The following is a 71097-nucleotide window of genomic DNA, read 5'->3' on the forward strand; positions in this document are numbered from 1 at the left end:
ATGCCTGCAGTCCCAGAAGTTGTGAGATCGAGACAACCTAGATTACAAAGTGAGTTCAAACCTAGCCTAAAGTACATAATGAAACTCTCAAGAAGATTAAACAAGGGACTGGTTATAGGACTGAGCTGATAGAGGTGCTTGCTGCCAAACCTGAGGATTGTGAGTTCAATCCCCAGAACCTGCATGATGAAAGGAAAGAATTGACTCTCCAGAGTTGTCCTCTGATGCACACACACACACACACACACACACACACACACACACACACACACACACACTTTAATGTTAAAATGTTTTTTAATTGCTTAGCAACAACAAAATCCCAAGACAAAAAAAAAGTACTTTGATCCTGAAAGCTATAATGAATGACAGCTGAGAAGGTTGGTGCATTTTCCTACTCCACCAGGAAGGGCCTGCAAATGAAGTCTGAGAGGCAGCTTGGTCATGGGAGAAGGAGAGTGGCTGGCCTGTCTTCTCTCGTTTTAATCAGCAGCTATCATGTGTTCTCCTCCTAAAAATTATCCATAACAGATAGCTTTAGATAACTTAGTGAGCTAAGAAGACATACCATTGAGGACAGCAAGGTGGCTCAACAGGTTAAGGTCTTTGCTGCCAAGCTTAGGACCTGAGTTCAAATCCCAGTTCCACATATTAGAAAGAAAAAAAAATCATCAACTCTCATGGGTTATCCTCTGACCGTCACATGGGTGCTATGGTGTCCACCATGGCAATGCACGCAGAAATAAATCAACAAAAAATAAACACAATTTTAAAAATGACATCTGAATCACTGAATCACACAAACTCATGTTTATTTTCTTATTGGTAGTTCACAGATTGCCAGAGGTGTTTTGATATTACAATCCAATGGTCCCTCAGAGACAGTTTTTCCAGACACAATAGTTCTTTCTACATCAGTACAAGTTCATGCTTTTTTTTTTAATTAAAAGAAAATTCTTAGTCATCATGTCTCAAGCTCAAAAACTTCTGGGTGAACGATTCTGATTCTTTTATGACGACTGGACCCTGGGAATTACCGAAGTCTCCACTTCACACTCCCATTTTCATTGATTATAATGATAATCAACTGAATTATTCTTTTCTGCTGAAGTAGCACAGTGATTCTTGATTCCCAGGGCTAATAAAGTCTCTGGTACTGGAAGTGGTTCCTCGCTTAAAAAGAGTGAAAATAAGATCCAGAAGCTCAAATTGGAGAAGTTTCTGTAAAACACACTAGTTGCCATCACAAAACACTCTGTTTTACATTAACTACCTACTAGGTAAGTAATAAATATTTACTTTTTAACATTATGATATTTAAAATCATGTGATTCAAAATAATCCTCAAGGAGAACACTGAACAGAAGTATGAACACCATTAGATAGGTCAGGAGTTGGCAAATATTGCCAAGGAGTGATAGTTTGTTACATTAGTCTCTCTGCTTTCATGTATGTTGAAAATTATTCAGAATGAATTTTCTATAAAGAGGAGAAGATGAGGTGGAGAAATGGTTCAGGGGTTAAGAGCACTGGCTGTTCCTGCAGAAAATCTGGATTTGATTCCCAGCACCCCCACAGCAGCTCACAACCATCTGTAACTCCAGTTCCATGGGAGCAGGCACACATGTGGTACACAGGCATACCTGCAGGATAAACACCACCCATGCACAAAATAATTAAATATAAATAGATAAATGTTAAAATAAATAATGAAGTGAGAAAAGCCACATGTGAATAATTTACAAAAACACACAAAAAACGGCTCTTCAAATGCACTGCACACCTGCCAAAAGTCTCTTGTGCTAAGAGCTGTCAATCAAGTAGGAATCAGACTGGTCGGGGCTGCAGCACTTCCAGTGAATTCAGACTACAACAGAGGAGGGAAAATAAGCATCTGGATAATATGTCAACTGCTTTTTCTTTGCTTCTTGTATTAGGTATAGGTGAGTCCTATTTAGACCTTCATAGAAATTAATACAGCTAGCTTCAAAGACCATGAATTATACCTTGGTTTCATGGGGTGACTATTAGATATTATAAGAGCTTAAATTTTTTCTGGGAAACACTGCCAAAGAATTGAGTCAGTCTCAGGAAAAAGAAAAACATGGCTCAATATCTCAGAGCAGATTGGATATTCACACACACAAAAAAAAGTCAATGTGCTGACACTTTTATAAGAAACACTTTAAAATGAATACAAACAAATAATAAAAGCAAGAAAGGGGCTTGTTGTAGTAACAAAAGAATCTGTATTTAGATCTAAAAACAGTAAAGGAAGAGAAGAATGTTGCACATTTCTGCATAGTTCTGCAAGTGTAGACGTCCTGGTGATTGATGGATATATCCTTTTACAAATATTTCCTAGGAATTGTCAGACTGGGTTTTTGCTTGGTCTGACTCAACATGAAAATGGGATCCAGGGATCTGAAAGCCTTAGAGCATCCCAGAATCTAACATTCATAGAGTCTAAGTTCATCCATGGGACCTTGTGCTAAACAATTGCACCTGGGCGCTCTAACAAAACCTGCTCCCAATAGACAATATCCTGGCAAAGACTCACATGGCAAACTGGTTATACCATTGTCATCCTCCTGAGAAAGGTCTTTTCAAAAGTGTGTATTGTCTGGAGTTCCAATGCAAGCGTGAGGAACAGGGAGAGGGTGAAGATGAAAATAAAGGCAAGGGAGGTAGAGATAGGCAAAAGGAAGAAAAGAAAAAGGCTGTGACACATTTTCTTTTTATCTACAAGTGCAGGTGATATCCATTATCTCTCAAAGAGAATCAAAAAGTTACCAATTTTTATTTATGTTTTTCTTATGGCAAGTGTCACACTTTTAAGCTATTTGCCTCTCCCATTATATTCCTGGGGGGAAGAAAGTATTTGAACTTATTTTTGAGATGTCATAGTCACTATCCTTTTGACCAAATTTATCTTTAAAGTTGTTTGTTTTGTTAATTAATCAATTGATTGATCCACTGAGGTATAGTCAGCTGAAGGGAAACAAGAAATGGTGGTAGAATCTGTAAACTAAATAATATACTCAGTATATGTAGCTCTTCACACTAACCCAGTAAAGAGAGTAAAACTGTTGTGCTTTTATTTTTTTAACTTTACAAAGTGTGATTTGTATAGACTTCAGGGGTATCGTGGGTATATCTTACATCTGTTTTTATATGGATGCACTAGTCAATGTGCATCAGTTAAGGGTCTGAGTTTAATATCCCTTCCATTCCTGCCCCCTGGTTTACAAAAATATGCTTTATAGTTTATAATGACAAAATGTTTTGGAAAGGTATTCTATTTTCTTTTCCAACCAGGAAGAAATTTTTTGATGCCTTTCCATGTTTAATGGCATGCATGTTTCTGAAAAGTGCCTCTCAGGAAGGAAGGACATGAACAATGGCATGTGACATGGGAAATGCTAGTTAACTGCATTTATGTTCAAATCATTTAAGCATTTACCTTGCTTAATTTGTTTCATACATCAAATTCTATCTTTTAGACTTTTTTTTCTTTTAACTCATTTAGCAATAGTAAGCCAACTTGCTGTTTTGAGGGAGATATAAAAATATAGAAAGCATCTTGTCCAGGGTACTGAAGTTCACACACACACACACACACACACACACACACACACACACACACACACACACACACAAGCTGAGCCAAGTGACTTTGCCAGGTCAGAAGTGAAATCGTGACTGAGACATCACCAAAGTCACGTGACTCCTAAGACCTGCCTCCAAACTGTATATAGGTCACTTATTTGGAGACAGCAACAAGCACAAATAATGACTGAAATTTAGCACTTTCATAAAACTATATCCTTATATCTGTGATACTTATTGATTAAAAAACTCCTAACAATGTTAGCTGACTTTTAACATAGCTTTTTTTCCCAAGCTATAATGCTACACACATAGTTTGGAATATATACTAGGCCCATAAATTTCAGCCAGCTGCACTAAAAATAGTGAAGCCCTCTGGAAAGACTTATGGAACATAAAAGAAGTACATAAAATAGCAACATGGCCCCGAAGTTATTGAATGCTGATGAACTGCTGTCTTCAATTCCAAGTATTCTCCAATCCTGTTAACACAGCTTTGGAATTTTAATTAAAAGTCTAGATATTAGCTATTACAAGTTATAAAATTATGCAACAATCATTAAAAGAAAATAGTTTTGATCTTGAACCTTTGCTCAATTACTTTTATTTGCCTAAATAAAAATTTTTTCAAACTTTTTTTTATAGAATTTCAAGTACACAATTCCAGACATTGTTCATTTGGAGCGTGCTTGTAGAACCTTATATATTTTCTAATGTGGCCACTTAAACTTGCCAAAATTCTCCTTCAAAAATATATAAATCATGTAAATGTTCTGTTCTGCTCATTTTATAAAATAATCATTGCATATTTCTGTAGATCAATATGTGTGCTTGCCATATAACTATTGGCCAAGTACCTTATTAATTTCACAATAAAATCATCAAAAGGAAAACCATTGTATAGTGTCGTGGAAGTTTCAAAACAATACTAAAACCCAGACCACTGTCACGCTCTGTGTTAGAACCCCTTGCCTTGTACGGCACTTCTTATGCTTTGCTACAGTGGCTTTATATTCTGATTGTGTGAGTACTGGATAAATGCATTTTACGTTCCTAATTATGAGGATGGTTCTATATTGTCAAGAACCACTATTTTCCAGCAGTACATAAGGATTCGTGTAAGTTGCCTTTTTATATACAAGATTTTCCCAATGAGTTTTTCATTCAGTTATCTAATTTCAAAGAAATTCGTTATGCCCAATAATATTCAAATCACGTGGATTTGCAACATTGCTTTTCATTCAGGGGAGGATTATATTTTATTCTAATTTCAGTGAATTGTTTCTCCAGAAAATCACATCACTGTCACCTGTGGAACTTTTCTTTCCCTCTCCGAGACCCGAGGAAAGAGTCCAAGAGAAAATCCATCACCCCGTGACTGCCTCTGCAAAGCTAAAAACGTACCAGTACTGGGACCAGAACGGGTGGAATTTTTGAAATGGCTACCTAACTTGTGAAAGATTCTGTTTTAGTCTAGCTATTATAAACGCTTTTACAAAAAAACTGCTTTGGATGTTGTGAATAAAAAGTTCTATTCCTGAAGCCGGACAGCTGGGCTCGCCTGTTTATCTTGGCTATGCCTCTGGAGGAACCGAAGGGGGGCTATTCTTTTTATTGGTCAACCATAACAGTGTAGGAGCTCCAGCTAAAGCTCTGGCAGGATGGCAAAGAAGCTGGACCCAGGGTGAAGTAGAGTCTGGGTTTACAGGAACGCCGAAGTCCCCGACGCTGAGTCCTTCGCAAAGTGGTAGCGAATGGGGTTTCCACATGTACAAAGACTGGTACTTCCACCCAGAAACCCCCTCAAACAGGTAGAAAGTGAGTTTCATACCTACTTGTGCGGGGAGGAAAATGAGAAGTTAAGTTTCGAGGCTTTGAAAAACCGAGTCTCTTTCTCTTTCCTTTCCTGCTACGTTCCCAAAGGAAAAGGTGGGTAGAACCTGCAGCCAGACCAGAGCAGTCTGCTTTCTTTGCTACGCCCAGTGCGGGGAGGAAAATTAACGAGGCCCCCGCAGGGCGCCTGCGGACAGGCTAGGGTCCCGCGGCCAACAGCCCCTGACGTCAGCGGCCACTCTGCCTGCGTCAGGTCCCCAGCAGCCGCCCCTACCCCCGGGGTTGGGTAGCGGCTGGCTGAAACAGGAAGCTCAAAGAGGGAGCTCAGGGCAAAGGTCCCTTTAACCCCCGGAGGAAATAAGGGTGCACTAGCTTATGGTTCCCCAGAGAAGTTAGAGTTAACTTTGTCCACTCTGGGGACTACCAGCGGCTCCCAGACAGCTACCAGGTCTAGAAACGTAAAAGTGAGGGTAGTCTCTCAGGCCACAGTGGGTTGGGGGGGGGGGGGGGGGGAGGCAGGGGAAGGCGGCTTAGAAAACCAGAAACACTGCAACTTTCCTTCCTTCTGCTCTCCATGGGGTCAGCGTTAGTTTGTACTGACAAAAGATAAATAAATAAATAAATATTAAATTAAATTAAAAAGTAAAATAAAATCGTGGGCCTAAGAAGAAAAGAACTTGAAGGTGCACTTCGGGTTGGAGTCGCAAACTGAAAGAAGTGGCTGGGATCCGTCTCTTGGGGGGAAATGAACTCCGGTAGCCCCGAGCTCGCCTCCCTTCTTCCTTGCCCGCCTAGTCTTTAGGCCAGATTTTGTGAGACCCTAAAGCTGCCAACTTCTTAAGAAAATAGAAAATTTTGTTTTATCCAAAGGAACCTTGGCCTCCATGATACGGAAAAGCACATTTAACTCCGGCATATCCCAAGGCCGGAGGACCCACATGTGGGCTGCCACCAATCCAAGACCGCTGTCTGAGTCTACGGACCTGAAGCCGAAACAAACCCTGAATCTGTCACAGACCAGTCCTGACTGGATTTCTTAACTCACGTTTTTTAAAGAATGGCAACTCTCCCTGGACTGCTTGCTTTTAAAGTTTTTTGTTTGTTTTGTATTGAATGATAGTAGTTGGGGCTCTCGTTTAATTTCCATCTTTTCACCTACACCCAGGGGACTGGAAGGAGCAGAGGTAGAAAAGATGTGGGGCCGAACACCGCTCACTGTAGTTCTCTCCAATAATAAATTCGGGTCTCTGGAATTAGCCCAGCGCTGCTCCAGCAAAACCTGGCTCGGAAAGACAGTGCTGGGTTGCGGAGAGCTGGCCCTGAGCTGCCATACTCTGCAGGGTTTCGGCTGCAGAAGCCGGTGGTTAGAGGTCTGCAAACGCAGAACGCGAGTTAATTTCCCCGGCCTCAACCGGCTTCCACCCTGTAGGATGAGAACTGTGGCAGGAGCGAATTTCTTCCTCCAACTATGGATATCCGTTAGAGGGATCTGTTGATGGAAATGGGGGAGGAAACGCGTCTCCTGGAAATTCATCTCCTAACAGAGTTTTGATGGGACTCTTGTGAAATGAAAAGACCCTTTTGTCGCGCTGGACTGTAAGTGTCAGGGAGCCTCGGTGCCCACCAAGTAAGTGGCCCTCCTGTCCTGCCTGCGACATCTCCAGCTTCAGGCTCAGTATGTTAGGTTCAAGGTTCTTGGGAAGTTCGTGGCCAGTCGGCCCTATCTGGGTTCCAAAGTTTTGGCATAAGTTGCTGAACCAAATTATGGAGCGTGCAACTTGTAAAGGGCTTCTAAAAAACTGTGGTCGCTTTCTCTCCGTGAGCATCTAGCTGCCTGGGTTACACTCCAGTATCTCCCGAGAAAATATGACTACACTCTAGTATCTCCTAAGCTATTCATATCTCATTCATATATACATATATAAGTATAACTGTGTATATACATACATACATATACTGTAACTGCCTTCACAGCGTTGCCTAGTAAGATTGTTTAGGTCGAAACACATTAGAAAGTGTTCAGCCTTATTTACAAGTCATTGCCTCAAAGTGGACCCTTGGAGGATTCCAGGAATTATTCAAAATGTGTTATTTTGCTTTACTTCTTGTTATTTATTTATTTAGGGAGCTAGGAATGTGCCTTTTACCCGGTATCCTTCGTTGCCCTTTTCAGGGCCCTGGCTGACACCCGGTTAAGCCTCAGGACTTAGAAAGATCATTTCCTAGAACACTAATTTAAGCGAAATCTGGATTCAGAGCGTGGGTTTACACGCCCAGCTGGAATGTCTAATGTATCAAATCCTCGTTAACGAACGGCCTGCTCCGTGGCCATGTCAGCCAAAGGTCAGGCCTGTGCAACAGGGCAGAGTAGTTCAAAAGCCCTCTTCCATCCAGCACCCCATCACCACCACCCCCCATCCATCTCTCAGATTTCAATAATAGTGCACACAAGAACTCCAACTAGAAATACCATGGCTGTTTGACTCTGTGTGTGTGTGTGTGTGTGTGTGTGTGTGTGTGTGTGTGTGTGTGTCCTTCGTGCTTCACTAGAGTCAGATGTAAACGACAGGTCCTAGTGCAGCTGATTTTTAAAATTACGAGCTTTTTGTTTCTCGTAGGAAGGGATCAGTATTTGTGGATAAAGCAATTGTTAAAAATGTCCCCAAGAGGCATGTTTACTTAAGAAGCTATGAGTGACATACGTGTTAAATGTTAAAACAGTAATAATGATAATTCACTGAATCCCAATTAAAAAAATCATGAGTAACTTTTGTTGGGGACCTTTGTGATTAAAACTGCCTAGGAGAAGTCAGGCAAGTCTCCTACCTGCCCCATTGCCGCCTCCCCCCCCCCCCTTTAGAAACACAAAGAAAGCTTCCTTCCTTCCTCCCTTCCTCCCCCCTCCCTCCCTCCGTCCTTCCCTCCTTCTTTCCTTTCCTTCCCTTCCTTTCCTTCCTTCATTCTTTCACGATAGCTGTGGTGACTTCAGAGCCAAAGAGGACCCAGGATCGCGAAGCTGACACTCGCGTCTCCTGCCTCACTGTGAAGGCCAGTCCCCTTGGGACTAATGTAGGGGACAGCCTGGCGGTGGCGAAGACTGTATGTATGGGCTTGACTGCTCCAAACAGCTCAACTTGGTGGCGTGCGCCTAGGGTCACGCGCGCACACACACACACGCAGCCGTGAACCCACGTGGCTGGGAAAACGACTGGGGGCTTGGGAAGAACTGAACTTACCAGATCTGGGGGGTCTAGATTTCAGCGGTTGAGGCGGAGTGAATAGAGTCACTCCTACGGGAGACAAGCAATTTGGACTAGGGCTAAGGCACAAATATGGGGGCAAGAAAGCTGAAAGCAGGTCGGGACTCCCTTTTCCCTAGCTCCCACACCCGCCAGCTGCCGCCAGTGAAGACTGAACTTGACCTGGCGTGGAGCCGCTGGTCCCTCTCGAACCTGAGTCTCTGGAGCTCTGGCTCCGACGCCGCCACTCCTCTTGGCCCAGAGAGGACCGCTGCCGTGTCAGCTCCCAGGCGGCGGCCGAGCTGAGTCGCGCTACTGAGCCAGGACCCCCTCCCTCCCCCACCCACCACCCACCCCCGCCGCAGTGTGCCGACCCCCAACTCCATCCCGCCCCTCCCCTCCCTTCCTTTCAGCCCGCGCCAAATGAGAAGGTTTCTTTGGGCCTTGGTCTTTGAGGAAACGCGCGGGAACACACGCTGGCTTTCAGCTTTTTACTCAGGGATCCCCTCACAGACCTTCATCACTAGCTAGAGTCCGGAGTCTTGGTCGCTCCTGGCTAGGTATTCAAACTCAGAAAGACCCAGGTCTTTCTGGGTGGCTTCTGTTTCAAGGATTCTGCAGAGACCAGAAGCTCTGAGCACCTCGGAAGGGAGAACTAACTGATCCTTTGTGTCCTAACCACTATTTTGAGTGTACAGGCTGAGTGGCTTTGGGCAGGCTTCCCCCTGGGCCTAACCCTCAGTGGGCAAGAAATGGTGAGGCATGCAAAGAGCCTACAACAAATGCTCTCTTCTGAGAAACTCCGATGATTGAGCTGCGAGACTGGTTGAGTAAAAATGGCATTGAGCTACCACGCTATCTAGGAAGAAAGGCTTTGTCCGGACAATGAAGTATCCAAAACCTCCCCGTCGTCAAGTATAAGGCAGAAGAGTGTTTGGCCCGTGATGGCAGCCAGGTGAAAAGAACCGGCAGGGGTTGTGCTGGCCCTGGAGCAGAATGCTGTGTGAACTGGACCGTGACCCAGGCTTTCACTGTTGACAGTAAGAGTGTGCGCTCCACAAATGCCTCTACCTGTTCGTCTGAGTGAGGTTCGGAGGATTGGACGTGTTGGTGGCCATTTCTGCCATCACTTGACAGTGTTTTAATTGAAACATCTAAAACGACTAATTCTACAAGTCCATGAAAGAATAGAGCTGACTCAGAGACCCCTGTACCCACTTCTTTGTGAAGAAATGCTGGCCGCTCCGTCGGACAGGTTATACAACTGTCCTGAAAATGATCCGTAGGCCTCAAAATACCACGCAATGTACAGAACTCCACAAATGTCACGAGGAGAGAAAACCATTACCCCAGCGCCGGAAGTTCACACTCCCTGGTTTCTGGGTCACGGTAGTTCTGTGCTCTAATCCTCACGTTGAGTGTGTTTGAACTCAACCGGACCGGTCCAGGTCGCACAGCAGCAAACTGACTAGTATTTGGGAGGGGTCCATAAAAGACCCTAGGGTAGCTGTTCAAGCAAATAGCATCTAATGCAGTAAATGGTGTGTGTGTGTGGGGGGGGTCCTTGGAGGAGAGCCAGGGGGCTAGAGGAAAGGTCGGAGGGAGACACAAAGATAGGCACACACCAGGACTGGGCTCCGAATAAGGGAAGTGGAAAGCCCCTACAAACCGCCTCTTACCAGGCCCTTCAAAGGCCGGTCCTGGACCATAGGGACGAGCTGAGTCCACAAGACATTTTGTCTGAGGAACGCGGAAAGGGTGTGTGTCTGAGAACAGCCAAGGCGCTAGAACCCGCATAAGAAGGAATAGGACATTGGGGAACCCTGAGCCGACAACGAGTGAGCCAGGAGTCCAGCCACAGTACGATTGGCCCACTAGAGCCGAGCTACCCAGCATCCCGGCCCTTAGGGAAAGGGAGCACCCTGCACTGCTCCAGCCGCTCAGTCCGTGCAGCGGCGACCGCAGGTTACCCGAGCCTCTGCTGGCATTGTGAACTCACTTAAACCAGCGCGGTTTGAAAACAAACACGTGCGGTTTCCCCGCCGCACTATTTTGGGAGTCAGGCCAGAGACTTTTCACAGGCAGGAGCTTCCGCAATTCCCTCCTCTGCTCGCCAAGGGCGGGGGCACCATGCATATTCATTAGCACGTGGAGCCCGGGGCCGCTTGCCGCGCATGCGCGCTGCTGGTCCGGCTGGAGGCCTGGGGGACCTGGAAACGTGTCCCAGCTGGCTGAGGCGCAGCAGGCCCCTTAGGTTAGCCACCAGGCCAAGTGTGGCCATACCTTCTATGCCACGGCTGGAAGAGAGGCTAGCCAGAGTGTTCTCTGCACTCACTCCTCAGGTCTGTTTCCATACTTTGAAAATATCCTCCTAGGCAAAAAAAATGTCTCTGTCAGCAAATTCTATCCCATTCTTTAATCTTGGTTCGCTCCTCTTCTGCAACTTCAGTTTCTTTGTCAGAGGCTAAAAATTTCCCCGTTAGACAAAGTTAAAAAAAAAAAAAAAAAAAGTAAAGAATTGCAGTCTGAGCTTTTCTCAGCGTTTATGTCCAGATTTTTTGAGGCTTATATTGGAAATAGTTACACACAAACACACACACACAAACAAACAAAATAACACCAACTGATAGCTTTTGTCCTATAAGTTTGCTCGGGTCTAATGCCTCACAGTGAGTCTGTTGTTGGTGAAGATGTGGTTACAATGTGTTCGGGGCCACGTTCAGCAGTTGACTTGTGCTTCTGCTGTGGGTGGATACGTCTCTCAGTAACTTCCACAGCCTGTGTATTCTCCTGGGCCATGGAAGGCAATCAGAATTCAATAGACACACTGTCACAGATCTCTAATACCACCATTAGCAAACACAGTTTCCCGTACTAGATGGCTAAATTCCGTTTCTTGAAGAACCCACCTCTAATTCATCATTTCGAAACCCTAAATGAGGAGCTGATGACCATTCCACCTTGTAGGATAAAACAGCCCCGAGTTTGCATGGTGTATTTCCTATTGCTGGGGGAGGGATACTAAACCAATCAACCGCTCATAGATTGAAGGCCAACATTATTCATATTTTGTGCATAGAATAACATTATGTTTTCAATAGACTTTGAAAGTCTTGAATATAAGCTGCAATTCAACGTTTTTATTGCTTGTCTCTAGTTAGTATTGAAAATAAGAATGCCATATGATCATCACACACACACACCCTGAAAAAAAAATCTTACATTCTATAACCATTTTAAATGGGTACATGTTACAGCCAGTGGGGTAACAGTTTTGTCCTTAAAAATTACAAGTATTATGGGTTAGGCAGGCCTTTAGTGTCTGGATTGGCAGAAACAGAATCAGCCTTTCCATTGCTACTCTATTTTCAAGAACTCGAAAAGTAAAGAATGATATCAACTCTGAGCATCTTTATGAAAACACCTTTTCTTGGTGTGAATCCACAGTTCTGAAAACTACAGTTAATGTTACTAGGCGTCTAGAACTCTGTACTTAGGAGGGAGTGATTAGCATTTTAAATCGGAGAAATGAGAGAGTAGAAGTTGAAGACTTCTAAAATCTGGTGTCTTCACATCTAGACCAACAATAGCTAAGGAAATAAACCCAGTGTCTTCCTTTTAAGTTTTTGAGACCACATGTAGTTACCCCTCAAAATGACTTGCACTGAACCCATCTTTAAGATCCAAAGTTTTCTCCAAGTCACTTCTTGGAGAGTAATGTGTTCAGGTACCAAGTCTGTCAGCAATGATTCGCTAGGGTCCTGGGCACTAATTACACCTTGGCTTCAAAATTGGTGCTTAGAAACATTTGGGGAAGTGGGTAAGATCTTGGACAGTGTACTGCTGTTGACAAGCCTTTCAAAGTTCTGAGAAAACTTCACAATCAACAAATAAAAATATCTAAATGCCAAGCCCATCAGGAAAGAAGGTTAGTGCTATTTTCATTGTCAGTTAAATAAATAAAAAAATATATGAATAAATAAATAAATAAGGCAATTGAAAGGTTACATCTTTCTTTTAGAGGTGGTTTGCTTCTTAAAGGTTAACTTGAATGCTTGACTTTAAAAAATCAAAATCATCAGCTGCAAATGCTTTAAGCAGTTGGGGGTAGCTTTTGAAGAAGAAAACAAAGGCTCTGAAATATTTGAGGATTACTTAGCCCCCATAAAAATGGTGCTTGTGTGTTTATATGCTTGCTCTTTGAATGCACAACACACACACACACACACACACACAGACACACACACACACACACACACACACCTCATTCCTCTTCATTTCTCAAAAGAACGCTTGTACTCAGGAATTTTCTGTTGACACAAAATAACATTTTAATAACTTGTTAGCTGTCCTAATCATTTGGTAGTACCCAGAATACAATGTAGTATGCAATATGAACCAGTATGGCCTTCTGCCTAGATCAAAATCCACAACTACACATAGAAACCAGCCATTTGCAGCATCTTCAGCTCCTGCTAAATAGAGTCTAACAATATATTTCTCTGTTCACATTCATGTATTTCAAAACCTAATAGCCCATGAAGAAAAGTATGAAGAATACATCTCAAGAAGCAGACATTAAAGGTGCCAGCAAAATAATAGACTACATTTAAGTTTAAAGCATTATTTTGGTGACTTCCATCATTAATGACTTTTTCTTTGTGGTGGGCATTGGAGGAAACAATGCAAAGAGGGGATTGGCATAAATGTTGTTTTCTATTATAAAAGTTCCTTTGCTGTGAGATTATTCATAAATACATACAGAAGGCTTCTCAAGTGGTAATAAAATTATTTGACCTTAAAAATCTACATGAATATTTGAAAGTTGAAAAAAAACATGTACTTCTAAAATGTATTTTTAAAATAGTCTACATAAATCATTTGTCATAGTGTGATATTTAATCATTACACTACGATAGTAAAGCAAAAGGGCATTGGGTACATAACAATCGGACAGAATTTCACATTTGAAGTAAACTTAATTTAGAAATAGTCAAATATGCTGTCTTCTTAAATACTCTGACAAAATCACAAAAGTGCTGTTAAAACTATCATCATATTCACATCAGGTTCCCAGAAAACCTCGTCTTTAACAAGAATGGAGAGAGATTATTAATGGATCTGTTGTTATTCCTAGGAAAACGAGTTAATTCTGTTCCCCTTTCTGCATTTAATGGTGGGCTCAGTGTCTAATGTCAGTTTAGATACTACACTGTTAATCAGTCTTAACCTTTCCAAAGCTACTGAGGCCAGGGTTTTAATCTCACAAATTTTTAGAATTAACAGCAACTCTTGCTTGGGTATTCAACTTTTTAAAATCTCAACAAATTTTGCAAGGTGGCGCTCTTTTCATGAAAGGCCAATATCACTGTTATAAACAGAACACATTTTTTTACAGTTAAACATCAATAGTCCCACTTCTATTAAAAAAATTATGTGGTATATTAAGTGCAGCAAAGTCTTTCATCAGTAAATAAGACTTTGTTGACTAAACATTCCATGTACAAATAGCAAGAGGTGGTTTTAAAGAGTATAAAATTTTTATTTTGTAATTAGCCAGTGATACAATTTCTTAACTTGCTATTGCTGTGAAACACATGTTAAGCTCTTAAGAGGTTCTTGTTCTTAGGCCTGTAACTTCCGGGACATACAGAGGACAGTTGAGAAGCAGAACCATGTTTCCCCTGACTTCTAACACATCCACACCCTTGCAGGCATAGCCAAGGGCCTGATTTGTGAGTTCTAGCTACGTCGTCGTCTGCCTAATGGGGCGATCATGCAAGCGACAACCAGAGACAAAGAAACCAGCGTCCCTACCAGAGAACCTAACTTCGCCGAAGCAGCATAGCTTGAAAATCTATCAAACTAAACTGCAAGAAAGACAATCTGATTTAGAGAAAAGGCGCTCTGCCACAGTCATTAAGCACAAGTAATTTAGATTTTTTTATATCGTCTCCTCATTTACAAATTTACTGTATCAACGCCAGCCAATGGAACGAATTTCTTAAGTAAATGAGAAATAAATAAAAGAGATAGAAAGATAATCACATTACATAAAATAATTCTCTTTCCTAGATGTATTTTGAGAGAACTAATGACAGTAGCAAAATTATAGAAATAATAATATATCATAGGAAGTAATTAATTTAAATTAGCATCATGTTTGAAAAAATATAAGTGAAACGCTTTATGGACATTTACTTTTGCACAAAGATGGGAAGCCTGGAAAAGTGTGCATCGGCATCCTGAAAATTAGTTATGGCCATCATGGTTTAATTGAAGACAGCAATTTAAAATATAATATTGTAAATCTACAATCCAGTTTCAGACCAGGGGATTTAATTGGGGGGGCAGCTGAACCCTTGAATGACTGCAAGTTCATTTGCAAGGCTACAGAGAGAGCCCCGAGCTTCTCACAACTCGCTTACATTAATATTGATGCTGCCTGTACAATCTATTTCCGTTATTTTTATGGTTGTTATTCTATGTCTGCAAAGGTCATTTAAATTATACTGAGGCCGAAAATTTGTTTCATAAATTTTGATATAAATACTAATTACACCCTCTCGGAAAGCCAGCAGGGTAGCGTTCATTTATCAAGTTTATATGACCTGCCATGACAGAAAAGAAGGCAAGAGAGGCTGGAGAGCTTTCCCGAAGATCCACTAAGGCTGGCACAGGTTGCTGGGGAGGAGGGGGGTGTGAAGAAGAAATTCCTACCACAATCACTGAGATTTAAGAATCTTTAATAAGGTACGAAAGATTACCAAACAGTTCTGGAAACTAAAGTGTACATACGAGGTTTTTTTTTTTTTTTCTAGCCATAAATACTGAATAGCTGTAACATGGATAAACCGGGCCCTTTACATGCGGATAAATATGGAAACTAGGAATTATATACATTGTGTGGTTGTATATTTTGCCAAAAGCAATGGACAGCTATAGTTTATATCTTCTTTTAATATCACTTTACATAAACAAATGGAACAGTTTGACACGTAGATCCAGGCTCGTACTATACGAATTGTTGACAGGACATGAAACAACATTTTACTGCACTAAAGTACTCAGACTTTGGGACGAAATGTTTGCACTTTATACAAAAAAAGCACATTAATATCAATAATATTCTGTTAGGTCGACGTGAGACTGTAATCGTACAAAGTAGTTCACATTTTGGTACACATTTACTAGAACATTCTCGCCATTCAGTACAAACAGTTGGCTTTCGGCCGCCCACCCCTCCCCCTCCCCCCTCCCGCCGGCCCTCCCCTCCCCAATGCAAAGACCACCACGCCACGATCCCACCCACCCACTCCAATCGAGATGTAACTATATACAGAATCCAACAGAACAGATTTAAGCTAATAATTCTGTATTTACAAGAAAGTAAAACAAGAAGATAAAGAAAAGCTGCAGCCCCAGAGAGCTTGTTCTGATCCAACTAGAAATTGGCCCTCAGGGCCTTTGGCGGTGTTCGGTCAGGCAGCCGCCTCCTCTTCCACCTCCTCCCGCTCCCTTCAGCTACCAAGCCTTTTCCCAAAATAGGAAGAAAAAAAGAAAAAGAAAAGAAAAGAAAAGAAAGGGAAGAAAAATGAAAAAGAAAGAAAATGAAAAAAAATTAAAGGCTTGCTGTTTCCTCTGTTTTACTCAGTCCTGGATTTACCGGCAGATTTAAAAACAAAAACAAGCAAACGTTCGCGGAATCGGGACGAGGGGTGTTTTGATTTTCAGGATTCTTTTCAATAATATTGTGTGCACGCGTGTGTTCAGTCTCTTAAATAGGGTTTGGCATGTTTTGTTTCTGATTTTAAACGTACCATTCGTTAAAATTGGAAGAGAGCGCGCTGTGGCCGGCTGTGTGGTGGACCGCGGAGGAGGAGGGCGACATGGAGCTGGTGGTCGGGTTGTCTGTGGTGGGAGACACGATGGTGGGTGGCGTGGACGACTCGTACCCGGAGCTGGCGGCGGGCGAAGGCTGTGAGCCCTGAGAAGAGGACTCGTGGACCTGAGAGAATAAAGTTGCGTTTTAATGCAGATAAAGAGCGGGCCCGGCAGCTACCCAAGGCTACGGCCGCGGTGCTCCCCCTCCCCCCGCCGAGCACCCCCTCCCCTAACCCTCCCCGCTCCTTTCAAAGCCAGGGATCTCCCAGACTCTGGGTAGACAGGACCAATGGGACTTGGGCTTGGTTCTCTCGGCTCGGCCCGGCACAGCCACGCTCCGGGAGGAGACTGTGCCCGAGGTACTCACAAAAGAAAAAAGAGGGAGGGGGCCTGGGAGAGGAGGGGGGGGGAGGAGAGCAGCTTTCCAGGCCAGAGTCTAGGAAAGTTCACTTCCTAAAGTTTGCCTGCCCACTCTGGGGAGAGCAGATGTGGAGTGCTGAGCTCAGGACCGCGTCCTCGCCTTCCCCGCCGGCTGCCCCGAGCAATGGCGGCGCTTACCGCCGCAGCCTCCGCAGCCTCGGCTCTGACAGCGCGGCCTCGGAGCCACCGCACTGATTTTTACTTTCGTTATGAAATAGTCACTTTAATTGGCCTCGCGTTCCGCTATCCTTCCCGCCCCTGCTCCCTCGGCCCAGGTCCACCGCACAGAGTGAAACTGGCGGCCTTTCCGCCTCCTGCGGCTCCTGCCGCCGCCCGGAAGCCGCTCCAGAGCGGCTGGCCCCGGCCCCAGCGCAGAGAGGGCTCCCGCTGGAAGGCGAGCGGCCAGACCGCGGCGGCGTTACCTTCATGTGTTTGCGCAGAGAGCTGGGGTGCGTGTAGGACTTATCGCACATCTTGCAAAGGTAGGGCTTGTCGCTCGTGTGCACATGCATGTGCTTCTTGCGGTCGCTGCTGTTGGCGAAGCGCCGGTCGCAGCCTTCGAACTCGCACTTGAAGGGCTTCTCCCCTGATGTGAAAGTTGAGAAAGAGATGGGTCTTGTTTAAAATAAATCAGTAGCTGTTTTCAAGGTTCAACAGATAAATCTGAATACATTAAAATGCTCGTTGCCCAAGCGTAGCCCTTTCGAGCTTAAAAATCTGGGGTTTTAATAAATCCATGCATCTGTAGTGCAACGATGAATATTTTAACTATACTTTTTAACGCCCAAGACAACTATATCTACATTTTATTTTTACTTTGTAGTGGTGGTATTAGTAGCAATACAAGCAGCAGGAACAGTTTTTTGTTTGTTTGTTTGTTTGTTTATTTGTTTTTGGTTTTGTTTTTCCTATTCAGAATAGCGGCGGCTCTGGATGTTGGCTTTTCTGCCCAGGTTTTTACAGAGGTCACCCAAAGGCTTCTACTTAGCTCTTCGTTCTAATTTTCAGGACCAGGTCGATTCTCCGGCTTTGCTCTTCCCTCCTCTCTCTTACCCCTCCCAGACGCACTGTACCCCCCCCATTGCCTCTTCCACCCAACTCCACTCCACCCCCTACATACATCACATTTTATTGCGTGATCTGGAAAGTGGGGGAGGGGGTTTCCATGCCTAAAGTTCTTACCTGACTGGGCCATTAAACCTAGAGTTCAAATCGGGTTCTCTTCCACCAGACAATGTCCAAATACAGAGGGCCATCAGATCCCCTGACTCTTGGGCCCAAACGACCCATAATTTCCACACACACACACCCCGCCTTCCCACCCCCGCACTCTCCTGAAGGCCTGAGTTGCCTGGAACTTGTTTTCTTATTTTTGTTGCTGTTTTGTTTCTTTCTAAAGCTTTCGACTTGTCGGTATTTTTAAAGGCCAACTCGGGAGCCCCGCATTTTAAGAACAGTCTCTATGCAGTGTAATTGACAAGTAGGATTTCTGCACCTTCCACCCAGTATCCTCACTCCTCAATTCCAACTCGTCATTTGTAAAATTTATGTCTTCAAATATGCATAAACCTGATGTCCTCCTCAGATTCGAATTATACCTCCTACCCCAACTCCACTCACTGCCTGTTTCTTTCTGTTTCTGCATCCTTTAACTCAACCTCAACTCCCTCCACCTTTTCCAGCAGAAGGGACTCAACAAAGTCCCAGAGAGGGTAGCCACCAGCAAGAGTTTAGATTTGTTTATAGCTGGAGCAACCGCTCCTCCGCGGCTGCTCTACACAGGCCACCTCTCCGGGATCAGAGCTTGCTTGTCAAGCGCTGGGCCAAGCCAGACCCGGCGTCCCGGCTTCCAATTCTTTTTATTCCTTGTTTGTAAAACCTGTATGCTCAGATCCTTCTCGTCCACTCTCTCTGTTTGTCTATATTTTCAAGACCCGAACTAAAAATCGGATCTGCCTGTCTCCTGGAACCTGAGGCCCAGACCCCAGTGAGGCAGGGTTTGTGCCTCTCAGCCCTTAACTTTCGAATCTCGGCCCGGGTGGGAGGTAGAGTGTCCTACATTAATTTCCATACCTGTGTGCGTCCTTTTGTGGATCTTGAGGTTCTCTGAACGCGCGAAAACCTTGCCGCAGCCAGGGAACGGGCAGGGAAAGGGCTTTTCGCCGGTGTGCACGCGGATGTGGTTGACCAGTTTGTATTTGGCTTTGAAGGGCTTGCCCTCGCGTGGACACTCCTCCCAGAAGCAGATGTGGTTGCTCTGCTCTGGGCCGCCGACGTGCTCCACGGTGACGTGCGTGACCAGCTCGTGCATGGTGCTGAAAGTTTTGTTGCACGACTTTTTGGGGTTGGCCAGCTGCTCCGGCTCGATCCATTTACAGATAAGCTCTTGCTTGATGGGTTGGCGCATATAGCGGAAGAAGGCGCCAGCGCCGTGGTGTGCAGCCATGTTCACGTTCATGGGCCCGTAGCCGTGAAGCTGAGGTGCGGCATAGTGCTCGGATCGCGGGCTGGTCACCTGGCCATACTGCTCCGGCCGCGGGTACATGTCCCCGGAGAAGCCTAGCCGCATCTGCCCGTTGACCACGTTGGGCGATGCGTGGCCCGCCGCCTGCTCGTGAAGCCCAGAGAAAAGGAGGTGGCCCGCGGCGTCCGTATGGCCGTGTGGGCCCCCGAAGCCGCCGGCCGAAGCAGCGAAGAGACTGTGCTGGGCGCTAGCTGCCGCCGCCGCGTCGCCGAAGCCCCGGTTGCGGAACAGAAAGTCCCGCGTAGAATTGAAAGCTGCGCTGGAGTAGGAGCCGACGTGGCCCGGGTGGTGATGGTGGCCCAGGGCCGCAGCAGCGGCGTAGCCGGGCGCCTGCGACGTGAAGGCTGTCTGGCCCGCCGAGGCCAGTTCGTGCGAGCTGGGGTTGAGCTTGAAGGCGCCCATGCCGTCGGCGAACGGGTTGATACCCAGGCCCACGTCTCGCTCGGCCACGTCGCCCGCCGAGTGGTGCCGGGATGCGCCGAAGGTGGTCACACCGATCGCGGGATACTGGGGGCCGGCGTCCAGGAGCATCGTGGCTGCACGGGGCAAGCCCCGGCCTCCCCCGCCCCCCCCACCCTCACCCGCCAAGGAGGGAAGATCAGGAGGAGGAGGAGGAGGAACGGGAGGCGGAGGAAGAGGAGGAAGAAGAGGAGGAGGGAGGGGGAATCGACCCACCTAACGAAGTCTTAGCCAGCAGGCAGCGGCCAGGCGCAAGCCGGCGCCCGCCCGGCCAAAGGCACGCAAGCCGGGTGACTGCCGGCCGGTAGAAGGCGGGCTCCGGCGCCTGCCGCTCCAACCGCGCCGGCCGGGCTCGCACTTTCTCGCCGCTCAGTCTCTGCCGAGAGGGCCTCGAGTCAAGGCTGCCCGGGGAAAGGCATAGAACATCTCAGCCCCCCAATAAAACTTCTTCCCGGATTTGTGGCATAGAGGAATGTGAGCGCGAGAGCCGCCTCTGCTCGCCCTGTCTCCTTCTCGCGCAGCGCGCCCCTCCTCACTTCTCCACTAGTCTCTCTCTCTCTCTCTCTCTCTCTCTCTCTCTCTCTCTCTCTCTCTCTCTCTCTCTCTCTCTCTCTCTCTCTCTCTCTCTCTCTCTCTCTCTCTCTCTCTCTCCTTTCTCTCAGGATCTCCTCCTCGCTCTTTCACTCTCCCTTTTTCCCCCTCTCTGCTTTTTGAAAAAAAAAAGGGGGGGGAGAAAAAGCAAAGAAAAGGCGCAAATCATGCACAATATTGTCTTTTGCGGTTTATCTTCCTGGGGAGAAACTTTCACCTCCTCAGCCGGGCGGTGAGCGCGAGACTGATAGCAGCAATCATTCCTGCAGATAAATGAATTGAAAGGACGACACCGTCGTCCCCCCCCCCCCTTGATGAATGGGAGCAGGGGGAGGCGTCACGTGCGACCGACGCGGGCGACGATTGGTGAGGCGGCAATCCCCCCACACACCCCTCCCGAGGCCGCCGCGCCAACGAAGGGCGCGCGGTGGCGCCGCGCGCTGCTCATTGGCCCGCCCGCCTCATCAATCCCAGGTATTGTAAAGCGCTTGACATCCCCTTTTGACTAACAGGGCTGCCAGGAGTAGCAACTTTTTTTTTTCCTGGCAAATTTTTCCCCCTCTTCTCACGGAAAAAAAAAAAAAATGCCACGATTCCTTTTCCCTCTCATAGTCTCTCTCTCTCTCTCTCTCTCTCTCTCTCTCTCTCTCTCTCTCTCTCTCTCTCTCTCTCTCTCTCTCTCCTACCCTCCCTTTCTTGTTCCCCCCTTCTAAGTTCTCCCCCCTTTCACTCCCTCTTTCTCTTTCCCTCCCCCCTCACATTACCCCCCCCCTTCCTCTCCTCATCCCTCTGCCCCTCTCCTTCAAACCTCCACTGAGCGATTATAGACTAGAGACCCCCGGCGTCTCGTAGTGCAGCAGTTGGGGACCAGCTGATAAACACCCCAAAGGCACTTCCAGAATGTCCCGATTCAGCAACTTTCTTTTCTCCCTCCCTCCCCCTTCTCCCCCCTTCAAGGGCAGCAAAGGAGGCTTTTGTTATTTGCTCCTTTTGAAGTTTGCTTCCTTTTTGCCGGGCCTCTCTCCTGTTTATAATTTAAGATTCGGGAGCGCGAGGGCACTCCACTCTCTTTCCTAGAAACGTGATTTCTCTGTGTCTCCCGTTAGCCTCAGTTTCCCAGGCTTCCTTCCTGCGTGCCCACTCACCCCCAAACACAGGTGGATGGAGCTCTTAAACTTTTCCCGGTTCCTGAGGTTTGTCGGGTTGGGTTTTGTTTGTTTGTTTGTTTTTGTTTGGTTGGCTTTTTTTTTTTTAAATGGCAGTTTGGAAACGCTGTTGCCGATTTCCCTCTCCCCTCACTCTTTTCCCTTTTCTCTGGTCGGGTCCGTTGTCTGCTTTGCCCCCACCCCCAGCCCGCTCACTCTGCCCTCCAATTCCCATCCCCAGCCCCTTTCATTCAGGTAAAACTGTAAATTTCCAACGCGCCATTGTTCCTCTGGATCTCCCAAAGCTCCCTAGAGATTCCCGGAATACTTTTTTTGGTATTTAAATCCCCGGTAGATAGGACTAATGTAAATTCTGTGACATTCAAACCTTCTCCAGTTCACAAATCAGTCACCCTTGTCACAGTTATTGAAATTCCGCAACTTGCCACAACAAGACGGTGGAAAAAGCGGGCGCGGTCTTTGTTGCCGACCAGGCTTTTGATCGCCAGAGAAAATTTACTTACCTTCAGATGAGTGAGCAGAAAAAGAAATAACACTCCCTTTGATTTAGTTAGGAAAATGCAGACATTTGGATTCCGTGCAAACATACAACACTCGCTTGTTTTCGCGATGCGGCCCTCGATTAACCTGTCTTTGCCCAGCGCAAAGTCTATTCAACAACTGCGCGTAGTTGCTTTTTGTCCCATCCACAAAGAACCATTGACTATATATTAAAATGATTGTTGAAAGGTAGAGGAGTATGGCACGTAAAAGCAGGGGGAAAATCCCTGTAACTCAATCAATTAAACCGAGCGACATTTATACGTTTCAAAAAATGCTCGCGGATGTGGAGCCGGGGGCGATGGAGGTTGCGTTTCTCCTTAGCTCAGTTTTAAGCCCATCAACTTGGCCCAGGATTTAGCCTTAGCGCCTGCATATTCATTAGGTCTAATTATTTTCTAGTAAGGAAAACACAAAAAGCCAAGAGTCGGAATCCTTCAATTTGCCCTTTGTTTCTAACTTCATTTGGCTTCTTTGCAGCTGAATCAAGGCTCTAAACTCTTTTCCAGACAAAGGGACCTTCAGCTCATCCTTCCACGTGATGTCCGGCTAGAAAACTTACCAAGCAAAAGGAAAATGAAATGATTTTTCCTCTCTCTCTCTCTCTCTCTCTCTCTCTCTCTCTCTCTCTCTCTCTCTCTCCCCCCAGCTAGCTTCCTAGGGCTGGAGGAAGAAAGGTCAGCACTGGCTACTTCTAGCCTCCTTTCTGTTTGGTCGGTTTTCTTCCCATATTCTGGTTTGTGCACAGTGAAGTAGAATTAGGCTGTCCTTTAAAATCTCTCTCTCTCTCTCTCTCTCTCTCTCTCTCTCTCTCTCTCTCTCTCTCCCTCTCTCTCTCTCTCTCTCTCTCTGATTCTGAAGTCAGACTGTGGCTGAGGATGGTTTCCCTGTGTCTGAAGAGACTATGTTGAGCACCTGTGCTTGTGGGGCTTGAAAATAGAAATTCCAGGAAAAGGGAAAAAAAATCAAGAATGTTCTGCCCCCAGCAACAAGTCTGAGTCCAGTGGCCCAGCACTTCTCACATAATCTGAGTGGACCCCTGTAATGAGTGATAGAAAAAGCTGGAGCAGAAGGTGGTAGGGGCTCCTTTTTGACCTATCATATTTTGTTTAGGGGAAAAGATATACCAGAACCATTCAGCTCTTTTTGCTCCTACAAGGGGAAGTTGGATCCTAGAATTATGAAAATCTTATATTCAAGGAGATATTTCCTCTAGAGGCTGCACTGGTCTTTCACTAGGGAGAACAAATATTGAACCCACCTTGACTGCTTAAAAAAAAAAAAAATAGGGAGGGGACCTGAGGGAAGGGCGGCTGTTGGGAGAGGGGAGGGAAAATAATTCTTCAAAAAAGAAAGTCAAGCTTCTCTCCTCCAGTCTGTGGAAAACCCACCACCGAGGACGTTGACAGAGGGTATTTTTAGGAAACCCATCCAAATACACAAGGTAAGAGTAAGTGTGTGAGGGGGAAAAAAAAAAGTTGTGGGTTGTAGAAGTTATCAAGTGGGATTTGCGGCGCTCTCTGCAGGAAACGCGAGCGGCTCCAGTTCAAAGCCACATGCACCAACGTGACATATAAGCCATTAAAATATCATCCTGACGGCTCATTTCTGCTCCATCATACATTCCCTAACTGCTTCCCCGAAAGCTGGAGAAGGAGAAATGAAGGATGACCGCCTCGGTGGAACCACAAAAGAGGCTTAGAGGGATGTGTGGTCCCCCCCTCCATCCACCCCAAAGTGATGTGCAGAAAATGAGGTGATCCGGGCAACAGGTGGAGCAGGGTAAGTGCTTGAAACCAGGGGGTAAGACCGGAAGACCTGTACCCCCAGCGGCCTTTTAGCAAGTGTTCTTATGGGGGCCATAGGCACCCAAACCCCGCTGGGCGAATAGGCCCAGTTGGAATTTTTTTCTCCATCTCTGCCTTCTCACACACACACACACACACACACACACACACACACACACACACCACACACACAGAGCCACCACGGGTACAGGCCCCACCCCACTGATTCTAAAGGGGGTGGGGAGGAGCCCTTCTGCCGAGGGGCAGCGTTGAGGATGAGTTCTTTTTTTTTCCTCCCGGGAGGAGTGGGTGCAAGCAAGACAGACGAGGCTCCTACTGGCGATGGCACCCAAAACAGCTTGTTGCCCGCTAGTCTTCCCTCCTCTTCTTTTGTAAATTTGTGCCTGGTGTGTGTGTGCCCATCGTGGGCACAAGAAGGGCAAAACTTAGTCAGTTTTGCCCTTCTTGATCATGGCGGAAACCGAGAGGGTGCGGGTGAAGGAGCCCTTGCAGGCGGCCTTAATGCTTTTCCCTCCCGCAAGGATGGCAGGGAGGGCTTCGGTTTACCCTCGGCAGGGTCAAAGAATCAAGTTAGTGCTGGGGGGCGGCTACATCATAGAACTTCTCCGGATACTCACTGAGGATGCCGTCTGGGTCCGCCTGTGGCCGGCTGCCTGCCCGCCCCTTATCCTTGGTTCTTAGGATCTGCTCTGTATGTGCCATGAACCATGGGTTCGCGACTTGGCTTTCTTTCTCCTGGATGTGATTACGGGCTGCGGTTAGGTCTAGGGACCAGGCCAGCCAAAGCCTAGACCCAGGGGCATGTAACAAATTACTGGCAAGAGAGAAGGGAACGGATTTGGGTGTAAAAGAGTTAGTTGCCTGGTTCGAAGTCTGCAAGTTTGGAGTTGATGAATGGTCCACAGGGAGAGGTGGGAGACAGCGAAGTCTGAGAAATGGACAGAGGAGGTGGGAGGGCTGCTTCGAGTCCTGGGCATTCGCTGTCTACAGAAACTACTTTTGGATGTCAAGGCTTGGCAGTGACTCCAACCCCTGTTTCTGGGGCACCGTGCTTTTCCCTTCCTATGTTTAAAGTAAGGCTTAAGTGCCCAGACTAGGTTATCTGCAGGTGATCCCACTAGTTTAGACTTGACTGGGCACCCCGAAGGTTGCCAGCCTTCGGCCTAGAGCAAGGGGAATCTGAACTCATCTACCCTCTCGAGGACAGGAGTAAGAAAAGGAGTGAGTAGAACCCAGGCGCTCAGCTCCTTTTCCTGGTGCTTCAGGGCTGGTGGAAGGTAGCCAGGGAGCTGGCGATCCATCGATCCGAGCAAAGGCCAGCAGCGGCTTTCATCTTCTTCGGCTTGGTAGCTCTGAGCCTGCCAGGGCCGAGTTTTTCCGGCAAGTATTCATTCACTCACGCCTGATAGTTAATCAGTGTGGAACGGAAGTCACCAGCTTTAGTTGACCTCTGACCTTAGACAGGCCTGTGTGTACTAAGTCCACCTTACAACAGGCAGCCTCTGGGATTCCTCAAGTAAAACCGTGTCTTTTGCACTACCAACCACCCCATCCTCTTGTCACTATCAATCAGTGAGGCTCCCTGGCACCGCCCTCCCTCTCAAGGTGCAGGAGAAAGGCTGATTCAAATACATCCTGGTGGTGCTCCTTACGGAGTTGGTAGCCAGTTGGTAAGAGGAAGACACCTCAGGAGCAACAGTTTCGGAGAAATCAAAGAGCTTTTCAGATCTCTTATTCTGGGGACCTCAGATTCAGGGGCCCAAGGTCATTTCCCAAAGTCTTTCCTCACTCTGCTCTTTCAGCAAGACCACTGGCTAAATGGTCTCAAATTTTGGACCAAAGTGATGTTTGCCCTATTTCCCTACACAAAAGCTGCTGCAGAACTACTTAAGGCCCCTCTTGTCTGCGTTGGTCCAACCTTTGATACATTTGCTTGCATGCCTGTGGGACCATTTGTAATGTACAAAGGACATGCACATAGGCAAAAGGGTACCAGCCACAGACCTCCTAGAAGTTGGGCTGTGCCAGCATTGTGGGTGGACCGAAGTTTCTAGGGAAACTTACACCCCTTTTCCCCAGAAGCAAACAAGTAAATTTTATTATTGCCAGCCAACCAGGAACTGTGGTGCCAGATATCCCGCCACGAGGACATTCAGAGCAAAGACACCCAGCTCGCTGCCCTTCTGTAAGAATGCAAAGTTGGGCCTCCTTTTTCTCTTGGTCTGTGCTAAAAGGAGCTTGTTACCTTTATGGAAGGATTTTGTTGTTGTTTTTGTTAGAAAGAATTGAAAACAATTTCTCCCTGGGAACAGGTGAGTATACTCAGGCCCACGCCTGGGAAAGGAAAAAAAAAAAAAGGATAAAAACCTTAGGGTATTTTGGTTGGGTCTGAGTGAGACGTGAGGGAACATAAGAAATTAGAGACCCTGTATGACACTGCAGTCCCACTTGGATTTAGCCTGTGGGTCAACAAGTTAAATAGCCACTTGTCCTGTGGGCTAGAGTGTCAAGACAAGCTGACGTCCCATTGACTGAGGTCTTGCTGTGTTTGTCCAGCCTGAGACCTTTTTCAATGGCTGTTTGTCCTTCCTCACTAAATTTAGGGTCAGTGCTAGGTGGATTGCCTGTTTGGCTGCTCCACTGTCTTCAGTCTCGCCTAGTGGATGCAGAGGTCCTCAGAATGCTTCCAAGGATATATGGCTGCCGAATGCCTGGGAGCTCCAGCCACTGACAATCTTGAGAGGGAGGCATTATTTCTAAACTTTTCAACTACAGCTAAGGGGCAACTTGGCACCAAATAACAACAACAACAAAATGATACTTTTTTAACCTGGTGGATTTAACATTAGCTTTGAAAAATGAGTCAGTGGCAGCTCTCAAGTTGGTCTGGAGGTGGGGGTGGAACATATGAGACTAAAGAATTATTCACTACTACAGACAGAACAGGATTTGAAAATCTGCAAACTTCTTCATTCCAACAATATAACTAAGCATAATTGCACACCCCTAGAGAACAGAAGGCCCTCCCTGCCACACCTCACCAAATTTAAATAACTGACTTGAAGAAATAATGGGGTTTTCTGAAACATAATTTCAATTTCTAGAAGCCACATATTTTTGGACATTGAATGAATGCTTCCACCCTCAAGGCAGAACAATGAATGATAAAAAGTCTAACTGTGATATTAGGATTTTTCAATGTTTTTGTTACCAACCCATATGATTTTACAAGAAACAGGAGTAGTCCCCAGAAATCTTTTTTTTCCCCCTTGTGTTTCCAAATTTGAAAACAATCAAAGAAAGGCTAAAAGATTGTTATCAGACTAACATCTTTCTTTCATACACTCAGGCCATAGATTCTTGCCACCGAGACTTGTATGGTAGTGTTTTACTCAGTTCTTTTCTTCTCAAGCAGGCTCAAACTCAGAAAATGAAATACAAGTCTTCCTTGGTGATGAGGAAACGATTGCGGCTTTACAGAAACACCCTGAAAGAATCAAGTGAGTAAAAAAATATATATTATAAATGGAGATTTGCTGAAGATGGGGCACTTTTTTCTACGTTTTTGTGTTTTTATGCATAAATTGTATTTGTTGTTTGTTTGTTTCTCTTTTGTTATACTGAGATGTGAGTTTGGGCACATCTCTGGAGTTCAAATGAAACTTAGAATAACACCTTGGTGCTTGATGCATTTGCACACAAATCAATGACACAACATCCCACCAGCAGCCTGAGGATTAGCCCCTCAATGCCTACTCATCTGGACGTTCTAGAATTAATATTTGAGTACTCGATCATTGAAACAACCACCCTTGACCTTCTGCAGTTCCTCTGTCACATTATTCTATGACATATTCATCTTGAATTCATTTCCAGACAATTTGATTGGGATGAGGTTTGACATGTATTGGCTTCCATGAAAGAGGCGGACTTTGATCTTGGTGATGGGGTTTACATGATATGCATCATCTTTACCAGGGGCACCAGCCTTCTGCAATGTGGCAGTGACTATGTTCCCACAATGTGGTGTCTGAACCAAGAGTGACTGACAGCCACTCTGTCAGAAATACCTTCATTGTGAGGAATTTAATTTCATATTCCATTTAGAATAAGCATAGGATTTAAGGCTGGCATTTTCCCCCCTTCCAGGCATCTAATTTTTCCTCATTTTAACTATACAACTCCGTGTTTTCTCCGAAGATGTTCCCCTTATTGGTATGCAAGGCAAGCTTCTTAACAGAAGTTAAATAAGTTAGGAAATGACTCTATTCTACTACTTGGGATGATTTTATGGTAGAAGTCAAAAGAGAGGTGCAATTATTATATACATTCAGTATTTTGATTCCTTAATGCTACCATGAATGTTCTTATAGCAGCAATCTTTTGTTAAAAAGACATTTTGCAGTAACATTGCTTGGGAATTAAATTACATCTAAGTATATTTTTTTGATACTCTCAGTTCCATTAATGATGATTAAAGCCCAAATTTCCATAATTAGGAAAATTTTCCTCTTCTAAAAAAACCTGACAGACCTCACCTCCTTTGCATAATTTGGGATTGGACATATGGCAGGCTTCTGGGGCTTAAATGATTTCTTTTCACAAGACTTGAGATGCTTCCCACTGCAGGAATCCTGAAGTCAGTGGATAGCCTCTTCAGAGATACACACCTAATTTTGAGTGGCACCATGGTCAGAAACGGGGGGGGGGGGGGGGCAAAAAAGAACTGAAGAAGTGTCTGCAGATCTAGCAGCAGGACATTCAAATGACAGAGGCTGCTTGGCCTGGCTCTGAGCCATGGACCCTCAACTTAATAGATAATCATAATTTAGTATTGTTTCAAAGATCAAGATGGAAAAAACAGCCCAGCTCTTGATGCCTAATCTCCATCCTTCCAACTTCCCAAGAAGAGAGGTCAGACATTTCAGCTAGTGAGGCTCGGAGTCCCAACAGATGGACCAGCTACCCTATTTCTAGAAAGTAAACTAGAAATCATTTATTTATGCCATCGGTGAGTGGCTATTGTGAGCAAAACTGTTCAAGATATGATTCTGGGCATTAATTTTCAGAGAATCTGGAAGGTGAAGGATGCTGCAGGGTTACTGGTAGAATCTGCTCCACATAAGCCCTCATGAAAGCTTTAGTGCTTTTGAGGGGGGGTAGCATTTGCCCCAAACACTCACTTTTCTTTGCAAACCAAGCAGGAAGCTCCTGAAAGCAAGCTGAACCCAAGTGAAGATTAGCACTTCTGACCAATTTGCAGTTTTCTGAAACTCTGAAACTCTGTCCAGAGACATCAAAAAGACCTTTGGGAAGACTAAAATATACCTCTTGGACATTGGCATTACATGACTTGTCATATCTGATCAGCTTGAGACTGTTTTGGAGTTTATTTTAGAAATACACCTTGAAGGTCCCTTACATAATTGCTCAAAGTTCTATGTCAGTAAATATAAATGGATACAAGAAATATTTTTCTCTCTATCTCTGTCTCTGGGGAAATGGACCTTAAAAGAATGTCTGGTCCCATTGTTATGTTTAGCCAACCGAGGTATGGGCCATATGGCTCCAAGAACTTTGCAAGGATCAGGCAGCCTCTGTGACCTGCAGGTCACCTGACCCCTGGCTACTCAAGAAACATCTACCCAGGATGGGTCCAGATGTTTTTAGTGCTTTAAGAGAAGGCTGCATCTGGGAAGGAGCTCCATGGGGCCAGGCTACTGTCAGTGATTTTGGCTGAATCAGATGTCTTCGCCCCTTTTGCTGCTGGCACGAAAAGTCATACACATGTTCATACCTCTTCAAGGGCAAAGTTAGTCAGACAGACTGTATACTAACCAGATATGTATATAAAACTTCTGGGTTCCTTTAGCCTTCGGATACACAGGTCAGTACTTAACAATTCAGGAGGTCTGTAAACTTGGATTTTTTTTTAAATCATTCTCTCTACAACCTGCTAATGGAAAGTTAACATTTTCTTCTCCTGTGAAAATGAGAAGCAGACACATGACTGTTAGGAGTTCAGCGTGCTCACCAGGCTTCCAAATGGTTCTGAAAATAGCTGAAAATGCTTTTTAAAAAACCCTGTTCAGTCTGCATTGTTACTCAAAGCTTCTAACAGGGGTTGGGTCACAGTATGTGTATTAAGAACCCACGTTGGTTCAAATAAAATAATTAGCAAAAGCTAAAATGGATCGTGAATTTGACACATCCTGAACAATTAATTGTGTATCACCTAGGTTTAGGTGAGAGAAGGGGAATTTTAATTCCTGGGCTACAGCACATGTGCCCCGGCACTCTCAGGTTTACTATCTCAACCTGAGGTTCAGATGATAGAAATAGCTGGGCCGGAAGGAACACAGTTTTGTTTGCAGCATGTATGCTCTGCTTTAAGCCCTTTGGGGGTTTAGCACAGAGTCACCTGAATACATCCTTCATTTTGCTCAGAGGTAGGACTTGAAATTCACTGAAATTCGGTAACAACTGTCCAAAGATGAAAGGGAAGGGAAAACAAGCCAAGGGACCAGATAGAAGCACCTCTCACTAAAGGGCTAACTAAGGGAAATAAAGGAAGCGGGGGGGGGGGGGGGGGGGGGGGGGGGGGGGGGGCAAAGCCAGGAAAGAAGATGGACTCCAGAGTCTAGTTTTAAAATTGCCATAAAAGGCCTTGGTTTAGGGAACACAAGTCAAATGTCTCTCCTTCTCCTGTGTGTGTGTGTGTGTGTGTGTGTGTGTGTGTGTGTGTGTGTGTGTAAGTGAGTGCGCTCACGGAGTCTGTTTGTAATTGCCTAAGTCCTTCCTAATGCAGAGCAGAGAGATACAGGCTATTCAAAGCTAGAGAAATTATTGTGGAAGTTAATCCCTTGCTAAATCCCTTGCCCCAAGCAGGGATGAATGAAGAATGTACCAAGCTTTAGAAAATAAGTCAATTATTAAAAATTTTAAAGCCTTATTTAGGGAGTAGAAATGTCACTCAGTTAGTAGAGGACTTGTTCAGCATTCATGGAGTCCTCGGTTCCTTTACCAACACCGCACTAACTCATTTGTGGTGGTGGACGTCTATAAACCCAGCTCCTGGAGAACAGTGGCAGAAGGAACAGAAGACCAAAACCATTCAAGTTCTAGACAATCCTGGGTCTCAAAAACAAAACAAAGCAAACAAAGCCAAAAACCTTTATTTATTACTCATGGATTATGATATCCTCAGGGAGGGGGTGAGTTCCATCAGTTTCAAGTTATTGTTCCATGTAATTTGTTCAAACTTCTCCCTCCTCTTAAAGGTTTTTGTTGTTGTTGTTTCAGTCTTTAGGACTCTCATAAAAAAAAAAAAAAAAACAAGGCTGTCTGTGTCTTGGAAATAATGTTCTATGCCAGGAAGGTCCAAAAATGTCCTCTGGCATTTTTGGCTATGAAGAAGAAACCGCCAGTGACCTGGGCTCAGAAAGCAGCAGATCCTAGGGCAGACAAGGGGCAGTCATTCCTGAACCACAATTGAAATTATCCTCAGTTGGTCTTCCTGGGCCAGCTGTGGTGGCAATTCTAGACTGAAGGCCATGGGATGCAGTCAACTATGGTATCCCCTCTGCAGAGTCCTAAAGATAGCAAGAATTAAGGTTAAAGCTTTGGCAACAAGTGCCCAGAGACTGTGAAAGTAATCCTAGTCTCCATTCATAGAACCTTCATCTGGCATCACTGGAGAGAGGTCAGGACCCCGAGATTAGTCCCCTCGAGAGAGTAGAGAGCAAGGACCTATTCCTCCTATGTATTTATGTGTGTGTCCAGAGCTGCCTTCTTTCTGTCTTGTCTTTTCTTCTTTGTTCTCTCTCTCTCTCTCTCTCTCTCTCTCTCTCTCTCTCTCTCTCTCCTCTCTCTCTCTCTCTCTCTCTCTCTCTCTCTCTCTCTCTCTTTTTTCTTTTTTGCCAGATTACCCTCAGGTAGATAAATATGAGCTATGATGAAAAGCGCCCTCAGGAGAGCCAGAAGTGAGTTTGAAACAAGACTTGTCCTCGCCTCTTTTCATGACCTCCTCTGGTTCCATCTCTCTAGTCAGGCTGGGATTCTAGGGTTTCTACTTCCAGGAGCGCTGTCACCCAGAGTGGGGAAGGGAAGGCGGGGAGAGGAAGGGAGGGAGGGAGTTGTCTGAGAAGAGAGTGGAGAAGAAGAGGGAGGTGGGCGAATAAAGAAGCAAAACAGGAAGGCAGAGTATGGTGGGGACGTGAGTTAGGTTGGGGGACATGAGAAGGAGGAAGGGGAGAAAGGGGGCAAGACGAAGTTTCAGAGGAGGAAAGAGAATACAGTGGGGTCCCAGGTTTGTTACTCTAGGAGTTTGCTCCAGGCAGTCTGCAGCCTTCTTTCCTGCCTTGATCCGGACCCTCTCCTTTGCACTCAAAGACAAACTTTCCAAGCTTCTTGGGGGGTCTGGTTACTAAAATGCCCAGGACTATGCTCAACTCCTTCTCCGACAGTGGTCATGGGCCATGCATGCCAGGCTCAATTTCAGGAGCCTGGTAGCAATGCTCAGCTTTCTCGAAGAGATGGGGGGGGGGGGGGGAGGGTAGGTGTACAGGAAAGAGAAAAGAATTCCTGCCTGGACCAGAGCGCATGAGCAGTGGAAGCGTGAAATGCTATTGAGGTTGGGGGAGGGAGCGAAAGGAGGGAGGGAGAGGAGAGGAGAGGAGAGGAGAGGAGAGGAGAGAGAGGAGAGAGGAGAGAGGAGAGAGAGAGAGAGAGAGAGAGAGGAGAGGAGAGAGAGAGAGAGAGAGAGAGAGAGAGAGAGAGAGAGCTGTCATCACTGACGTCGGGCCAGGCCACTGGCCAATGGGCGACACAGGCGATTGTTCTCACGGTGGCCCCGACCGCGGCCCCGAATCTATTCATTTCCTTAAGCGCCCTGCCGCCGCCTCTGTAGTGCCCGGGGTTTCACACAGACATTAAAGACACAGAAAAGGGGTGGGGTACAAACCCAAAACTTAAAAGAAAAACACAAAACAAACAAACAAACAAATCCCCACCACCCTTTGCATAAGTCTTTTTTTTTTTTTTCGGTTGTCCTTTCTCTGCACTGCCAGACTGCCTCTGCAGGCCGAGGTTCAGCAGGAGGTCCTTTCCAGGCCCAGTGGGACACTGAAATTAATATATACGTCTAGGATGCTTCAAAATCACTACCACTTCTAACGTCACCACCTCCAAAATGACCCCCCCCCCCCATCACCTCCATCTTTGGCCCGGGAGCACCCCTTGGTGTTGGTGGACAAAGTAATCTTGAGATACGGGTCTTTACACCTCTGCCACAGAGGCCGTGCCCCCAGGCACCCACAGACTCAGACTGGTAGCCTCTCCCACCTACCCCATTATCACTGCCCCTCTCCAGCTCATGGCTCCGCAGGGGACGGCAGAACTGCAGCCTAGCCTGACCAAGGCGGAGGCTTTTTTGGCTTTGCCTGGTCCGCCAGGTTTACAGCTGGCACCGACTCGCTCAAGATCCCAGCACCAACGCCAGAAACCTAGATGCGGCTGGGCAGGACTTGTCCCCGGGGGCCGGGAAAAGTACGAAGCCCACTCCACCGGTTCTCATACACGCTATTTGTCTCGACAACAGGTAGCAGCTGTGGACACCATGGGCCCCAGCTCGCCGCCGCCGCCGCTTCGAGCCCCTCGGTATTTCCGGGCCTTCATGAGCAACCTCCTCAGGCCTCCCACAACCGTCCTTTGAACGGACTCCTGCGTCTGGGGCTCCCTGGAGACATGTATGCGAGGTCGGAACCCTTTGCACCGGGGCCTACGGCCCGCAGCGACACTTTGGCAACAGCCACAGCCCTGCACGGCTATGGCGGCATGAACCTGACCGTGAACCCTCGCCGCACCCCATGGCCCTGGAGCCTTTTTCCGCTATATGCGCCAGTCCATCAAACAGGAGCTCATCTGCAAGTGGCTAGGCGAGGACGGCCCACTGTCCCCGCGCCCCTGCTCCAAAACTTTCAGCACCATGCACGAGCTGGTCACGCACGTCACCGTGGAGCACGTCGGCGGCCCAGAGCAGGCTAACCACATCTGCTTCTGGGAGGAGTGTCCGCGACAGGGCAAGCCCTTCAAAGCCAAATACAAACTTGTAAATCACATCCGCGTGCATACGGGCGAGAAGCCCTTCCCTTGTCCTTTCCCAGGGTGTGGGAAAGTCTTTGCTAGATCAGAAAATCTCAAAATACACAAACGAACACATACAGGTCAGTACTCAGTGCTGTCTGTCTCGTGCGACCCCATGGGACACAGACCCTTGGGTCTGAATTTCCTTAAGTTCCTGCCGAGGGGAGGAGGGAGGCAGTTTTTGGTATTGTTTCCATGAGCCAGATTTATAAAATGGGAATTAACAGCTTCTGCCCGTAGACTCACCGTTTTCCGGAGGCTGTGTGGGAAGAGTGGTTCCAGAGTTCTGGGATCCCTGTTGGCACACGGGTGCTCCTAGCTTAGAGATTTGATTTGATTTAGGATGTAAAGATTGGGCCCTGGGTACTGAGCTATATCCCCAGCCCCTAAAGTTTAGTTTTAAGACAGTTTTAAAACAGCATGGTCTCCCGCCAAATCTTAACGGAAATGGAGACTATTGTCTCACATTTACAGATCACTTTTGGAAGCTCTTTCCCCTTTTTACCTGGACGGAGGGGGCATCTGACCCGTAATACCTCCTTTAGGATTTATGGCCTTGGGGGCCTACTTTTGACCTGCTTTTGTACTGTTGGCTCCACAGAAGGGACAGTTTTGGGCAACCCTCATTCTTATTTTAGTAGAGACCCAACGGGACCCACTGCCTTAAATGTCATTTACTGAGCTGTTAAGTGAAATAGGGACATGTGTCAACCACATCTGTTAGCTCTAGTTAACGGAAAGCCAAGGAGCTCAGTGAAGGAGACTGGGGGTTGAACTCTTCTGGCCAGAAGCATCTAATTAATACAATTGCAAGAAGAAAGTTTTCACACTTTCAGAACAGCCTGTGAAGTTACATTAATTAGTTTAGCAGCCACCCTTTGACTCTCCTTACTCCTCCTCCCCCCCTCCCTTGAAGTTTAAGAAGTCAGCGTCTTCTCCCCTCCCCCATCTTGGAGGCGGGAAAAGGGAAGAATGATGCGAAGACCAGAAGTCCAGCTTGGTACTCCCGGGCAGTATCTTTCCTTTCTACAATTCTTTTTAGAACAGTAACCCTTTTAAGAGTCAAAGTTCCCGGTGGTTACAGTGTCAGGGGAAGAAACTTGCTGAGTCCTGCTACAAACTGCCTTCTCCATGAGGTTTAGGGGTAGGAGACTGCCATAGGCTGAGGCAAGACCAAAGTCCAGTTTGGATCTTGTTCTTGATCCCCTAGCATGTCTGCAAACATCTTGTACGGTTTTCTAAAACACGTTCTGAGATCTCTGTCATTCATCTGCTCCTCTTTCCCGGAGTTCTATTCCCAGGGACAGAGGGATGAGTATTCCGTGATTCCAACCCTCAGACTTGCTGCTCCAGGGGCTGGTTGCCAGCACCTGGAAGGTGGATGCACAATCCGGGGCTGGAGAAAGAACTCATCTTTAATGACAGGGATTTTGAAGAACTTATACTGCTCTTTGCCGGCTCACTGTTTGAAGTCTGTGAAGCAGAAAAATGGTTAAATTCTGAGCGCAATCGACCTACATCAGAGAAGCACAAGTGTGCCTGGCTGGCTCTCGGGTTTGCATGGACTCAAGGCAGAATTCTGCGCGTTCTTTTCGGTCTTAGTCCTGATTCATTACAGCTTGGGTTAAAAAAAAAAAAAAAGCAAAACAAAACAAAACTCCACAGAGCAACCCCTGTTCGGTGTCTCCCTCAAATGTCCTAAGTAATGGAAAGAAAAGGAGGAGGCAAAGCAGCAACAAAATGTTTCTCAAATGGCAATAGAACTCTCTACAAATTATTCATGAAGACAGTTTTCGATTCAACAGGAAAATAATTGCCTTTTCAAATATTAATGGCGTTTCATTTCCATCGAGTCGCGGAAGCGTCGATCAGGAGCAGATTTCTTAGCTGAGATTGTCCCGACTGTGACTCCCAGGCCTGGCTCTGGAGGCGGCGGGTGAAGAAAGGTTTCCCTCTGTAGCTGTGACAGAGACCCGGGAACAATGGTGCGGCGGCGGCGAGGGAGGCGCGGGCCAGGAGCGCGCGCCGTGCCAACCTCCCCTACTGGCGCTCCTCCCGGGACCCTTGCCCTGGGCTCTCCCCACCTTTCCCCGCAGTCAGTCAGCCCTCGTGGGGGGGGTGGAGGTGGGTGGGTGGGTGGGGGGGGGATACAGGCCGGTGCCCGGGCCGCTCTGGGGCGGAGTCATCGCGAAAACAGACCGAGCCACAAGTGCGAGAAAATGGCGCTGGCCGGGCGTCCTGTAGGCCGGCGAACTTTGTGCTCGCCCGCGCGGAAGGAGGCCTTGCGGGCTCCGGAGCCCCGGACCGCGGACCGGGCCGGAGGTTCGCGGCCTACGCGGCGGCAGCAGCCAGGACTCAGGTCGTTCCGCAGGAGGCAGGCCCAGCACGGCGCCGCAGGGTCCACCCTCCCACCCAGGGCGTCGCGCAGGGACTTGGGGGAGGGGAAGGGCGAGGGGTGGCGGGGGGTGACGGGGGGGGGGGGTGGGAGGGCTGTCAAGCGCAGAGACCAGGGCGCCTCCTGCAGCTGGGGAACGCTAAGGCCCGGCTGCACCTGGCCTCCCAGGGGCCTGATCACTCCCCGGGACTGAAGCATTTCAGTACCTGCTTTCCCCCTCTTCCCCCCTTCTCTGTTTCTCGTCTGCAGCGAAATACTTTGCTATTTTACACGACGAGACGCTGGAATGGGATATGTGTGTAGCTGAAATTTTTTTTTCCTTTTCTCCCCCACCCCCCCCCACCCCGGTGAGGGAATTCTATTCTTAAATTCTAACCTCAAATTCTACCCCCCTCCACACACACCCGAATAGCCTTATTCTCTTTTGTAGGCTTCTAATGATTTTATTTTTGTAAGTTATTTTATAAAGAAGAATGGGAAAGGAGGGAGGAAAGTTTGGGGTTTGCAAACGCTGGTGGAATCGGAGGAGAAAAAAACGGGGACAAATAGGGACACTGATTTGTTCATTATACATCTCCTGCACTTTTTCGTAAGACTGTGCCTTGTCCTGTGAATATGGCAGCGGGCAACATCTTCCAGAGGACCCTAGTGTACCAGCTGTACTCCAGCAAGGGTGAGCACTATCGGTGGGCAGTGCCGGAGAGACGGGATCACCCGCTGTTGCCCGAGCCAAAGGCAGGCAGGTTACGTGTAAACCTCAGTCTCAACCTGAGCGTCAACGCCGCGGTGGAATGGGGTCTTTGTTGGTTTTATCAGGAAGTCTTTCCTGTAAACCACGGAAGAAGAGGCCACAAAGCCAATAGTGGAGCATCTTGCTCCCCAATCAGTTGCTAGAGAGATTCTTGCACCCCTGATCATCCCCAAGACCGTCGGCTGCTTAGAGCACAGACACCCTCCACTTTCCTTTCCCAAACAATGTCAGCTGAGCCAGAGACTTGAAATTCTGGGTTTGGAGGTGGGGGGGAGTTCTTTCCTTTTCCACAGAGCAGCAAATTCAGGCAGCAAAGAACTCCTGGAATAAGGCTTGGCCCAACCAGTATTCCCGAAGCTTTGTGCGTTTTCCTGCCTTCCTGCAGTTTTACCTAGACCAGCAGTACACCCGGTGGTCAGAGGAGCCGGACCTGGCTTGCCAGTAGCAGGCACTCATCGAAGCTTGCTGCACTCAGGGGCTGCGATTTCAACAGAGACTTAAGATCTGTCTTGGTCTGAGCCTACTTTCCCATACTGGCCTCTGGGCTCTCAGGCAGGCGGGAATTGTCTGGGGACGACCATAGACTGGAATTGTCAGTTTGGACTGAGAGGGCCCCCCCACCCCCACACTCGACAAGGTCTCCGCAAAACTGACGGATCCGTACAATAAAATATTATCAGCGGCAAACATTATCTTGAGGGATTTCGGACAGATTAGCCAAGATTTGAAGAATGTTACAGTATGTTTGCCTTCAGTGAGTGAAACATAGAGGGGCCTCTATTTCCTGGAAAACAGCCTTTAAGGGGAATCATTGCTCAGAATGTTTCCCACACTACGCACACGCATGTGCACCCACCGCTCGCCCTCTCAAATCCTCTCATTGCCTTGGCACTTGCACAAAACCTACTTTAGAAAACACTTTGGACCAGGATGGAGTGTGCGTCCGGCGGATTGCTGGGCAAAGCTCACTAGGGCAGAGACAGATGGCCTGGGCAGTAACTTCAAATCCAGCAAACGTGACTCCTCTATCAACTCGATTCTTTGGGCAAAGGTGCTCCAGTCTCCACATAGATAAAAGTTGGAGGAAAACAACGTGCGTGGATCAGGGTTCTTTAGAATGGAAATGACTATGATGGAGTCATCGTTGCTCCTCCTCCTCCTCCTCCTCCTCCTCCTCCTCCTCCTCCTCCGACGCCCCCCGCCCCCACCCCCAGGCACAGGACGAAGAGGGGGAGGGGCGGCAGTCTGTAGGAGTGGGCTTCCTCTCCTCATTGGGTAGGGGAGGGGTGTCAGACCTAAAGCACACAGGAAAGTAATTTCTGACAATCTTTTGTGGGTCTTTTGCTGAAAACAAAAGAGCAACGGGAAGGGTACAATCCCGAGACTGGGACGCAGCCCACACCCTTCTAATGTCTCTGCGTTATCCCCCCTTTCCTAGGCGAGAAGCCCTTCAGATGTGAGTTCGAGGGCTGCGAGAGGCGTTTCGCCAACAGCAGCGACCGCAAGAAGCATTCGCACGTACACACGAGCGACAAGCCTTACATGTGCAAGGTGCGCGGGTGTGACAAGTGCTACACGCACCCCAGCTCTCTGCGGAAGCACATGAAAGTTCACGGTCGCTCGCCGCCACCCAGCTCTGGCTACGACTCAGCAATACCGTCCGCTCTCACTTCTCCCTCTTTAGAAAGCGGCCGTGAGCCCCCGATAGCCTGCACAGCGGCGGTGGCGGTGCGTGGCACAGACATGAGCGAATGGTACGTGTGTTCGGGCTCCAGGCTCAGTGGAGGCTGACTCTGCAGCGCCCCCACCCCAGCCTCGCGCCACCTCTGGGCCCAGTCGCAGCTACCACCGCCTCCAGGATTAGGGCTGCTTACCAGCGTGCTGCTCTGGTTTATGTCGACTTGAGTCTAGGCCCGGCCACTGAGGCTTCAAAGAGTAGGCCAGGAACGAAGGGAGGGAGAGTAGAGGGGCAGGCAAGCAGATAGACCGCCACTAAAACTTACTGGAGGTCATTGAATATGCTGATGCTAGATCTGTATACGAAAACATAAAGTGGTCATTCTACGCTCACATTCTGTACTCTCCTTTGCCCATGAAAACGATGTCCGGGATAAAGAGACTGATAAAAAAAAAAAAAAAAAAAAAACAACACACACACACACACAAAACTTATTAGAATTTATTCACAATTCTGACAACGGCAGGTGGCAAAAGTAAAGCTATAAATTTTCCCAGTGGGTGTGGAAGGGGGGAAAAGATTTTCCTTGAGGCCTGGGCCACTGCCTCCCCAGCTCCCAGGCACAGACGCTTTTTCTTTACCTCCTCTTGCCCATCAATCCCAATCGGAGGAGTTCAGAGCGCAGGAGGTGGCAGACAGAATTCCACAACCATTTTCTCGCAGCCCATTTATCTTTTCCTTTGCCACCATACCCTCTCCTGTTCCTTGGCTAGTCTTGAAAAACAACAACAAAATAAGCAAATAACAACAACAACAACGAAACACAAAACTCCAGCATTTTCCAGCCACCTCTGTAAGGGAGATAAGTAACGGGGGGGGGGGGGGGGGGCGAGGGGGGTGCTCTCCCCTTTCCTTGGGATGCAGCATACCTCCAAGCCCAATGCCTATCAGAGCACATAGATAAGTCTGTTCTATCAGACCTCAAATTCGATTTACATTTTTATACTTGCAGTGAGGAGTAAGTCCAAAACAATAGGAAGCATGGACAAAGGAAAGCTAGAAGGTTTTCAAGAATTCTGAGTTGTAAAGCCTCCAGGCTTACTTTTTTCAGCCCCCATCTGTTTAGAACCTCATAGGTGCTCCAGTCAGGGATATGGAGCTGGGGGATGCCATCACTGAACGAAGGTCTCCACAGCCCCCGGGATGCATGTACCTCAAAGAACAGTGTCAATTCTCTAATAGCGTTTTTTTGTCAGAAACGACACAATGTTAGTAGCTTTTTAAAAAAAAAGTTTGTGGGCATGTGTGAAATAAAGTGCAACAACATTGTAAGAGTTGAAAGTAGTTGATGTGCTGGTTATGCAGTCCTCCTGAAAAAAAAAAAAAATCAGATATTGGTAGAGGTAGAGAGCAAGGCCTCTGTAGTTCTCAAGGGGGAGAAACACGGGGGCTTGCTTCTAGTCTGCCACCCTCTGTAGGGAAGGAGGAGTTACCTCAAAACCCTAGCTGAGATTTAAATAGAGAAAAACACCAAAGGCAAGAGAAGGATGGCAAAGGAGAGAGGGCCAGTGCAGGCAGACTTGTCCAGATCACTACAAATCTGAAATTAATATGTGGGAGAGGGGAAGCATTTCTGCCCGGAAGGAAGGCCCTAGGAACTCAACATGACAACCTGAGCCCCTTAGGCTTGGGGGGGGGGGTTGTAACTCTGTGGTAGAGACTTGCCCACTTCTCATGAAGCTCTCGGATTATCCCCAGTGCCACCCAAAAGAGGCATATTAGATACAATAAAAGCTGGACAAACAAGTCTTAGCACGAGAACCCAGCTGCATTGTTTTCTATCCCTTCCTGCTCAGAATCCAGTAGAAAATTCTCACTTGGGTCCCACAGACCCCATAACTTCTGTCCAATAAAGCAACCCACCTTGGCTGGAATGGAGTGCTCACCCCTAATGAAACCCAGAAGCTTTCAAAAGCAGCTCCAGTGAACCTGTTGTTGAGTTACAACCTAGCCCAGAGGCAGCCTGGGACAGTTAGAAGCAAAGAACTTGTTCCCATGGGCAAGCACTAACCTTGCTGCCAAGGTACACAGAACATTTGTGGGACTTGACGCCTCTGCTGATACTATAAAGCTGCCCCGCCTCAAACAGGCTCCTTTCTTTCTCTCCTGTTTCAAAACACTTCGTTTTGCCTTCCACCCCAGTCCAAAATAACGAAATGAAATAAAAATATTTGGCCGATCACTAATCGCCTTTAATTTTTCATTTGCTTGTTACAGATGTTGCTTGCAAGGTAATCTTGCCCTGCGCAGCTGAGCGCCGGCATCTTGCGCCTGTGACATCAAAGGGCTCTCTCACAAAGCAGTGTTTCTTCGCCACGGTGCATCTTCATGGTAAGTTAGGATTTCTATGGCAATGGGCAAGTCTCACTGAAATCCTGAAAGGCCGAGCCTGGAGCCCGTCCAGGCTTTTCATTAAGGACATAATATTTACGTCTAACAGGCCTTTTTTCTTGTGTATACAAGTATATATTTTTGTTTGACGCGGACTAAATCATTTTCATTTAATTTCCGGTAAACAAAACCCACGCGAATGGGCACTTGTTCCCGATCATAATAAAAATGGATAATAATGCGAGGGAAGAAAAGGGCCGCTTGAATCGCCGCTCAGCCTTCTTTGTTTCTGCTTTCTGCGGTGATCAGAGGGCGTATTTGGGTTTGATGGCGAGTTTCTAAAGGCGAGGAAATGGTTTGTAAGAGGGAAAAGAAAAGGAGAAAGGTCCAATCAAGCTCGGGTTGTTCAAAGAGTCGGGTTTTGGGGTTGAAAGTGTGAGTTTGACGGTGCATCAGCACGCCGCGTTAGGCTCGCCATGGAAATGCGCGCGGGGAGCGGCCGCTTCAAAGGCGGCACACTTCACTGCGGACACTCTATTAAGATACATTTGCGCTGACCTTTGCTTTCACGCCATTTAATGCTGTCACCGTGCTCTCCAGTATATACTTCCTCCCAGGACCTGTCTTGCCAGTGTTTAGGGGTTCACCCTGCACCCTGATTCAGGGGGGCTTTGGTCCCCGGGATTCTTTCAAGAAAGGGAGGAGGAGCCGGACTCCGAGCATCTTGACAGCGTCCATAGGCCCTAGAGTCAGAGTAAATGACTAGAGCATCCTGAGAAGCTTACCAAAGGAGCATCCCCCAGCTCGGGTGTCAGCAGCACAGAGCCCAATGGGAACTTAAGACGAAGGTGGCCAACCTGGGAAGTACCGGGAGCTGTTAAGTACGCCTCAGGGACAGTTAGTTCCACTGCATTCCCCAGAGGTGCTCTACTGCTTCCTCACCCTAGAAGTCTTGCAGCCCCTTAAACTTTCCTCTGATGTGCCACTGTGTGGTAGCCTTAGGTTTGTGAGAGCTTTGGGCACAAACTGAAAAGCCCAAGGCCAAGGGGATGGAGAAGACGGCAGCAAAGTTAGAAGTCCATGTTCTCTTAATTGTCTTGTTGTTTATTTTATCCAAGTACCCCAGTGAATAGGGGAAAAATAAACACGGTGGAAAAAAAATCAAACAGTAGCGTCTTCTTTAGTGCCCGTCCTTGTGGTTGAATAAAAAGGATGGTCTGCCTTCTATTGAGCTGAGAAATCTTTGAAGTGGGAGTTATTATCTGAGACATTCTTGCTTGTCGTCCTAACAACGCTGATGAAATGTAAAAGGTTCTTTGTCAGCGATTTGTTCTCCTCTCTGTCAAACTCACTTTGCCCCATTGGTTTCAAACCATTGCTAAAGAGATAAAATCAAATTTCTTAAAAGAAAAAAAATCCCTACACTCCACCAGTAGATAACTTTAGGGATAAGTTTTGCTAAGAGGAAAAAAACAAAAACAAAAACAAAAAACAACAAAAGCACCGTGTAGTTTCAGTCTTGGTGATGTGTGTGTAGATGTTGGAAGGCCCTTTGCACAAAAACTGGTATACTAGGTAATGCGAGAAGGTAGAGGCAGAGGGTAAGTGTCCCAAGTCTATGCTCCTGTGTTTATGCTTTCTGTCCTGGTCTGTATGCCATCAGCCCAGGTTTACTAACTGGATGGATTCTCTTGGAGATCTCGCAGGCTCCAAATATTCCTATCTGGGGTTCTTGGAACTTAAACTTGCAAACAAGTGATGCTTAAGTTTTCCCTTTTTCGAAGAAACTTGTGCTATAAATAGATCTGTCGTGTTTCCTCACCGCTAGCAGCAATCAGCACACACGTTCTGTCATTAAAGGATGGTGGCATAAGCAAGAGAAACATTTTAATGTTTCCTTTATGGTTGTTGTTATCTTGGAGTTCCAGAAGGTTTGGTTTACAAGATGGTGACCAAAAAGTGCATGCACATGCCAACCCCTTCCCCTACGTGCAGTTCTTCATTTTATATTGTGCCTAGAAAAGAAACTTTGCCCCTGTTCAGGTCTTCTTAACTTCCTGCTGTAGTTCTAAAGGTGATTTAAATAAATAAGATTGTGCCCATCACCCTACCCTGTGTGCTTACTAAATGATTTGTGAAGACTTTTCCCCAAGTTGTAACCCATGTGGTCGGTTTATAGTTGCTGCAAAATGTCTCTTATATTGATGTTGTTTGTTTACTTGATTCTCCACATGTCTATATTGCTAATTTATGGGAGAATATAATGCTTGCAATGGATGTGAACTATACAGTCAGGCAAGTATTTCATAATCATCACTAACATACACACAGGTCTGAGTCAACCCTTAGATTATTGGTACCTTGTCTATCCACATTGTGATTTGAAAAATCTCTCCCCTTAACAGCAGTTAAATTAGGAACTAACCTGAAAGAAAAAAAAAAGTTGTTGTGTGTATTTGACAGTGATTGTTAAATAAAAACAAAGTTGAAAGCTGAGGCGTAATCTTCTTGAAAACATGTACATGTAAGTTGAATAAAATGAGTTTTTTTCCCTCCAAAAGACTTTGTGTACATGTGCCTTCTCTTTGCTGTGTTATTTGGAAATAAATGATTGGATGTTTCCTTTTCCAGTGTCCAGTTATTGCTTCATCATCTTAGGAGAGGTTTGGGCCTCTCTTACAGCTGCTCGTCCTTTTCCCCATCTTTCTTCATGGTTCAGCAGGATTCTATTTGGGCCTACCCACTTGAGATAACAAAATAGGAGACCTGACGAAACAAGAAACAACGATTGGAGAGAGATCTCTCTGCCCACAATCTCACCCCGATGACACTAATGGCAACAACTGATTTACATTTCAGAAGAGAAAAGATAAATGGATGCTCAGTGGTCTATCTGGTGAGGATGCCTTCCTATAGCTTGTAGCACTCTCATGAATCACCTCTGATTCCTAGCAAAAGGTCCAGGGAGTAATAAGAAGTGAACAAACTTAGAGAAAGATAGTGAATTGGCTCCAAATCTGCCTAAACTGATGGGATGCTGTAGGCACAGCTGCTTGCAGGGATCTTGTTAGAACTCCAGGTAGGCAGAGGTCCCCAGAAGGATCTGTGAAGGTTCTCAACCTTAAGACTGGAAGGCTACACTCCAATGACTCTTTGGTGAGTTTTAGCACGCTCCCTGTGCCTTTATCTGGCTTGCCACTGGAGAACTTTTCCCAAATGTATTAGAATCATCTTAATCACAAGATCAATCCCTTACTTCCACTGTGGTCTCTGTTGATAGAATTCAGTACCCATTTTGGACCCCAAATTCTGCACAGATGTCACATCTTGGAGATGTATACCTGACTTCATTCTAATGGCTGAGAAGTTTGGTCTGGTGATCCTGACTGGAGTGCGCAATTGTGTGGAGTGGGAGAATGATAGATACTGGGGTGAGAATGGCAGGTCACCTTAGATAATAGCTTGGACAACTAGCTTATAGCTCAAGGACTGTATTCCTAGAGGGAGAAGTTCTAAAACTCAAACAAACAAACAAAAAAGATAGACCCTCGTGAAAGACAGACACAAAGATCTCCCGGGTCTGGACTCTGCTGTGTCTTGGTAGCCTGGAGTCCTCTCAGCCTCTGGGATTGCCCAGTCAGGACTAGAGAGGAGATCCTAAAAACCAACCAATCTGCACTTTGCTATCCCATGCAGGCTAGTGGCAAACTGGCAAGGCACTGGCTGTTCTGTGCCCAAACCACTCCACATTGTGGAAGGAAAGGAAGGTGTTTGGAGGGTGGCTCCTTTGACGTCCTCCAGTAGGCTTTTGGAAAAGAAAAGTTCTGCCTTTGAAACTTCCTGGTCCCAGCAAAAGAACCAAGGGTAAAGGCAGAAGAAAGAGGAACTCTGCTCCAGGCTATTGGGAGGATCACCATTTCCTTCTAACTTTGTTAAAGTTTGTCTGTCTGTCTATCTATCAATTTCTATCTATCTGTCTATCTATCTATCTATCTATCTATCTATCTATCTATCTATCTATCTATCTATCTGTCATTTCTTTCTTATTTTTCGTGAAGAGTAGAATGGTACAACCTTGGTCCAAGAATTGAACTCTTTGGTCTCCAAAGTGTCCATAGCAAGCCTCTCCCTAGAATCATTTTATCTTCTAGGGCAGTCACCCATTCTGTAGTGGCAAGTGGCTAAGGCAGCTTAGGGACACAGTCAATGACACCCATCTCCCTACCAACTCAGGCTTCACCCTTGTTATTGCACAGGAGAGCACCAGGCCCAAATTCTGCTGGCAACATATTGACATCACAAGGGAAGAGGCAGCCTGTTTGTGGCTTACTAGCCCTGTATCCTCACGAATGACACAAATTCACTCTGATTTGACTCCTGTACCTTTAAGAACAATCAGACCAACATTTTCAGTAGGTTTTTTTTAAAAAAATACTGTAACACATTTAATAAGCTTGGGTGTTAAATAAGGTAATCCCTGAAACATTTAGCGATAAATGCTAGTTACGCTATAACTGCTGCTTTTTTGCTCCGTTTTTCAAAAGTGCCCCACAGCTCCTCAGTTCGGAATTAGATAACTATTTGGGAGCTTTTCTACATGTGGAAACCTTAGAGATCTGAAGCCACATGGCACCTTGTGCCATACTTAGGCATCCCTGAGGATTGGGTAGAGTTCAGGGGCTACTATAATTTTGCTTTTCTGAGAATTGCAAAGATACTGGTATAGCCCAGCACTGAAGCAGAGACACAGTCTTTTAAAGCACTAAGAAAAATTAGTGAGAATTTCTTTTAGTATAGAATAAAGCTGAAGAACCTGATAGTGTTAATGTCACTCTCATGACTTGTTAAGACTTTGGCATTATACTGAACTTCATGGTCCTGGTGAGCCTAGGTATTGGTTTTTTGAATTGTAAGTCTCTGAGGACTATTGTGCATCCCATGTGGGCTCCTCAAGACTTTGTGAAGGGAAGTGAAAATGCATTTTGGAAGTGAGAGCCAGCTGAGGACAGATAAGTTGGAGACAAAAGTCAGACACAGATATATTCTTTCCAGCAAGGTGTGAGCACTTTTTTTTTTAATCAGTCATTTTATTAAATCTTCATTGCAGGAAAAATATGAGTAACATGGTAATCACCCAGTGGCCAGATGCTCTAAACTACTATTTTCTGCTCGTCATTGGCTTCTTAACTTGTCATCCAGACAGCCTGGTCTTTTATCCAAATATCACTAATGAAAAGAGCGAACTTTGTCAGAAAGTTACTGAGTTTTGGCTCAAAAATCACTCAAGAAAAGAGAAGTCCACTCCACAGTTTGAGGAAGAGGTATCTTAGGTTGTGCCCATCCGTAGTCCAGTGATTTTCCAAACATCTAAAGCAGCTCTTTGAAAAATAAGTTAGAAAAAATGCCTCAGGCAGGGTGCAAGTTAATTTAATGTAAATATGTCCAGTGTAATAGATTTTGAAACTTGTCTCACCTGTTTTTTTTTTTTTTTTTTTTTGGTCCTTTACAAGAACCAAAATAAAAGTGACAATATAGATCAATTCAAAACAAAGGGAGCAGGGATGTACATGGCTCTGACCTTGCAGTGGAAACAGCCTTGGGAAGGAAAACAACATAATTTGGTAACTACATGGCTTTGCTATACTGTTGTAGAATAATGACAGAGCAGAGAGAAAGCTAATCTACCACAACATCACCAGATTAAGTCTCTAGTAACATATCAGACCGATGGGTGAGTTTTTGCACCGTTTCTGAGTAACTGGCTTGCTGATGAATCACACTCCCCCTCCCCAGATAGTCAGATGAGGGTTTAAGTCTTTTCTAAAACTAGTGAGAAACTACTCAGTGTAAGGTTCCTTGTTTGTCCTTTTCAAGCATTTATTCAGGGTCTAATAGTTGACCAGCTTTTGTACTCATCAATGTATTAATTTAAGTTAAAAAAATACTATCAGAACTTTGGTAAAAGATGTTTTGCCTGAAATATACATACATACGTAAGCCATTAAAAAGTACACCTTCCTCTTTTATTCATTTCCTCTGAGATAAAAAGTACAGTTCCCTGATGCATCTAAGCAATTGTTGCTCACACTGTGGTGATTTTCACCTGACAAATATGTTTCAAATAGACTACAAAAACTCCCCTACATTTTCTGCTGTTCTTTCTAGTGAGTAAGAAATCAGTAGTAAAATGTTTCTTATTGCCCCCAAAGCCTGCCAACTTTCTTTCAGCTAAAATACTGTTGTGGAAAATCAGCCTCCTTTAAGTGTGAAATATCATTTCATTGTAAAAAGTTTTTTGTTTTTTGTTTAAAAGGAGTGGTAATCCAACTTCCGGAAACTGTTCTGAATTATTTCACCAGACCCTTTTAAAAGGGGATTAGCGGGGCTTTGGGAGCAAAATCCTTCTGTTTTATTCAACCTCTGATTTTATGTTATAATTACTGCTTGTAAAGGCTCCAGGATTAGTATGCAGGCACTGTCAGGACATGATGCAGGTGCTGTTCTAATGGTTCGGCTTTTTAATTAAGAAAAGAGGTAAGAAAAATTGAATCATAAAAACACTTTTGTGAGAGCTGAGAACATGGCAGTGACTGCATGAATAAAGCCTTTATACCTTCCACTGACAGGTCAGCCACTGAGGCTCTGACTTACGACCTTTTCAGGGCCAGACAATAGTTAACAGCTTTCTCACCTTGTCCCCACAGACAGATCTTATGGAAATTGCCATAAGTAGCTTGACTTCCACAAAAGATAGGCAGTTCGAATGGATATATGTCTAGATTGAAATGCCTGCTCTTGGGTCCTTACTACAGGTCTCTTGTTCTCTGGATCCCTTCTCATGGGTGGGGGAGGAGTGTGTGTGGGAGGGCACAGAGAATAGGTGGGGTAATGGAATCTGCCCTGAAATAACCACACAGGGCACCAGTGCCATGGCCAAGGTGGATTCCTCCTCCATCCTGGGGGCAACAAATCAAGGAAAGGTTATAGAAACCCAGGCAGCAGCTGCAGACTTTGCACGAACACTTTATAGCCTTCTTGGGGGCAGTTCCACTCACTCAGTGGGTGTGCCTGGGTCCTTCTGCCCCAGTAACCACACAGCGATCTTCACCTGTGAATAAAAAAACGTTCTTGCGACAGCACTTCAAGTTCTTTAGGCCTTCCCTGGCAGGGAAGCTGGGGCCTTAAGCCTTTTAGGACTATGTAGGTCCTAATTTGCATCAGAAGCTCCAGTTTGTACACAGCTTTGCTAAAGTTCAGAGCCCACACGTGGACTCTCTGCCTTCCTCTGGCCCCGGTGAAACGCCACACAGGCCTTTTCTCCCGGCCTGTCCAGGCAGAAGCTCTGACTGGTGACCTGGTCCAGCGCCAGCAACTCAGGCCTTGCCCTTCCGAAGGAGGCCAGGATGCTCCTGGGCTCTACCGAGAACAATGCAAGTATTAGGATATCAGCTGCCCTCGCAATGATCACGCGTTCAACGATTTTGTTTTCACGGCTGAAGGGGCTTTTTTCCAATGTAAATCAAGCGCTTTAGTTATTAAGGCCGAACACTAATCTCCAACAACCTTGACATAATGTGGCCGGGCGCGCTAGTCCACTTCGCACCTGCAGTCTGAATAGGCCTCCTTGTCAATGGGGGACACGCTTGTTGCCCCTGCTTGGAAAAGAGGGGAGTGACTAAGTCAAGCTTTGTGAATGCCCATGCGCGCTTTCCCTCTCGCCTTTGATCACCGAAAATGTCTTCTAATTTGTCCCTTTTTCATTGTAACAACGTTTTCAAGGCCCTTTCTATTTTTCCAAACCCCACCTTTATAAAGAACATAAATCGCGCCCCGAAAACAAAAGGGGCGCGCCCAGTCTAACTGTCGCTGTCTCTCTCCAGTGCTTCCTGCAGGTTCTTGGAATTGCTAGAAGGCCCCAGTGTTCCAAAGCTCCAGATCCGGGCTTTGGGCTTTTGGAAAGGAGATAGTAGGGAGGAGGAGGAGGAGGACTGGGAGGAGAAAGGGGGAAGGGGGAGGGCCCAGAGCGGACAGGTTGGGGTGAGGGCGATCCATCCCTCTAGCCAAGTTCCTAGGCTAGAGCCCTGGGGCTGCATGGCCTCCCCAGGTGTTCTGGGTCTCTCCTAACTCAGCAGGGTCCGTAGACTCCAATAGAAATGGAAAGGAGCAATTCATTTTTGTCTCTTAAGGCAAGTGTGGGCACTCACTCCACTCTGACCACTGGTTTCACAACCCTTTCTGCCCTTCTACCCTTTCCTTCAATCAGCTATCATTCTATGTCCTCCACAGAGCCTAGGGACTTGGGAAACACTCGAGAAAGGCTTCCTGTTCCCTACCCACAGATAAAATCCCAAATATTTCACAGGAAATCCAGAGAGCATTTTAGGAACAGCCCCAGAAAAATCTTAACAGGAAAACAACAGCAACAACGGATTGGTATTTTACACTGTGTCACAAAGCAATCTCCTTGTAGGATGCAGCTTCTATCGGGATTGGAATTCATTCAACATCTATACGGGAGCACACAGGCATTAATGACGTTGACGTCTCATTTGGTGGCATATTAATTGTTAGGCTGCAAATCAGTGGGCAGCCCCATTGCTCCTCCCTCTCCAGCCCCACTCCTAACACCGGTCCAGCTTAGGTTTTCCAATACCCTGGACAAACCTCTTGCTAGAATGCTTTTTACTATTAGAGGTTGTACTTACTCTTCTTATCTCATCGAATACGTGTGTGTGTGTGTGTGTGTGTGTGTGTGTGTGTGTGTGTGTGTGTGAGTTATTACTTTAGTGCAGTCTCCCAGAATGAAAACTAACATATCCCACTAATACCGTTTAACACACACTGCCGTCTGGCCAGGAAGCATGCATCCTTCAAGAAAGAAGTCAACATTTGTTTTCCACATTAAAGGGCGTTTAGTTGCCAGCAGATAAAATAATTCTAAGGACCACTTTTTAATTCGATGGATAGCAACCGCAGGGGTCTAAAAGAAAATAACGACGACGGCTATAGACACAAATAACTAAATTACCAAAACGTTAGCATATCTCTAGGCTTCATTAATATGTAACAGACTCCCCAGTTAATCTCCAAAAGCTAGTGTTCCCCCTGTAAAATAGCACTCTGGGACGAATTGTACATGAGATCAATCACTGCTAATGTAAGAAGGTTTACTGCAAGAAAGGGGGAAAGCTATTCACACCTTCAAATAGAAGCTTTTCAGATTTAAGAGTAAGGGCCATACATCACCAAGAATAAATGATTATGAATTGATAAACGCACCCTCCAGCGATTAGCTATGTGATGCTATTTATCATTTCTTGGGTGGCAACGGTTGAGTTTTTTCTTCTCCTTTGCCTGCTTTTAAAGTCATTTGACTGTCTGGAAAGAAAAGTCTGAGAAGCAGAGGAAAAGGAAAAAAAGATATCCCATGAAAAAGTTTGTATTTGCATATACTGTAAGTCATCAAAATGACAGCTGTGCAGATAGAAACCTGTGTGTGTTCAGAGAAGTGAGTAGGAACCAGTTTGACCCTTTTGTGGCTGCCTTGCTGATTGGGGAGCAGGGGTGCTTGCACATTGGAATTGACAAATCAACAGCTGTCTTTTTCTCTCTTCCCCATTAGGTTTTCTCTTCTGCATAGACTTCACATACTATATGCTAAGCAAGTAGTTTACCATTTGTGAAATGAATTATTAAACCGCTTCTCTCTTCCCCTTCCTCAGTCTTTCCCCTTCTCTTTGCTTGAGCCCTGGAGTAACCCAGCTTCCCTCTGCACCAAGCTGTAGCTGAGAGGGAATCCTCCTGCTAGCCACAGTTGTCTAGGGAAACCAGAGCTCTCAACCAGGCATGGGTGGAAGACTCCTGGGGACCCTGTTTGCTGTTTGTAGCACAAAAGCATATGCAACCCCTAAACATTCCAAGAGAGACAAAAGGCTGGAGCAAAGGGTTGACTAAAACTGGCAGCCCACCCCCTTGCTTAGTCCAGGTCTGGAGGCTAAGGGGAAACCTTTATGGCCAATTTTCCACAGGAGTTAGGGTTGGAGCTGGGCTAGGGCAGAGGCATGGGGGAGGCAGGGGGCAGTTTCTTGGTGGTAAAGTGAAAATCTATTCAACACAGGTTGAAAGGAATCCATGCTCCTGAAAGGTCATGCTTCTAATCTAGAGCTGCCTGTCTACCCAAGGTTGACATACACAATCCTTTGGTGAGACAGGGCTGCTATCTTTGTCTGGAGGCAATATGAGTGTCAGTGTATATTCCCTTTGGTTTCTCTTCAAACATCTGCCAAATAGAACAGTTACCTGCCCACTATTCTCTGCTCCCACCCCCCAAATGCTGGCTTCCTCAAAAAAAGCAGACACTGTACCATGTTTAGTAACAGTTCAATTTTGGCAATTGAGTTGGGACTTTGTGGGAACTATTCAGAGGCTTATGTGCCTTGAGGGTGTTCAAACTTGGAAGGATGTTGAAACTTTGGGGGCCAGTATGTGTGAGTTACCATGATCCCTGAGTTGAAGGAGAACATTAGGAAAGGCCAGTGCCTGTTTCAAGATAATGTCACACAGTGGGACCTAAATTATGTATGGGATCTGTTTGCTTAGTTTGGCTATCTGTGGGTTGTGGCTCTAAGCTTGTCACAGTGTTAAGTCCTCTTTGGGGATGGTCCAAGTAAAGATGCAGCCTCAACCTTGCAAATTGTTTGATGATTGTGAAATAAATCCAGAACATTCTCCTAGAGGCAAGAGCAGGGCCTGTTTCAGGCTTGCATTATCAATACATTTTGAAGATAACATATTTAAAGAAAGTTCTCGACCTACATGAAAAAAAAAGATTTCTCAAAAATCTAGTAAAAACAAAACACAAGAAAGAACAGTTGGAGGCTGGATATAAAATAACTAATCATGTACCCCAAAGCTTAGAATAAATGATGAAGCTGCTACAAAATAAATTAATGTATGGGGAGTAAGAGAAGGAAGAAAATATTTCTAGTTTTTATTTTATGCTTTATTATATAACTTTTCTTGTCTCTCCCTTCATGGCCTTTTCTCTCATTTTCATAACTCCTGACAGGTTGGTGTGCTTGAAGGATTGACTCAGGCAGTACTGGCAGTCAGAAAATGACACTTAGTTTTACTTTTCAAAGCTGTATCAGTTCTGTGACTTACAGAAGAGACATAGAGAAAGAATGATCTCAGAGTCTTGAAAAGAAAACATCTATTCCTCTTGAATCTCCCACCAAAGAGGTCTTTAATACTTTGCACTTCCTACTGGCTCCAGGGAAGAAAAAGTACATCGATAATAAACCCTATAAAATGAACAAGTTGTCACCATGAAGATTTAATTTCACAGCTCCAGCAAAGAATATTATTCATTTATTTTATAGTGTTTTTCCAGATTTTATTCTTAAGTTTAAATTTTAATGACATTATCTTCTCATGTAAAAATCTGTTTTTGAAATAAAGGATTCTCTTTTATGATATGTTTTTAATAGTGAAAGTCTCTGAAGATCTATAATGTTATTATTTATCTGAAGTCTGTAGCTCTGAGAGCTGTATACACGATGTAATTGCTTTAACATGTTTTCATAAATTACATTCAGAAATGTGTCATAGTAAATTACCTTTGTAATAAAATGTAAAAAATGCAAATGGCTGTTGTCTTTATTACGTTTTAAGCCATTGGTTTATCTGCGCTATTTCACTTGTCACTTGCACAATATGTCGGCTGAAGGGGCGGCACAGTGTGACAGCAGAGAGCTGGGTCCTGTGTGTAATCTTGCAGGCACGTACAGTTTGGGTCATTTCCTCATCTCCCGCAGAAAAGACATTATCCCACTCATATTTACATACTTTTCAATATTTGTCAAACAATCATAAATTATAAATTAATGAAATGTTCGACAGTCTTCAGAGATCAGACTAATGAAGACATTTACCTTTTTGGTGATTTTGAGTCTCATCTTTCTAAGTTTAATGACATTTCAGTGCTCATGCTTTATTAGGCTTTATTAGATTTGTCCTTCGCTCCCGCTGTCATTCAGATGTCTTTGCAGAAACATCACCTGCTTCAGGTAGGAGAACAAATCTACTCTGATAAGGGACCCTTCAAAACAGGAACTCTTCAGCCTTAATTTTAAAGAATTAAGGTCAAATTCAGTTTCAAAGACTACTAGAAAAATTTACCTGCCCTAAATGTCCTAATGAGGCATGACTTACTCTCCTTTCACTACTGCACAAGGCTCTGAGGAGCCTCCAAAGAGCAGTGACTTCAAGTGACCTACAGGACACTACCACAGAATGAGAGGAGGCCCAATCCAATTTCACTTTCTGGGCTTTTGTAAAATCTACTTTAGACAGGTGGAGATACAGTTTGTTATTTGTCACAACATTTCTTGAATCTAAAAGGCTGGGGCATCACTTAGAACTGTGCTTAAAGCAAGGGCACCATCTCACTCTGCTCATGATCTAGATACACTGAAAAATCCCTCTTCAAAAATGATACTAACCAGTGGTAATTCACTGACCTGGCTTCCTCAGAGGAAGTGCCAGGTATATGTTTGCTTAGCACAGGGCAGGAAAAAGACCATAGAAGTATCATATGTCAATGAACTTGACATGTTTCTCTGAAAAAATGTTGGCTCACCATGCTCTCATTATGATTGATGGTCATTCAGCTTTTTAATAAAATTATAGATGATGAATTTAGTTCAATCCGGAGAGGTCAAACGATCAGCTTTGACTTAAGATTCAAGTAGTAAATCACAGGGAACAAATGCATATCATTGCCACCCATCCCAGCCAGAGTGGAGGAGAGTTGGGGCTTTAAAGCCATCTGACTCTAAACAAAGGACAAGGAGTCTAGGAAGTAGGAGTGTCAATGCCATCAGGTTGCATAATTTTATTAGTCTTCTTTCAAATTTCATCAACCCATGTTAGTACACACAACCCCCACTGGGCCACCAGACGCCCTGCTTTCCTTTAGACTGGTCCATGAGAAGTGTGCATCATTCAGGATATTGCTGGTGTTGGTATAGATGCGGAAGTGATGCAGAGTTGCAGGATGCTCAGTTATACTTAAAGGGAACAAAATATGTAGGTATATGTAGAAAGTGAGGGGGCAGAGAGTGCATTTTCAAAATGGCTGTTCCCCAACCCATAAGACTTTCGTTATAAGGGACACATTCTTCATTTTATGTGAGCCTTGCTTTGAACATAGCACTGGCCAGGTGAATGACGAGAAGGGGTGGGGATCTTGCCAATTTCCTCATCAAACAGGGGGTTGAAATTTTGCCTTGCTCCCTTTTTAAAATAATGCATGAGGAACACAATGGTCCATTAAAAGTGTCAATGAGAATCTATGAAAATGTTGGGAATGACTTTAAAATATTTCCAAGCACTACTTTTAAAAATACACAATGGAGAGTTATTAAGGAACTTCTTGGTGAAGCAAGCATGGCTTCTGCAATCATCAAAAATTGATATGTACCGCTAGTAAAGTAATTATGCGCCATCCTGAGGATAAGGGAGCCAGCAATTGTTAATCCACTTGCACACCCGTTGACTTGCAGCATCAAGCTGCAAATGGCTTAATTAAGTCATACACGTGGACTATGCCATATTGCACCATTGCATTATGCACACTATATCTCAGTTTATTGGGACAATTAATGCCAGGGGCCCACCTTAGGTGGGAGCTTCACCCCCTAACACCCAAGTTCTTTGTGATTGATGCTCCCTAAGACAGAAAGCTAGCGGCAAATGAGAATTAAGAGAGAGGCATCTGGTTGGGAATGGGGGCAAAGATTTGTCCTGCATAAATTATTGGGGGCCAGCAGAGCTGTAAAATGGGGTGCTGCAAAAGTTGAGACAAATAAACTGCTTAGAACACTGCTCCTGGAACTGGTGCTGTTGCTAAGTGTGAAGAGCCTCTTTTAGTTTCTTTAAGGCTGTACAGTGCAGAACCCAGTCGTTACAATCTTGAGAAGTCTCCAGCCCAATAGGTCAGAGATTGGTTGGGACAGAGATTCAAATCAGTTCCATCCCACTCCAACACACGTTACCAGCAGGGATAGTTTGGTTTTATGAATTTAAACTACAAATAACGTCATAGCTACCTGTATATTTTCTTTAACTACAGATGGCCAAGACAGGAAATTCTGTCTGGGGTGTCTTCTCTGTCCCATTCCATTCTGTGATGTTGAAATATTCCAGGCGATAGCGTCTGGAGAAGCTGTTTCTGGAAGGCTCCAGAGCCTTGGCAGCAGGGGCAGGAAGTGATGTCCCGGGAGAGAGCCCGCCTGCACCTAAACCCAGCATCACTTGACTCTAGCGCCTAGGCAGTTGCTAAAGCTAGCATGAGCTGGGGTTAGACTCTTTGTTCTGCTTCCTTTGCGGTACCAGGGGATTGGTTCCCCTTCCACCAAGCACAGCTCGGTTTGGAGTCTGAGGACCAAGCTGCCTTGGAGTCTTTGTGTGGGCCCAGGAATGAAAAAAATTAACAAAACCTAGTCCTCCTCAGACCCGGTAAAGACCCGAAACTTCTTAAATCCGGGCAGGTAGTAAGTAGCTCAGTGACTTAGCAGTACTGCGTTTCATCACAGCACCTCTGAGAATACCTGTAGCACTAAGGGATGATGTCTGCGGATCACCTCTTAGGGTCTTTCAGCCCGGTTTCATTGTCGCACGGGCGCTAAGGCACTGGATTTAGCAATTTCGAGGTGTCAGGGCTTTCGAACTTCTTACAGAGGACAACAGCTGGAGGTCTCGATTACCATTCCGGGACCAACACCCAACATACTGATGACAGTTTATCTCAGAGAAAAGGTTTTCTCCCAGCATCCTCTGCAAAAAAAAAAAAACAACAAAAAAACCAAAAAAAAACCACTTGAGCTGCGGGGCTGGGGGAGGGGGGCAGCTTAGTGGTAGAGCGCTTGCTTAGCACTAGCAGAGAACTGGGTTTCATCCCCAGGACTACTATAAAACAAACAATACTTGGTCAGGGGATGGGGGTGGTGTCGGATGTAAACCTGGAGTTCACTTCCCACAGCGACCTCTTTCCTCACTGGGTTAAAGTCAGAGGCTGTTTACTCCGCAAAATTTGAAAAGTTATCACTCAGTCTTTTCAAAAGGTCTTCTCCAAAGTCAGCTTTGAGGACCTCTTTCAGTATCTGGTCAACGATTAGGGACCAAAAATATGGGTAACTCAAGTCTTCTGCTGTTAGTACCAGGAACGGAAAGGGGGAGTGAGCGGGTCCTGTCAGTAGGGAAAGAGCCTCCCAGTTTGTGGGTGTGGAGGATGTTAGAAACCTCTCTTGGGCTACTGTAGTTTGAATCTGCACAATGGGAGCTGCAGAGCCGGGGAGAAAGCAACTTCCTGGGTTTCCCCGGCTCAATTGCAGTAAAGCTTATCAACATTCGTAACAAAATAACATCAATACTCCCAATACACAACAAAGTACTTAAGAGTGTGCTCTCTACATTCACTTTTCTCACACATTTGTATTTACAATAAATCAAACACACACACATCCATTTTATACAGATTACATTTTTTTTATGCAGTTACAGCTTAGGAAATGGAGGGGGTGAGTAGTGAGTCTAGGCTAGGGGTCACTTAGTGAGGCAGGGGCAGAGCAGCACCCGGCAGCAGGGCAGTGCCTAGCACGTGGCTGCCCGGTGTTCTTTCTCTGAGCCCACTGAGGCTCAGTGACCACCTCCATTTCACCTCCTAGGCTCTGGAAAGCAAAGCTTCCCCAGTGACCTCCCTCCTTTTCTCCGTGGCTCTCCTCGTCACACAGCTCTCAGTTCCTTCTTTGAATTTGGCCTAAACAGAGGGAATGGCGATTCTCTGGACTCAGGCCTGGGCTGAATATTGCCCTCTCTCTGCTTGTCCCTTGATATTTTTGTCCTGAATTATTCAGTCAGGAAGGCTAGGGTGCCTTCCTGGAAGTCTCCCTGGAGGTGGAAGCTAAACTGTTAAACTTCGACTGGGAGCTGAGGGTGGGATGGTGCTTGGCTTTCCTCCTCTAGAAGAAATGTCCCAGGACTATGTCTTGTCTTCTGTTTCAAGTCCAAAGCAAACTTCTAACTCTCCCACCTCACTGAACCACCATTCTATGCCTCACTTTTTTTTTGGAGGGGGAGGGGCTTGGCTAGACCATGACACATGTTAATTTTATAATTAAGATGCCCATTAATTTTACAACCTCCATTTCAAAGTCAGGGTAGCTATGGCAGCTTCTCTAATCTATAACTCTCACTCTTAAGAAAGTTGTAGGGTGTGTGTGTGTGTGTGTGTGTGTGTGTGTGTGTGTGTAAATGAATAAACGTACCCACAAAATAGCTGTGAATCTGAAGCTGCATGATGAGAGGTTCCCCAGGGTAATATAGAAAGGTAAATCATTTCCATGCTGGGGGAAGGGGTGTTTGTGATGACCATACTGTTCATTGAACTTAAAAGCCTCAGCTTCCTTTCCATGTCAGATGTTGGAGGAATTTACACCTAGACCCTAACTATGACCTTCAGTGAACCGTCTATTGCCTCTGGAGTTAGCATTGCCCCAGGATGGCCACTCAAAAGTTTAACTCCATTATCAAGGGAGGAATTGAAAAGTGACTTCTACAGATTCCAAGGCAGGGGTCTCACTAGTACATATGCTGTGGGGGAGTCTGGAGAGGAACAAAACATGAAGTGGAAAAAAGAGTGAGGGGATTTTTTTTTTTTTTAAGATACACATGGGATTAAAATAAACTAAGAGGCTCAGCCCAGGGAATTCGAGATCTGGGTTTTGAAACCGAGAGGGACCCCTCTACTTTTGGCCATCTGGCTGCTCTAAGCTCTGCCCCATGCTGTATAATTTTAGCTGAAAATCTCTTCCGTTGCAGCTTTGCTTTTATTGAATTCATCAAAAGCAAACTTTCCCTGAGTTTTTTTTTTTTTTTTAAGAAAGCTAAAATAATACGCCGACCACTGTGACATTCTCCGAGCTCAGGCCATTTTTCATAACGCCTTGGATCTGCTTTTGTGCCTCTGAGGCGACTCAACAGATGAATAACGAGCGAAGTCCGCTGAAAGTAAGCTAGCAGCTTTTCTCAGCTCTGGGGGGAAAAAAAAAGTTAAATGAAATGAGAGGCGCACGTAAAAAAAATCTCCACACCCAAAGATGGGGGCCACATTTTTATTGCTTGGCCTTGGACAGGCAACGATTTCTTTTTTAAAGCAGTTAACTTTCACACCCGCACTCTCTCTCACACACTAGCACATTTGCTTGCACAAACCACACAAACTTTAAGCTCCAGAAGCTTCACAGGTGGTGTTCGGAGAAATTTGCTAAGGAGAGAAAGATTTGAAGCAAAGTAGAGTAGAAACACATAATTAATAGAAACTGCTTTTATTTTCTTTTAGTTTTTATTTGTTCCTTTTTATGCCCTTTTCCTTCCCTTCTTTCTTTTAACAGCAGCTAGTTTGGTGTTGATAGCTGGTTTTGGCAAAAGCAAAGAAAAATCTGCAGCCCGAAAGGAAGATGCAAAGTGTTTTAAGGACGCTCAAAATGTAGCGTTGTGGCAGGTCTGGGTAAGTCATTTTTCTTTCCGTTTTCCTTTTGGCTTTAAGATGCAGTGGAATCGCACGTGGGCAGTTTCCTTGTTGTTTGTAGAGATTAGAGAGCAATTAAGAGGTCCTTCCTTCAGAGGCAACTGTCTGCTGCGACTTTGCCCGGATTTTGTGGGTGATCCTTTCCTTTTTTTCTTTAGCCCTGTCAACAAGTCCCAAGAGGCCCGCAAGCCCCGAATGTCCAGTGTTTGGAGAGGCTACAGAGGCAACAAGTTGTGGGCTCTCTAGCCCCAGGCAAGCGCTGCTCCACAGCTGAGCCTGTGGCTCGCCTGACTCATAGGAATGAATTTTGCACGTGTAAACTATTTGCTCGTGAGCACGCACAGCTGCGACTCTGGTTTATCAGGGGAGAAGTCTCCTTCCCTTAAATGGACTATTTGGAAAAACAGCCATTGGCTCTCGCCAGATGATTATTGATGCAAAACCCTGTGGGTTGGAGCCCGGGCTCGCGTTTAACACTGAAACTATTTCTCTTTCTAGTTGCTCAAGTTGACATCCACTCGAAATCATTTATATCCTATTTGTAGGGGCTGGGGAAAACAACTAGGAGTGATCCGTGAGAGGTGGCTCATACATGCTAGAATAGAAAGCATGTTTTACAGAAAAGCGACGACTTTTGCTTTCAGAGTGGCCCTAAAGAGACTCAGAAGGCAGCTCCCAGTGCGCTGCACGCTCGCTTCCACGGACCTGCTTTACCAATCCGCAGTCATCTGCTCTTCTGTCCCTCGATGCACAGCTCTGAGAGTCTGTTCTGAGATCTGAATCCAACTGTTGGTCAGCTCTGTGTACACTGAAAGTATATTCAGTTTCCAGTTCTGAGAGGACTTTCATTTTAAGCTCTCTGCAAAGGTTTACTGCAGGCTGCATTCTGTTTAACATCAGTTTCCCTTACTCAGAAACGTGGGACAAACAAATGCTGTGCCAGAGGTTGGGCAGAGTTGATCCAGAGGTTGGCAAACAAGTCTTTGCCAGTCGTATTCCCCAAGAAGTTGAATAGGCAGGCAGAGAGAAATTGACGAGGGAAATGATCGGAGAAGATTTTGTTTAGTAGCTACAGGGACTCCTGCGCCTCAGTCTGGCGGGATCGGCGCATAAAATGTAACTTCTGCGCATTGGTTCGCTGGGTGAATTGGCGCACACTGGGGCCGAACAGTCCTTGACCTTTGCCTTTATGTGTGCGCAAATGTTTGCCTAAAACACAATCAGGCCTGACAAGGGAGCATGCTACCGTGTGACACCGCCTATTCACCAGATAGATGTTCCCCGCCACACACGACCCAGCGCCGGCTTGTAAATACCTTAGGTATTTGTGATAAACCTATAAATTAATGTCGGATGATTGCTAGTTGCTGGGTAAATAGACTGTACACATCTGAGATGCACATCTCTCTGGCCTCTTTTTTTTTCTCGCCAAAATGGTCGGTATGAACCAGAAATAAAACTGGCAATGCAGGAAAGTTTGTATTTGAAGAGTGAACAGTTTGATCACATGGGTAGAGAAACGCCATCCTAAGTGACTTTTCCACAAAGATAGGGGGAGTGGTGAAGAGGAGAAAGAAACAGCGGACAACACTGGGAGGGACCCTTGCTTAGCACAGCCGTATTTGGAGGTTGGGATACTAACTGGGAATTCTTACTGAGCCCAACCGGTGAAAAGGCTCTTTAAGCTCCCCAAATCCTTTGGGACTTGGCAAGTTTTCTGAATCCTAAGGCTCATGGGTCTGAACACTTTCTGCTATAAACACCAAATAGTGTAGCTGAAAGAGAAAACCCCTTGTGAATACCTAAAAGTAGCTTAGATCTCCTTCTAAACCTCACACTAAAATGATTGAGGGGCAGAGTTGCCTTTTCTTGCATTTAGACATAACTAAATAAATATGTAACAAATAAACAATTAACAAACTTTCCTGAGCCTTTGTTTCTAACTTGGATCAGCAAATTCCAGGTTCCTGTGTTATGCACAACACTACAATTTGTAGGGATCAGTTCCTGAGGCAGATAAAACTGACCGAGGAGAACAAACTCAGAAAAGACAAGGCAGTTTCCTATTTCTTCAGGAGGTGTCACTAACCCTATGAACGAAAGGGCTTGCATCCTGGGAATGCATCCAATAGCCACTTTGGTTTCTTGAAATCCTCCCAAGATCATTTAAGTTTGCTTTAATGGTCTTCAGGTGGAGGAGGTGTGGTGGCTAGGCAGCCACTCCTTGCCCATTCTTTTTTATCGGTATCGGTAGAATTCTTTCTATTGGGCTATGATGGTTCAGAGCAAAAGAGAATTTAAGGTATGCCACATTCTAGGTCTAATGTAGGTGCACACAAAAGCAGCAGGAATGTTCAAGACAACCACCCTGGAATGCAAATGGTCACTTGTTTAAAAACTAGTATGTTCCAGAGAGTACCAGGGGACTTAAAAGAAAAGTGCACGTAATTGATACAGAAGAAAATTAAGGAGACCACCTCCATTTCTCAATAATCTCTCTTAAGAATTTCCCCCACTCGGGGATCAGAATACACCTTAATTAACAGATCTGAATATTCTTTTACTTTATTCTTGTTATCTAATTAGCCATATGACAGGTGTGATTCTCTTCAAAATAGTTCATTAAGTTTTCTGGAAATGAAGATGAATGGTAACCTGTATATTTTGATTTAGATTTAGAAATGCAACTAACCAAATATACTTAGTATTTTGAGTTCTTAGGAGTTAAACTGCTCATTTGATTACCTGTATAACCAAGTTAACTGTTTCTTTTTCTTTTCTTCCTTCCTTCTTTTCTTTTCTTCTGGTTCTTTTTGAGACAGAGTCTTATTATGTATTCATTGGTTGACACTATGTAGAGCAGGTTTGTCTTGCACTCAAAGAGATCTGCCTGCCTCTGCCTCCTGGGCCCTGGGATGAAAGGCATGCACCTCCACACCCACTGGCACTTAACTATTTCTTAAAATTATTTTAATTTAAAGTAAAATTATTAGCAAGTCTCTCTCACCCTCTCTGTCTCTCTGTCTCTTCCTTCTTCCCTCCTCTCTCTCTCTCTCTCTCTCTCTCTCTCTCTCTCTCTCTCTCTCTCACACACACACACACACACACACACACACACACACACACCTTTCAACATCTTCCAAATTGTACATGTTAAGGCTCAAGGTAGTCTACAGTGATATGGAGAAAGTAAATAACAGTATGTTTCCAGCCTTTGCTTTTGTGGTGAATTGGAGCTAAAATCCATAATCTGTGATGATGAATTATAAAGTTTATGTTTAATTGCTATAAAATTAATTTAGGAATAAAAATTTCTGATTTGTTTAGTTTAGGGTAGAAATATGCTAATATAATGTATCAATTTATAAAAATATCTTTGTACTATATAAAACATGTCACACATATCCTTGCCATCAATAATTCAAATACTTAATCCATTCATTCATTTAGTTATTCAATTATGGTGACTCAAATTGAATATGAGAGATGGTCAACTCCATGCTGACAGGCTTCTATGTCTAGTGCACAGTGCATTTTTCTGACCAAAGAAAAAATAAATTAAGTATTAACATGTGAAATCTATGGGTGGTTTTATTCATAAGTGTTCAAAGAAACATATACTTTATTGATATGAATGTAAACAATATGATTTAGAGAACTGTTATTCAAATGAATAGTGACCATTTTGGGAAAGAAAAATGGAAAATATTATTTCAAAAAGTAATTGATTATAGTACCTTTATCCCTCCTAAAGTAAAAAAAAAAGTATTAAGTTTATATTCGAAAAGTTAAGACAGTTAATTTATTCTTATGAGAATTCAGATTCTCTGCCAGAATTTATCTGCATATCAAATTAGTGTTCCTTAAAGTTGCAGTGTTTGTATTTCCTGGAAATAAACTGCCCTACATGCTATATAATTACATAGCATACACTGACTTCTGGATGAATGATTTCCTTGCTGACTTTATTATAAAATGATCCCTACTTGCCATGACTTGTGGCATTTTGCTATATATTTTACTGCACAGTGAAATTAAATCGAGGAAGTCAAGTTAGGCTCAGGGAAGGACTGGAGGGAGCACCCTAAATCTCTCCATTGAATTTCTCCAAAGGAGCATCCCCCTTAATTTTGATAGATGTGGCTTTGATTGTTCTAATAACCCCACACTTTTATTTAATAACACAGCTTCAGAATGGCTATTCTAACTGTGTGGAAGTTCATTGAGATGTACAGACTTTGAGTCTGGTTAATTTCAGTGTGATGCTTTTCTATTTGCACATTTAAAAAAAATAGTAAAGTTATAAAATAATGACTCCCCTGTAATCTGAGATGTTTTGAGGGCATGTGAATTTAACTGTCAATTGCTGCACCTGAGATGGAATTGCCCAGATGCGATGCTCCCAGGTGATTTATTCATGCCTAAGTGTACAGGCAGTTCCTGGTAGGTGACTGGTATACACTTTTCCCACGAAGAACAAGAGTTCTTTACATTTCCGTTTTGATTCATAGACTCTGATCAAATCTGCCGTGTACCAATTTCCAGTATCTGTTGTATTCTCTGTCTGCTCCTAATTATTCCTGGCAGAAACTTTGGAGCCTGGGACCATGATGCCGGCTAGGGAAGAATTTCAGAGCGCACTGGAGATTAGAGATCTGAGTATGTAGAAATTGATCCAAAAAACCGCAGTCTTATAAAAAAAAAAAATCTAGGCTCGGAGATATCCAGGGACCCTGCTTTAAGACTATTTGGTATAGAAGTAGTGAATTCAGAGTTAAGAGGGGGAAGGAGCAAGGCAGGCGTTGGAGGAAGTGCAGGGCCAGTTGCCCTCTCAGGTTAGACAGTCCTTTGACACCCGACAGTTCTGGAGTCCCTTAGTTTGCCAACAGGGGGGAATGTCACTAGTGCTTGGGCTAATCTGTCACTAGCGAAAGGCCATCTATGCAAGGAGAGTGAGTTTGTCAGGCACCAGAAACACAGCCGGGCTGGGCTTATTCTTTGATTTATCTAAAGGTAGGCTGGTACAGGGCACAGCACCCTAATCAATTGGCTAGGCTTCTGACTGCACAGCTCTCGAAGGCCATAAACCTATTTCATTTGTTTCCCACTGTCCTCCATTCCACTGTCCTCTTCCCCTTCTGTCCTTGTAGCGGCTCAAACCTCACCCACACTCCATACTCTCTCGCTGTCACAAACTTTCATCTCCCCTCCTACTTTCAACTCCTCACCAGAACCCTGCAATCTCTCAGGTCGACGCCATTTTTCTCACTTCCTCTCATTCGTTGCCCACTCATCTTTTCATCACCACACCCTCAAGTTTCAACTCCACAGATACTCACCCCATATCACTCCCTCCACACCTTCCCACCTCTTACAGATGTTCTAGTATCCCTTTTCCTTCAATTCTTACTCCTTTGTGTTCAGAGTTCCCAAATCCCCCACAAACAACTCCATTCTCACCTTCTCCTCCCACTCCTGATCACCTTTTTGCAGGTGGTATTTAAGCCACTCTATCCATCTGTTTAGAAGAACTTAGAATCTGGCATCTTGCCTCTGATGCTTTCTTCCTCACAGCTTCTTTTCCGGCAAATGGATCAGCACTTCCTTCTGCCCAATCCGAGATTTCCCTTTGCTAGCTCTCCTTTTCTCGTGGTCACAGCCCAGTCACACTAATTGTTCCACACTGTCCTGGGCTAGGTTAGTAGCCAATGGGAAGCCTGTACTTTGACCTTCAGCTTTGCAGAATTTCACCTTGCCTCGTTTTAAATTTTTCTCCAGACGTCTGTAGGTGAGACTCATAGGTGAAAAGGACTCTCCTGTACACTGGTGATGCTCTGATTGGATCAACTTCAAAACTGCTCACTGTACTAAAGACAACTAAACCAAAACACAGCCGAATTGAACTTGTATGTTTAATAAATTTCTGAGTAATAATCACAACTCCCATTCTGGAAATACATTTTGAAGCAATCAAAGATCCTAGCAGGATGAAGGGATCTTAATTGTGCACTTAAAAGACTCAGGGAGACCCAAAGAACCTGGAAGTTTAAGAGGAGAGTGACACTGGATTGATCAGATCTGACTGTAAACGTTTCAAGAAAACATTTTGGATGTATGTATTCATCTGGGTGAATGTTTAGTATATCAAAATGAAAATGACAAATTCATCTTCAAGATTAGGGCATGTTCTATGAGACAAGTGACTGCCACAATAGTCATTGGGTTAATTAATTTTTAACCCAACATACAGATAAAACACTTCTAAGTTCCACTGATCACTCTATTTAGAAAAGAAGGAGGCACACAGATTTATATTCATCTCTGTTTCAAGTAAAGGAGAAAAATAGACAGCCTATTTAAAAGAAATGTAATCCATTTGGATTCAAAATTGAGCACTCAACTCTTTTGATAATCTTTCCCTTTTTCCATATTAAGATGACATTTGTTAAATTTTTCTGTTTGAAAAAAATTAAAATAGGGTCATGCTAGGTAGCCCAGGCTGGCCTTCAACTTACAATTCTTCTGGTGTGACTTCCTGCATATTGGGATTACAAGCCTGCACCACCATGTCTCTCTTCTTATTCAAAAAATTTTAAAAGAAAATAGTGAAAAGGGAAGACCATAAAGTAAGAGAGGAGAACTTGAAATATTTTAAATTTTAGATAACTGGCTTCATTGCATAGTATAAAGTCTATACTGCTACTTGTCAAGAAAGTGGTATGCTGATGGTCCTAAAACATCTCAGCATCTAAACTTTATAAACTCTAAAAGGCAGCTTGCAAAACATGCTGGAAAATAGACAGTTGGCAAGATGATAGTTAAACATACTTTTTCAAATCAAGATGAAGTAGCTATGTAGTACGAGGGACAGACTCAGGGTTTTGCACATGTTAGAGCTGTTATTTTAATAACAGAATTGTATGAGAAGCATATTGATACAACTGAGTTTTTCCTCATGTATATTAGGATAGCATGCTTATTTGTGGTATGAGGAGAGAAGGAAAGGACTGGGGTGCGGAACACTGTTCCTAGGGATCTGTGAAAATGGAAAGAGTCTTGCAAGCTCCTACTAACTTTTCAGCACTCTCTTCCATTGATCCTAATCTACAAAGACTAGCTAGAAATTTCTACCTTGGTCACTAAAACTAGAGAAAATGTCATTGAAAATGGTTGACAAAATCAACCTGGAAATACATGTGACTATTATCAGCCCAGATAAGCAGATTTAAAATGAGAAGAAATGCACAATGCTAGGTAAACATAACTATAAAATAGGAGATTTGTTGTCTAGTAGCATGACTTCTTATATGTTCTCTCATTTTTTAAAAAATGTACTATAGATACATTATTTAAGAAAACCCACATTTTTCTTTGTCTCCTTTTCTTTATATATTTGCTTTAGAGCCCTATATAAATTGAGAAAACCATTCTCTAAGCACTTGGCAGAAGGTTAAATTGCTGTAAGCTTTTAGCTCACCTTCTAGTGCAGGAAGAACTGAAGAAGTTTTATTGGGTCCTCTTCATAGGCAGATGGAAAGGGAACAGGAAGTAACCATGGTAACAACTATTCAGTCTAGAAAAGGTAATGCCATAGGGCCTGAGGGTTTTTAAACACAAAACTAAATGTCAAACTCTCCAAAACACACACAAGTACAATCATATTCTCTCTCTCTCTCTCTCTCTCTCTCTCTCTCTCTCTCTCTCTCTCTCTCTCACACACACACACACACACACACACACACACACACACACACACAGACACATTGAATATACTATCTAAGGAAATTCTCTGAATTTTAGTTTATTAAATGTATATAAAATTATTCATTAATTGTATATTGATCAATTAATATCCTAATAAATTAATACTATATAAAGTTAATAATTAAATATAAAATAAATATTTTTGCTAGTTCTGCCTGACTGTATGTCTGTGCACTCTGTGTGTGTGTGTGTGTGTGTGTGTGTGTGTGTGTGTGTGTGTGTGTGCCTGGTGCCCACCGAGGCCAGAAGAGGGCATCAGATTCCCTGGGACTGCAATTATAGATAGTTGTGAGCTGCTTTCTGGGTGCTGAAAATTGAACTTGGGTCCTCTGGAAGAGCACTCAGTGTAGAACTATCTTTTTAGCCCCAGTATTTCAGTATTGACTATTATATACTAGGTATTGTTCTTAGAAAAAGCCCAGGTTTGTTTTAACTCAGAAATGCTGTCAGTAGCCATATACTGTGTCGAATAGCACCTGTTACAGTGATACTATGAATGCCATTCTCACACCAGAAAAGAAAACCGGTCTCATGTTTGTTTCCTTTGGTGTCCTTCCCCCACACTTTTTCATCATAGTTAAAGTAAAAGCTTAATTCTTAATTCTTTGCTTTGTTGTATCTAATGGCTCTCTCCTCTCCTGAACCCTGGAAGAGTTTGGTAGGCAGCAGCAATAACAGTACCATTATTATCCAACACTCATTGCATGCCATGAGCTGTGAAGGAAGTTGAAATTTGTGTAGGTATGAGTGGGGTCCAGTTCATGCCATAATCTGTAAGATGTTTTAATATTATGTAGACACCCTAGCTCTGAGTCTGCATGTCTCCTCAACTGGGAACCTCATCAGAATCCTGGCTGTCCCCAGGTTAAGTGGATGGTACATTTGGCTCCTAGAAGCTCCTAGATACAGGTGATTTGGGACAGGGGGGGATGGCTTCCAAATATCATGTGGTTATAATTTTTGGGTTTTGTTGTATAGAGCTGTCAGGGTTGACCTGTAGCCTTAACCAGTCCTGGATCAAAATTGTTAGACCTTGGTTCCACCATGTTCTGTTTGAAGAGCACCATTTTGTACAATGGCAGTCACAACATAACCCAACCTTCCCCTGTGACTTTGTTCTTTAGATTTTTAATAGATCAAAGATGTGGAAGGAGGAAGGAAAATCGAGGGAGAGGGAGGGGGATTAAGAGGAGGTGTAGGGATTGCTGTCATGGCAAGACATGTCGCCTATTTGAGGCCACTAGCCCTATTAGAAGGGAACAGTGCATGGAAAAGGGCGAGAAACCTGCACTTGGCAGGGCATTGTTTGGGGGATTTGAGCTGGGGCTGGGGCAGCAGCAGCCACAGCCATACAGTACAGTTTCCATAGCAACGCAACCTGCTGCTGCCGCCGCCAAAGTTGAAGGCACTTGAAAGGGCTTGAAGAGACCAGAATCACAACCTTATTTTGGTTGAACAACGGGGAGAAAATGAAGCAGGGAAAAAAGGGAAGGAGGAGGGGAGGAGAGGAGAAAAGGAGGAGGGGAGGGAGCGGGGGAGAAAAGGGAGGGAGAGAGAGAATGCATTTAAATGAATGAGAGGGAGGAGAGAATGTGAGAAGGAGGGCAGGCAAGGCTGAGGGAAACCTCACCCAGGCCCTATGAATGCTGGCATTGTCCCTTTATGAATCTGATTTACCATATCATAACCCCCAGGAAGAAGAAAACATCAATATCCTGAAGTAATGGAGATGTTTCTATGGAAAACCTAGGAATTTTAGTCTATAACAGATTTGGTGTTAAAAAAAAAATGAAAGAGATCAAAGGCAGAACTCCCTGGAGTTATAGATGCATCTCTGAATTAAAGATGGGTGACATGTAGACTACAAAGTACTCCCCCCCTTTCCATTTAAATTTCTGTTTTCATTTCAAGGGAGGTGCTAACCTCCTCATAGCTGAACTAGATTGTCATTTTGAACGATGTCATGAAGGGATAAAGGGAGATGGAGAAACCAGTAGCTCAGCTTTTTCTGCTCCATCCACATTGCCAACCATCTTCTTCAGCATCCTCAGTGGAGGTATCAGCCTAGCCCTCCTGGGAAGTCACAGTCCCTAACCTCAAGCCTATAGGGGCACTTCGGAAAAAATAACATCTGCTGAAGCCAGAGAAGGAACAAAGGACTGCACTGGCTTTTGGCCTCCGCAGACTAAGCTGGGGACAGTATCAGAAGCTCCTTGGGCTAGTTCTAGGGTAGGGGTAGGACGTGCACGCTAGAATGAGGCCACATTGCACAGTGGCTCCTGGGAATTTGGGTCAGCCCCGGAAGTAACCTTTGAAGATGTAGGTCCTGGCAGCTTTTCCAAGATGGTCCCAGCGGTAGGAAGGAAATCTAGTTAAATCAGTAGTGCTTATCAGACAAACCTTTGTTTACATATAAGAAATGAGGAAAATTAATTTTTTTAGTAATTCTAGGAAAAGAGACTAATCTATTTCCACTTCTATGGTTGTTTTATTATTAATTAATTGATTGATTTGGTTTCTGGTGCTGTGTTTGAATCTAGGACCTTGACCAGGAGCATGCCCATCTCTCTATCTCCAGCTCCTAAAGTACTTTAACTATTTAAAAACGTTTTATTCATCTTTGGAGCTGTGATGGTCAAAGGATTTTTATGCTTTTAAAGTAAAATCGAAACACCAAGGACCTAGACTGTCATGCATCAGTAAACAAGGAAGAAGGGGGCAGTCTCAGCTAGGCTGGGCTGTCTTCGCCTGTGTGCAAACTCATTCACCGCCAGCACCAAACATTCTGTTCGCTGGCTGTCGCAGGGAGTGCTGCTCTGAGAAAGATTGCCTCGCAGCTCGAGAGCCTGCTGCAGGGGTGCTTCCCAAACTTGGCTTGTTAGGGGATTAAAACAGAAAGTTTGCAAAACTTTGTCTTTCCTCCTCTGGGGAGAGATTGTTTCGGGACATGTGTGTGGAGGGCCAGCACTCCAGAGGCCACAGGCCTTGTTTGCTGTGGTACTCTCTTTTGCTTCCCCAAAGTCCGCAAATGATGTATATTTGGAAAGTCAACGAATTTGCTTGCACCCTTCCTTCCCCCGCTGCCTCCACAAGAACCAGCCGGAGAAATACTGTTTCCCAGGGCCAATCAGCATCTTTATCGACCTGTATCGGCCCCAGGGTCGATGTTTACTAAGTAAAAGTGTGACGGCTAAGGGGGTCTTTGTACTGGCTGCAGCTGTCTGGCAGTCTATTGTCCGGCCAGAGATGGACACAGAGACTCCATTGCACCGGTGCTGTAGACTGTGTACAAATGCATATCCACGTGTGTTGCGCTCATGGCTGGCCCCAAGGCGCCCCCTCATTTCCTCTTTATGTCTTCTTTTTATCAATGGAGCCCTCCAGATACTGCTTTCCTTAAGCAGGAATTGCAGATGCAAAAACCATCCAGAATCCGGAAAGGGTGAGGGGCCAAAAAGAAAACCCAAACCCTTTCTATAAAACTTGGATTTCTGGATTCAGCCATCTTTCTTCCAGGTCACCATTATGAAAATGTTGATTCTGAAGGCAGACAGGAGAGGGTGGAAAAGGGGCAGCAGTTAGCTTAATTTTGTCAGACTAGGATTTTCTCAAAAACGACCCAGTAACTTCAGCCTGTATCACTCAGCTGGGCATAATGGATGAAATGATAACATTTTGATTCTTTATGCCTGCTTGCTGCTAAGGCATTTTCAAAGTGAGATGAGATGGAGAAAGTGGATGGCTGGTGATGCAGCTTAAGTGGTATCCCTTACAGATTTCAGATACATCTTCAAACAATCAAGTTCTTCAGACTCTGGCTTTGACCCCAGTGAGGTTCTTGGGACACACTTTGGGGAAAGATTTGCAAGTTGCTATCTCCATTTATTTCTTCATTTAACCCCACAGAGCATTCCTGGCCCGCAGACAGCCAAACTAAACCACTTAAAAGCATAGTTGTGTCCACACTGGGCTGTATCTAATGGTACCTTCCAAATGTCCCTACTTTTCCTTGTTTTGGGAAACAATTCACTGGATGTTTTCTTGGCGTTTGTTATGAATCTCCTCATTATCTATTTCAAGAAAAAAAATCTTTTGATCACTTCTCTGCTAGACATTAGGGGATAAAACCATCCATTTAACTTTGATGGCTTCTCTCTGTTTCATTTAATGAGTTCATCGTAAGATGGAGAGAATAATCATACCCCAAATTGAAAACACCACCAGAGTGTTGCTGCTGAGGGAGTAAAAAGAACCTGCAAGAGTTAGAGCTTTTGATTCAGATTCAAGGGCACCAGGGACCCCAGTCCTCATC

The 71097-nt window shown here is 45.0% G+C and overlaps 2 protein-coding genes and 1 long non-coding RNA gene across 4 annotated transcripts; 1 reads left to right on the plus strand and 2 right to left on the minus strand.

Annotated features, from left to right (window-relative positions):
* Window positions 1–15969: 15969 nt before the first annotated feature.
* Window positions 15970–22341, minus strand: Zic1 (Zic family member 1). 2 transcript variants are annotated; one of them, XM_052716768.1, is made up of 4 exons: window positions 22229–22341; window positions 19059–20369; window positions 17408–17571; window positions 15970–16689 (listed from the first exon to the last, which is right to left on the minus strand). In XM_052716768.1, exons 2-4 carry the CDS (start codon window positions 20038–20040, stop codon window positions 16492–16494), a joined length of 1344 nt encoding a protein of 447 aa, XP_052572728.1. In that variant the 5' UTR covers window positions 20041–20369; window positions 22229–22341; the 3' UTR covers window positions 15970–16491. The 2 variants fall into 2 exon arrangements, with proteins under 2 accessions (XP_052572728.1, XP_052572718.1); XM_052716758.1 differs by lacking the exon at window positions 22229–22341 and adding an exon at window positions 20777–21107.
* Window positions 22342–23583: 1242 nt separating this feature from the next.
* Window positions 23584–39487, plus strand: Zic4 (Zic family member 4). The gene is given in 6 exon segments (XM_052716779.1): window positions 23584–23709; window positions 23792–24047; window positions 27489–27573; window positions 33672–33925; window positions 33927–34296; window positions 38801–39487. Coding segments are annotated over 4 exon segments (1047 nt in total). The 5' UTR covers window positions 23584–23709; window positions 23792–24047; window positions 27489–27503; the 3' UTR covers window positions 39154–39487.
* Window positions 31233–36334, minus strand: LOC128096792 (uncharacterized). The gene is made up of 2 exons (XR_008213744.1): window positions 34463–36334; window positions 31233–31665 (listed from the first exon to the last, which is right to left on the minus strand). It is a non-coding gene; the product is annotated as an uncharacterized LOC128096792 (long non-coding RNA).
* Window positions 39488–71097: the final 31610 nt, after the last annotated feature.

The sequence above is a fragment of the Peromyscus californicus genome, unplaced genomic scaffold (assembly GCF_007827085.1).
Source record: "Peromyscus californicus insignis strain IS unplaced genomic scaffold, ASM782708v3 Scaffold_11__1_contigs__length_118956290, whole genome shotgun sequence".
NCBI lineage: Eukaryota > Metazoa > Chordata > Mammalia > Rodentia > Cricetidae > Peromyscus > Peromyscus californicus.

What these genes read in the sequence shown, in the direction of transcription:
- Zic1 (XM_052716768.1), bottom strand. Translation starts at nt 20,040, where the DNA reads ATGCTCCTGGACGCCGGCCCCCAGTATCCCGCGATCGGTGTGACCACC. An exon ending in CCACAAAAGGACGCACACAG is followed by an intron (nt 17,572 to 19,058) that starts GTATGGAAATTA and finishes CTTTCACATCAG; the next exon opens with GGGAGAAGCCCTTCAAGTGC. An exon ending in CTCTGCGCAAACACATGAAG is followed by an intron (nt 16,690 to 17,407) that starts GTAACGCCGCCG and finishes TTATTCTCTCAG; the next exon opens with GTCCACGAGTCCTCTTCTCA.